Source organism: Callorhinus ursinus, unplaced genomic scaffold, assembly GCF_003265705.2.
Source record: "Callorhinus ursinus isolate GAN/ISIS: 27379988/994484 unplaced genomic scaffold, GSC_fseal_2.0 scaffold19, whole genome shotgun sequence".
NCBI classification, from domain to species: domain Eukaryota; kingdom Metazoa; phylum Chordata; class Mammalia; order Carnivora; family Otariidae; genus Callorhinus; species Callorhinus ursinus.
Window position 1 is genome coordinate 15,439,184 of NW_027397081.1, and position 67,649 is coordinate 15,506,832.

Below are 67,649 nucleotides of genomic sequence, written 5' to 3' on the forward strand. Positions count from 1 at the left end.
GTCCCTCGGGCGGCATCTGCAGGCCGCTCCCTGTCCTCTGCTGTGCAAAGACCCTCCACACTGCCACAAACACCCAACTTGTCTACTAGTCCTGGGTCCCAGGGCCCACGCCCCTGCCTTCCAAGGCTCACCCAAGTCATCCTTGTCCAGAGGGATCTCCTCCACCAACGACGGCATGACGAAGGAGAAGGTCTTGCGGTTGAAGTAGTACAGGCTGTAGCCTCCAAACATGGCCGAGAAGATCACAGCGCGGTAAAAGCCGTAGCCTCGGGCCGCCATGGTGGAAGGGAGCAGGCCCCACTGGTGGGGACACGGAGCCTCTGACCACAGCTCCTGCCGGTGGCTCTCTCGGTGCCCAGATCTGCTGAGTTAGGCTTTTTCTGGCTCCCTCCTCCACCCAGCCTCCCAGGCTCCCTTTATAGCCACCTTCTGGACAATCATTAAGCCTGGGGCAGCTTGTAGGGAACCCAGTGTCCTGAGGGAGACAAGAAAACATCAGATTACTGAGGGGGAAGTGGTAGGGGCTGGAGGGGGTCCCGGAGGGAGGCACTGCCTGTGAACCAGCACCAGCCAGCATGCTGTCCCCCCAGAACTTCTGCTTTTCTTCGCTTTTCCTTGTCTGCCCGCCTGTGAAACCAGCTGTGATTAAAGGCTCAACCTAATTACTTTTGTCTGCAGGAGCCCAGGGGAGGCAGGGGTGGGATAAGCAGAGATGCCCTCTCTAGCCCTGCTCCCTCAGTCACCTGCCTTCTCATTCATTCAACCACGAAGTTTAGGGAGAGCTTACTGGTTGCCAAGCATGGCACTAGGTGCTGGGTTAGTTTCTACACACACACTCAATTAGACACATATCCCCAACAACCCGACTCACAAGTCTTAGGACTGACTCAAGTAACTCCCAATGCTCAGCGCACACTGGGGTGTAACTGTTTATGGATAGTTGCAGACCCGTAAGCAGGAGAAACTTCCCCTTTGCAGGCCCTGGGTTGCGCTAAAAGCCCCCCTAAAGGCTGGGGTCGTGGTGGGGCCACTCAGCGGTCTCTGGTCCCTTTACCCTGTAACGACAGGATGGGGTGCCCTCTGGCCGGCTGGGGCCTGCAGGGTCGGTGACAGCACGGCCCATGGGCGGGAAGGTGCACCCCGCGGACTTCAGGCGGCAGTGCCGAGCCAGCCCGCTTCCCAGCGCCCCGGCAACACGCCCCCGGCTTTTCAGCTCAGTTGGGAAAGCAATTGGAGCAGAAGGCGTACGCGCGAGCGGAGCAGGCGACCGCACGGAGTCTCCCGGAGGCTCCTGGCTTCGGGCTCCGAGTGGCTCAGCCCGGCAGGATGGGGCCAGGCGAAGGCTCTCGGCACCTGCCCAGCCGCGTGTCCTCAAGCTACCCGGGACACCCGACTCGGGCTGGAAGCCCACGCGCCCGGGTGCGGGAGCTGGAGAGGTGCGGAGACACCGAACCGGCGCGACAAAAAGAAGAAGGTGCGTCCTGGTCACGGGCAGCACCTCGGAGGCCCCCAGACCCAGGAAATGCCCCCCACCCGGGAAGGGGCAGCTGCAGGAACAGCTCCGGTTTGTATCGGAAGTTAGGGCAACCTTTGTTGGGGCTCTAACAAAGGAGCCCAGACACCCGAGACTCCCCCTCCAGCCTCGCCTTCAGGCAGCGCCCCTCCCCCGCATCCAGCCTGCTACCTGAACGCCGGCGGGAGCCGGAGTAGGATAGAGCGGGGCGGCGGGGCCCCCGGGCGCATGCGCGTGCGCTGGGGGCGGGGCCTCCGTCTGCGCATTGCTGGCTGAGAGCCAAGTCCACCCCTCAGCGCTTAGTCCTAGTCCTGCGGGTTGTTAGAGGTTCTTGGGCGAGGACAGCGCCCCTTAGAGGCTGCATTCGTATGTTCCCTTCTTAACTGGTGGGGTTCAACAAATCCGTTTTTAGTGAGTGCCTCCCACTACCAATCACTCTTCCCGCGTTATTCACAGTCTAGGAAAGCTCTTGTAGAGAGCACGGTCTTTTCTGTAAGAAATTAAGGCAGTCCCGGAGCGCCTGGGTGGCTCAGTCGTTAAGCGGCTGCGTTCGGCTCAGGTGATGATCCCGGGGTCTTGGAATCGAGCCCCGCGTCGGGCTCCCTGCTTGGCGGGAGGCCTGCTGCTTCTCCCACAACCTCCTGCTTGTGTTCCCTCTCTCGCTGCGTCTCTCTGTCAAATAAATAAATAAATCTTAAAAAAGAAAAATTAAGGCAGTCCCCATAAGCACAATATGAACATTTAACTTGTAATCAAACTGGTGTGAACAGGGTTAAGATAAAACAAACAGGGTTCTAGAGGGGAGGCGGTGGGGGGATGGGTTAGCCTGGTGATGGGTATTAAGGAGGGCACGTTCTGCATGGAGCACTGGGTGTTATAGCAAACAATGAATCATGGAACACTACATCAAAAACTAATGATGTGGGGCGCCTGGGTGGCTCAGTCGGTTAAGCCTCTGCCTTCGCCTCAGGTCATGATCCCAGCGTCCTGGAATCGAGCCCCCCCCCCCCCCCCCCGCCCCGCATGTGCTCCCTGCTCCGCGGGAAGCCCGTTTCTCCCTCTCCCTCTCCCTCTGCCTGCAGCTCTGCCTGCTTGTGCTCTCTCTCTCTGTCAAATAAAAAAAAAAAACTAATGATGTAATGTATGGTGATTAATATAACATAATAATAATAAGAAAAGATAAAATAGAGTGTTTAAAGTACCTGGCCAGAAATAAACCTTAAATTCTAATCCCAGACCCACTACATTTTTAACAATGTTACCTTGGGTAATAATTTCTATGAGCCCCAGTTTCTTATAAATCTCATAGGTTTGTTGTGAGGACTCAGTAGATTTTTTGTTAATATTGTAATTTTTATTTTTTAATTTTTTTTAAAGATTTTATTTATTTATTTGACAGAGACAGTGAGAGCAGGAACACAAGCAGGGGGAATGGGAGAGGGAGAAGTAGGCTTCCTGCTGAGCAGGGAGCCCGATGTGGGACTCGATCCCAGGACCCTAGGATCACGACCTGAGCCGAAGGCAGACGCTTAACGACTGAGCCACCCAGGCGCCCTAATATTGTAATTTTTAAAATAATGTCTACACCCAACATGGGGCTTGAACTCACAACCCAGAGACCAAGAGTCGCATGCTGCACTGACTGAATCGGCCAGGCACGCCTCAATAGAAGATTTAGATAAGAATTAAGAAAATTTAGATAATTGCTTTCATAGAAACCGCGGGAGAATTGCTAAAAGAATTTTAAGTGTTCCAAAGTTGACAGTAAAGATGTTTTAAATTGGGAAGGTGGTCAGGGAAGGGAGGAGAAGCCTGCAATCTGCAAGAGCCCAAGCAATGTCACTCCAGGAGGCCTCATGAAAGATTTTAAAACAGGATTATGAAACACTAAAGTATTACGATAACCACTCTCAACCTACAATCCTTGATTGGATTCTGATGAGAACCGTGAGTGTGATCAGCGTTTTCCCTCATTTCTGTCTGGGTACCTGAAATGATGAATGATGTCAGGGATTCCCATCTGCACAGGAGTAAAGCATTCAACCTCCCAAATGAGGATCTTGGGTCTAGCCAATTGGGAGGAGCCGATTCAGGAGAAGAAAAGAAATTAATGAAGGGGAGCCTGGGTGGCTCAGTTGGTTAAGCGACTGCCTTCGGCTCAGGTCATGATCCTGGAGTCCCAGGATCGAGTCCCACATCGGGCTCCCTCCTCGGCAGGGAGTCTGCTTCTCCCTCTGACCCTCCCCCCTCTCATGTGCTCTCTCTCTCTCAAATAAATAAATAAATAAATAAATAAATAAATAAAATTAATGAAGAACTGGAGTCTCGATATCAGCAAAGTATGGATAGTAAATTATCAGGAAGCTATTGAGGACATTGTAGACTTGGTTTCAGTGAGGTAGGAGATCATGATGGAGAAGGTGATGTGGCTGGAGATGATGATGATGATGATGATTCACCTGATCCTGAAAGTCCAGATGACTCAGAAAGTGATTCACACAGAAAGAATCTGCTAAAGAACTCCAAGCTACTGAGCACCCTGATGAAGTGAAGGACCCTCAACAAAACTAAGACAACCTACTGAATGGGACTAGATATTTGCAAATGACATTTCCAATATAGCATTAGCATCCAAAATATATAAAGAACTTATACAGCTCAACACCAAAAAACAAATAACCAAATTTGAAAATGGGCAGAAGAGGGGCACCTGGCTGGCTCAGTTGGTGGAGCGTGCGACTCTTCATCTCGGGGTTGTGAGTTCCAGCCCTATGTTGGGTATAGAGATTACTCAAAAATAAATAAAGAGGATAAATAAAGAGAGGCGCCTGAGTGGCTCAGTCGGTCAAATGTCTGCCTTTGGCTTAGGTCATGATCCCAAGGTCCTGGGATCAAGCCCTGGGTCAGGCTCCCTGCTCATCGGGGAGTCTGCTTCTCCCTCTGCCTCTCTCCCCCGCTTGTGCTCTCTCTCTCTCTCAAAAATAAATAAATAAAATCTTAAAAATAAATAAATAAACTTTAAAAATTTTAATTTAAAAAATGGGTGGAAGACATGAACAGACATTTCTCCAAAGAAGACATCCAGATGACCAACAGACACATGAAGAGATGCTCAACCGCACTCATCATCAAGGAAATGCAAATCAAAACCACAATGAGTTATCACTTCACACCTGTCAGAATGGCTAACATCAAAAACATAAGAAACAAGTGTTGGCAAGGATGTGGAGAAAAAGGAACTCTTGTGCACTGTTGGTGGGAATGCAAACTGGTACAGCCACTGTGGAACACAGTATGGAGGTTCCTCAAAAAATTAAAAATAGAATTACTGGGGCGACTGGGTGGCTCAGTCGTTAAGCGTCTGTCTTTGGCTCAGGTCATGATCCCAGGGTCCTGGGATCGAGCCCCGCATAGGGCTCCCTGCTCAGCAGGAAGCCTGCTTCTCCCTCTCCCACTCCCCCTGCTTGTGTTCCCTCTCTCGCTGTGTCTCTCTCTGTCAAATAAATAAGATCTTTAGAAAAATTTTTTTAAATAAAAAAAATAAAAATAGAATTACCATATGATCCAGTAATTCCACTATTGGGTACTTACCCAAAGAATGTGAAAACACTAATTCAAAAAGATATGTGCACCTCTATGGTTATGCATTACTTACAATAAGCAAATTATGGAAACAGCCCAAGTGTCCATCAATGGTTGAATGGATAAAGAAGATGTGGTATATATGCAATGGAATGTTGCTCAGCCATAAAAAAGAATGAAATCTTGCCATTTGCAACAACATGGATGGATCTAGAGAGTATAATGCTAAGTGATATAAGTCAGAAAAAGACAAATACCTTGTGATTCCACTCATGTGTGAAATTTAAGAAACAAAATGAATTAAAAAGAGACAAATCGAAAAACAGACTGTTAACTATAGTGATCAAACTGATGGCTGCCAGAGAAGAGGCAGGTGGGGGGACAGGGAACTTGGTGAAGTGGATCAAGAGTGCAATTACCGTGATGAGCCCTGAGTAACGTATGGACTTGTTGAACCACTCTATTGTACACCTGAAACTAATATAACACCATGTTAAGGATACTGGAATAAAAATAAAAATAAAAATAAATAAAAGTAAGCTTTATTGTTATGACACACAATGGAGGACTGCTCATAGAGCATAGACCTTTACACTATAATTACTTATCTTTTAAATAGGGTTTTTAAAATAATTACAAAAAGTGTTTGCATTCAGATGCCATGGGTTACACTTTTATGGGCATGACTGTAACCATTTTTGCAAAGAGTTGTATAAAATAATAAATACAATACTCAATTTCTTTTCATGTTAACACCATCAAACTTCTTTTTTTAAAGATTTTATTTATTTGAGAGAGAGTGAGTGCAAGAGCACAAGCAGGGGTGGGGGGCGGGGGCAGAGGAAGAAGCGGACTCCCCACTGAGCAGGGAGCATGTCCAGAGCTAAAGGCAGAGGCTTAACCCGCTGAGCTACCCAGGCACCCCAGCCCCATCAGACTTCTAATCCCATCTTTTTACCCTTTCAAACACAGTTATGGGGGAGACATGTTTTTGTTTGTGGTAGCTGTTTCATCTTTTTTTATTCCTTTATGTTTTTCTCTTATAAAAAGTTTATCTGATACTGTGATATGTTCATGATATTAACATGTTCATGTCATTATGCTTTGTAGTAGTATTATTCATCATGGGTATTTCTACTGTCAATAACAATCTAAATTAATGTCGATAAAAGATTAGGTACTACTGGTCTTTGGACCAAAGCAACATGAAAGCAAACACTTTGACATCTGTTAGGATGGAGTTGCAACTGTCATACATTTGGAATGTTATGATCCCAAGCAATCTTTATGTAATGTGAATTACACTGTATATTTTTTATAAAATTTGGCCAAATTTTACAGAAGAAATTATTTCTCTGATCATTTGGTCCTATTTAAAACTGATTTTTTTAAAACTAATACGTAACCAAAGTTAACTTTCTTCCTAAAAGCCTAAATAAGGAGAAAGCAGTTTCCCATTAAAAAAAAAAGGAAAAAGGAAAAAGTCTTTCATGACTTTAATAATTTTCAAGAGTTTAAAAACATTTTTTTTTTAATTTAAAAAAGAGTGTAGGTCAGGGCGCCTGGCTGGCTCAGTCATTAAGCATCTGCCTTCTGCTCAGGTTATGATCCCAGTGTCTTGGGATCCAGCCCTGCATTGGGCTCCCTGCTCAACAGGAAGCCTGCTTCTCCCTCTCCCACTCCCCCTGCTTGTGTTCCCTCTCTCGCTGTATCTCTCTGTCAAATAAATAAAATCTTAACAAAAAAAAAAGCGTAGGTCAGTTTTTTTTGCAGAATGTCTCTCAATATAGAATTGTCCAGCTGTGTTTGCAATAAGGATCATGTTAAGCAGTTTTTGGCAGATGTACTGTATAGAGTATGATGTACCACATCAGGAGGCTTGTGGTAAGTTTGATTATTTAGTTAAAATGGTGTCCACCTGATTTCTATACTGTAAAGTGTATCTCTTTGTAATTAGTAATCTATGGGTCCCTACTTTGACACCTTCATCTGTGGACCTCCCCTACCTCTCTCTAGCCTTCAGTTTCTTCCAACCTCTGATCAACCTCCACCTGAAACCTTCAGAACCATCCCCGCAACCACCCCCTGCCTCGGGGACCAGCTAACACCAGCTTTCGAGCTTAACCCCCACTGCCCACCAGCTACGAGCTCCCAGATTTGCCAGAATGATTCCACCCACGTGGAGGCCGTGGCCAGCCGCCTGGTCAGCCTGCACCTTCGGGCCTCCAACCCTCCCTCTCTCTGGGCTTCTAATTCCACTGCGAGGGTGTGTTTCTGGACCGCGAGGGCACTTCCCCGCGGGGCTGGGCCGAGGACCAGCACCAAGGCACTGGGATCCTTGGGGGCAAAACCGAGACCCTGGCCGCGCCCTCCTCCAGAACAAACAGAAGCCTCCCAGGACTGACCAGGCAAACCCCTGAACTCCGTGGAAGCCGCCCCGCCCCAGAGAAGAACCTGAAGCAGGCCCTTCTGGATCTGCAAGCCCCGGGCGGTGCCCATGCAGACGCTGGGACCTGCTGGAGAATGGCGTCCTAGAGGAGCAGGTGAAACTCAGTAGGAAGATGGGGCGCACCTGCCTGAGCTCGGCGGGCTGGGCTGCGCAGCCTCGCTTCCAGGGGCTCACCCTCCAGCGGACGGGCAACCCCCAGGGGCCCGGGCCTTCGAGGGGTCCCTCTGCACCCCCTGCACCCCCTGCTGTCGGGGCTTCTGCCTGAGCCTCTCCCTGCAGCCCCTAGGCAGCTTTTTAAACCTCGACCAAACCGGAAAGCAAGTGGAAACAGTATAGCTCTTTGCAGGAAAAAAAATCTTTTGGAGATAATCCCTCATTAGTGTATAAAAACACAAGTGATTTTTGGGTCCCTGATTTTGTATCCTGCAACGCTACTGGATTCCTTTAACAGTTCTAACAGGTTTTTTTGGTGGAGTCTTCAGGGTTTTCTCTATATAAAATCATGTCATCTGATGGGTAGAGGAAGATCATCTTAATCCAGTGTTCTCAGGCTCTTTTTACCGTCTTAAAAATTGAGGATTCTAGAGAGTTATGTGGGTTGTATCTATGGATATATTTTTTAAGATTTTATTTATTTGACAGAGAGAGAGCACAGCAGGGGGAGTGGCAGGCAGAGGGAGAGGGAGAAGGAGAAGCAGGCTCCCTGCTGAGCAAGGAGCTCCATGGGGCTCATCCCAGGACCTGGGGATCATGACCTGAGCTGAAGGCAGAGGCTTAACCGACTGAGCCACCCAGGAGCCCATATCTATGGATATTTTTCACATTATCAAAACTGAGAGATTTAAAAAGCACTTACTTATGAATACATTTTAAAGCAATGCTAATAAACCTACTAGGATATCGACGTAAATAACATTTTTAATGAAAAATAATTATATTTAAAGAATTTATGAGAATAGTGAGATTGTTTTACATTTTTGCAAATCACTTTAACTTCTGGTTTAAAAGACCACTTATTCTCACATCTGCTTCTGCATTCAAGCTGCTGCCTCTAATGTTTTTGTTGAAGCATATGAACATAGAGCCGCACACAGTTATGCAGTTGGAAAGGAAGGAGTAGTTTTATAGCCTTTCCAGATATTTGGGAATATTCTTTTTTGATACTACACTAAGCTGGACAAGTGGTAGTTTCTTAAAGATTGGCTGCAATGTGGAATCTGAAACTAAGTCAACGAGGTTTTCATATTCTAATAAGTTAAAATCTATTGGTCTATCTTGCACTAAAAATGGATATTTTACACATGCATGATTTTTTTTAGAGTGTGTGCGCGTGCAGTGAGGGGGAGGGGCAGAGGGAGAGGGTGAGAGAGAGAGAATCCCAAGCAGGCTTCACGCCCAGCACAGAGCCCCATGCAGTACTTGATCTCATGACCCCGAGATCATGACCTGAGCCGAAATCAGGAGCCGGATGCTCAACCACCCAGGCGCCCCCACATGCATGATTTTTTTAACATCATGTGTTGGTCATTTGGAAATGGTTGTTCACTGAATTATGCAGATCTTCCCAATGTTAATGTATTTCATTACACAATACCCCCAAAAAATGATATTTGGTAATATCACCACTGGTTTTATTGGAAAAGCATTAAAAGAGTAGGAAGCCATCAAGCTCAAATTTTGTTTTTGGCAACAAATACTGTCCGTTGTTTTCCTTGAAGTGACGGGATCACTGTGTTCATTTTGGAGAAAATGTCTGCCAAATACCCGAGTCCCAATAACCATAGCTTGTTTCTCAGGCGTTTTTTCCAGTAAAACTGGTGTTCCATTAAAGAGGCTAATTCAGCTCGCAGCTCAAACAACTGCATAGATGTGTTTCCTCGGGGCAACCACTGTACTTTCAGAAGTACTTCAGTACCTTACAAAAGACGTGTACTCAAGAGTTGAAATTAATAAGAGTAATGGTTTCCCCTTACCTTTTTTTTTTTAAAGATTTTATTTATTTATTTGACAGAGAGAGACACCACGAGAGAGGGAACACAAGCAAGGGGGAGTGGGAGAGGGAGAAGCAGGCTTCCCATGGAGCAGGGAGCCCGATGCAGGGCTCGATCCCAGGATCCTGGGATCATGACCTGAGCTGAAGGCAGATGCTTAACGACTGAGCCACCCAGGTGCCCCGGTTTCCCCTGCTTTATCAAGGACAGTCTCAAGTGAACCTGCCTTTCTTTTTCTAACTCTGAGTGTGTGGTGGTGAAGAAAACCATGATTACTAATACTGCTTGACGCCACTGCCTTGATTGGCTCCAAGGGGTCTGCAGCTTAATCTTTCATTGCTTTTACACCATCAGGGCAGATGTGAAAAAAAAATTACATCTCAGTATTATTATTAAGATAATTGTATCCTCCCTGACACCCTAAAAAAGTCCTCAGGGGTCCAAAGATTGCACTTTGAGAATTACTGCCTTAGTCCAACCAAGATTTGAGCAGATTTGATTGGACAGTATAGTCTTTGTAAAGGGTGATATAGTTCATGTTTACCCTTATTTCTAGAGTACAGTCCCTCGGGGGTCCTAACTTAATGCCTGGGCTGTTTTTCAGGATGCCTTCTCCTTGGCGGGCTTTGAGGTCTAATTTTTGTCCACCACCACCACACCCAGTCCTAGGAGGCTTCCGAAAGCTGGACTTAGCCTCTCTCTCAGCAGCTTCTTTCGAATTGGCAAATCCCGTGGTGATGGAACCACCAAATGTTGAACTTGCTTCTTTGGGACCTTGACCCCTGTGGCAGACTGATTGTAAAAAATAGCTGAAATTCTTCATCTGTAGTAGGTATATACAATGGAATATTGCTCATCCATAAAAAAAGAAGGAAATCCTATCATTTGTGACAGTATGTTTGAAATGAGAGGGCATTATGCTGAGTGAAATAGTCAAGACAGAGAAAGACGTATACAGTATATTACTTACATATGGAATTAAAAAAAAATAGGTGTGGGGGGGTGCCCGGGTGGCTCAGTTGGTTAAGTGTCTGTCTTCAGCTCAGGTCATGATCCCAAGGTCCTGGGATCAAGCCCCGCATCAGGCTCCTTGCTCAGTGGGGAGCCTGCTTCTCCCTCTGCCTGCCGCTCCCCCTGCTTGTGCTCTCTCTCTCTCTCTGACAAATAAATAAATAAAATCTTACAAAAAAAAAGGAAAAAAGTACCAAATGGAAACATACCTGGAGAGAATTTAGGTAATAGTTATCAAACTCAGATTTTAAGATAAATGTGATTAGTATATCCAAGGAATCAGATGACCAGCAGAGACCTAGAAACTGTGAAAGATACTCACTTGGATACTCTTAAACTGAAAAATACAATAACTGGAAGTAAGAATAGATCGGACACAAGGGAGGAAAGAATCAGAAGATAATTAAATTCACTTTTGTCTAAAAAAAAGCAAAAGCCAAAACAAAAAACTATATTATGTAATTGTGATGGTTAATTTTATGTGTCAACTTAGAGGGTGCTTTGGATGAGATTAACATTTAAATCAGTGAATTTTGGGTAGAGCAGTTTGCCCTCTGTGGGTGGGCCTCATTCAATCAGTTGAAGACCTGAAGAGAACAAAAAGACTGACCTTCCCTGAGCAAGAAGGAATTGTCCAGGGGCGCCTGGGTGGCTCAGTCGTTAAGCATCTGCCTTCGGCTCAGGTCATGATCCCAGGGTCCTGGGATCGAGCCCCGCATCGGGCTCCCTGCTCTGTGGGAAGCCTGCTTCTCCCTCTCCCACTTCCCCTGCTTGTGTTCCCTCTCTTGCTGTGTCTCTCTCTCTGTCAAACAAATAAATAAAATCTTAAAAAAAAAAAAAGAAGGAATTGTCCAGTAGACTGCCTTCGGACTTCATTAGCACCATCATGTTGCCTTTGGACTGGTACTGCTCCATTGGCTCTCCCAGGTGTCCACCTTAATGATTTTGAACTCTCTAGCCTCCATAATTGTGTGAGCCACTTCCTTATAATAAATCTTTATATATATATATATATATATATATTTTTTTTTTTAAGTAGGGCTTGAACTCACATCCCTGAGATCAAGACCTGAGCTGAAATCAAGAGTTGGATGCTCAACCAACCGAGCCACCAGGCACCCCTGATCTGTTTTGAGTTAGTTTTTGTATATGGCATAGGGTAAGGTTCCAATTTCATTTTTTTTGCATGTGGAAATCCAGTTTCCCAGCACCACTGGCTGAAGAGCTGTTCTGTCCCTATTGCGTTGTCTTGACACTTCTCAAAATTCAATTGAGTATATATGTAAAGGCTTATTTCTGGTCTCCCAATTCTATTCCATTAGTCTATATGTATATCCATATACCAGTACTACACTGTTTTGACTACCATAGCTTTGTATTAAGTTTTGAAACTGGAAGTGTGGGTCCTACAACTTTGTTCTCCTTTTTCAAGATTGCTTTAGCTAGTTGGGGTCCCTTGAATTTCCACATGAATTTTAGGATCAGATGATCAGTTTCTGCAAAGAAACTCACTGAGATTTTGATAGATATTGTATTGAATCTCTAAATCAATCTGGGGTGGGATGCCTGGGTAGCTCAGATGGTTAAGTGTCTGCCTTTGGCTTGAGTTGTGATTCCGGGGTTCTGGGATTGAACCCCACATCAGGCTCCCTGCTTGGTGGGGAGCCTGCTACTCCCTCTCCCCCTGCCTCTCCTTCTTGTGCTCTGTCTCTGTCTCTCAAATGAATAAATAAAATCTTAAAAATATATATAAATAAATAGGGTGCCTGGGTGGCTCAGTCGGTTAAGCATCTGCCTTCGGCTCAGGTCATGATCCTGAGGTCCTGGGATCGAGTCCCACATCAGGCTTCCTGCTCAGTAGCAAGTCTGCTTCTCCTTCTGTGCTCTGTCTCACTCTTACTCTCTCTCAAATAAATAAAAATCTTTAAAATAGATAGATAGATAGATAGATAGATAGATAGATAGATAGATAGATCAATCGATCGATCTGGGGAGTATTGTCATCTTAGCAATATTAAATCTTCCAATCCATGACCATGGATGTCTTTCCATTTATATAGTTCTTCTTTAATTTCCTTCAGCAAATGCTTTGTATTTTTTAGTGTATAAGTCTTATGTTTCCTTTGTTAAATTTCTTCCTAAGAATCTTTTTGGTGCTATTTTATTTTTTACTAATCTCTATACCCAACATGGGGCTCAAACTCAAAACCCCAAGATCAAGAGTCACATGCTCTTCTGAGACAGCCAGGTGCCCCTCTTTTTGATGCTGTTGTAAGAATTATTTTCTTTATTTCTTATTGTTTGTTTGATCATCGTCATTGTATAGAAATACAACTGATTTTTGATTATTGATTTTGTATCTTGCAGCTTTGCCAAATTTGTTTAATAATACTGACAGATTGGGAGGCCTGGGTAGCTCAGCTGGGTAAGCGTCTGCCTTCAGCTCGGGTCATGATCTCAGGGTCCTGGGATCGAGCCCCACATCAGGCTCCCTGCTCAGTGGGGAGCCTGCTTCTCCCTCTGCCTGCTGCTCCCCCTGCTTGTGCTCTCTCTCTGACAAATAAATAAAATCTTTTTTTAAAAAAAGATTTTATTTATTTATTTGACAGAGAGACAGCGAGAAAGGGAACACAAGCAGCGGGGTGGGAGAGGGAGAAGCAGGCTCCCTGTGGAGCAGGGAGCCCGTTGTGGGGCTCGATCCCAGGACCCTGAGATCATGACCTGAGCCGAAGACAGCCGCTTAACTGACTGAGCCACCCAGGCGCCCCACATAAATAAAATCTTAAAAAAAAAAAAAAAACAGATTTTCTATGGTTTCCTTAGAGTTTCTACATAGAAGATCAAGTCATCTGTAAACAGAGATGGTTTTACTACTTCCTTTCCAATTTGGATGGCTTTGATTTCTTTTTCTTACTTAATTGCTTTGGCTAGGACTTCTAGAACTATGTTAAATAGAAGTGGTGAACACAAACATACTTGTCTTATTCCTGATCTTAGAGGAAAAGCTTTCATCACTGAGTATGATGTTCACTATGGGTTTTTCATATACGGCCTTTATTATGTTGAGAAAAATCCCTTTCTACTCCTAGATTTTTGAGTGTTTTTTATCATGAAAGGGTGATGGATTTTGTCAGATGCTTTTTTTTGCAGCAGTTAAGATGATCATGTGTTTTCCCCTTTATCCTATTAAGGTGATATATTACACTGATTGATTTTCACATATTAAACCACCCTTGTATGCCTGGGATAAGTCTCATTTGGTCATGATATATAGTCTGATTAATATGCTGCTTAATTTGGCTTGCTAGTATATTTTTAAAGACTTTGCTTCTTTATTCATAAGGGATATTGATCTATGGTTTTCTTTTCTGTAGTGCTTTGGTATCATGCTAATGTCTGCTTCATAAAATGAGTTAGAAAGCATTCCCTCCTGTTCAATTTGTGAATAGTTTGAGAAGGATTGGTGTTAATTTGTCTTTTTTTTTTTTTAAGATTTTATTTATTCATTTGACAGAGAGAGAGAGAGCACAAGCAGGGGGAGGGGCAGAGGGAGAGGGAGAAGCAGGCTCCCCACTGAGCAGGGAGCCTGATGTGGGGCTCGATCCCAGGAGCCTGGGATCAAGACCTGAGCTGAAGGCAGATGCTTAACACCTGAGCCACCCCGGGTCCCCATTAAATTGTCTTTAAACATTTGGTAAGATTCACCAGTGAAGCCATCTGGTCCTGGAGTTTTCTGTGTTGGAGATTTTTTGGTTATTGATTCAATCTCCTTACTCCTTATAGGCGTAATCTGATTTTCTATTTTTTCATTTTTGGTAGTTTCTGTGTTTCTAGAAATTTGTCTACTTTATCTAGATTATGCACTTTGTTGGCATACAGTTATTTGTAGCATTCTCTTAACAATCCTTTTTGCTTTTGTAAAAGTGGGAGTAATGTCCCTTCTCTCACTTCTGATTTTGGTAATTTTCTGTTTTGTTTACCTCTGCTCTAATTTTTATTTCTTTTTGTTACAGTTGAGTGTAGTTTGCTTTTATTTTTCTAGTTCTTTAAGTGGTGGAATTAGATTGTTGATTTGAGGTGTTTATTCTTTTTATATGTAGGCATTTACTGCTATAAATTTCCCTCTGTGCATTGCTTTCTGTGAATCCCAGAGGTTTCGGGGTGTGTGTGTGTGTGTGTGTGTGTGTGTGTGTGTGTGTGTAGACTATTTATTACAGCAATTTTAGGCTCACAGCAAAACTGAGTGGAATGTACAGAGAGTCCCTATACATCTCCTGCCCCCACCCCCACAGCCTTCCCCACCATCAACATCCCACATCAGAGTGGTACGGTTTGTACAATAGATAAACCTGCACTGACACATCATCATCATCCAAAGTCTCCAGTTTACATTAGGGCTCACTTTTGGTGTTGTACATTTTCGGGGTTTGGACGAATAACAACATGTACCCACCATTACAATCTACAGGACAGTTTCACTGCCCTGCAAACCCTGTCCTCCACCTATTCATCTCTCCTTCCCCACCAGCCCCTAGAAACCACTGATCTTTTTACCGTTTCCCTTGTTACTTTCATTTGTCTCAAGGCATTTTCTAATCTCCCTTGTGATTTCTTCTTCAGTCCATTTAAGATCGTACTGCTTACTTTCCACCTATCTGTGAATTTTCCAGTTTTCCTTCTGTTATTGATTTCTAGCTTCCTTTCATTGTATCAGTGAAGATACTTTGTATGATTTCAGTCTTTTAGAATTTATCAAGACTTGTTTTGTGAGCTAAAATATAGTCTATCCTGAAGAATATTCTATGTACAATAGAGAAGAATGAGTGTTCCGTGGTTGCTGGGTAGAATGTCCTATTATTGGGTGAAGTCTCTCAGGTCTAATTGATTTATAGTGAGGTTTAAGTACTCTGTTTTCTTATTCTTCTAGAAGTTCTATCCATCAATCCAAGTAAGGTATTGAAATCTCAACTACTGTTGTGGAATTGTCTATTTCTTCCTTCAATTCTTTTTTTAAAAAAATATTCATTCACTCATTCATTCATTCATTCATTCATTTGAGAGGGGGGCGGAGCACAGAGGGAGAGTGAGAGGGACAAGGGGTAGGGAGCAATAGCTAACAGAGAAAGAAAATACAAGCAGCACTTAAGTAAGATGTTCAACCTCAATCCTAAAATAAAATTGAGGCCACTTTTTACTTTATCAGATTGGCAAAATTAAAGTACTAATACTGTATTGGTTTTAGAAACCATGTGAGGCTGGGTCTCATCTTGCTTTAAAAAGAAAAATCAGGGCGCCTGGGTGGCTCAGTTGGTTGGGCATCTGCCTTCGGCTCAGGTCATGATCCCAGGGTCCTGGGATCGAGTCCCACATCAGGGTCCCCGCTCAGTGGGAGTCTGCTTCTCCCTCTCTACTTGCTCCTCCTCCCTGCTCGTGCTCTCTCTCTCTCTTTCTCTCTCTTTTTCTCTGTCAAATAAATAAATAAAATCTTCAGGAGAAAAAAAAAAAGAAAAATCAAAGCCAAATGATTTGTCTTAGGAGTAGGTTACTACCTAGTTCCTAATTTGTTGGACACCAAAACCCATGTCTTTAATCAACGAACGATGCTGCTTCCCATACATAATAGCAAAGAATTCAAAGAAGATAATACTTGAGAATTTAGATTAGGGTTTCTCCATATCAACACTATTGACATTTTGGGCGAGGTAATTCTTTGTGGTGGGGAGGGCTGTTCTGTGCACGGTAGAATGCTTAGCAGCATCCTTGACATCTATCCACTAGATACACCTCTCCTCCCCTCTTCCCAATTTTTAGAGCCCAGAATGTCTCCACACATTGCCAAATGTCCTCTGGCAAAATTGCCCCAATTGAGAACCGCTGCCTTAAATATTCCTACCTTCTAACGTAACCTACGAGATCACGAAAACAACATTATGCCCAAAGGTAGTCACTGTTGTTTGTAATACTGAAAAGCAGAAGCACCCTGCGGGTTGCAATAATAGAGGGAAGATTAAGAAAACCATGGAATGTCTATTCAGTGTATTACAGAGTTGTTAATAATGCCCATCTGATGATGGAAACTAGAGAACTCAAAATTGATCCTTCAGAAAGAATGTCTATTAAAAGCTCACTACTTTTATATTTAAGAATTACTAATGACATGCTTATGATGTTAATTTAAAAATGCATGGAAAATTACATACCGCTATGAGTTGAAAACATAAAACCTGGACACAAGAGATTTATAGCAGCTTTGTTCATGATTGGCAGAACCTGGAAAAGCAAACAAGATGTCTTTCAGTAGGTGAATGGCTACACCATGGTACATCCAGAAAACGGGGTATTATTCAGAGTAACAAAGAAATGAACTGTCGAGCCATGAAGACATGGAGGAAATGTGAATGCATGTTGCTAAGCAAAAGTAGCCAGTCTGAAAGGCTACATGCTGTGTGACTCCCAACTATATGACATTCTGGAAAAGGCAGAACTACGGAGACAGCAAAAAGATCTGTGGTTGCCAGGAGTTAGAGGGGGCAGGGAGGGATGGACGAAGAGACAGAGCATGGAAGATATTTTGGGCACTGGAACTACTCTGTATGACCTGTAATGGTGGGCACATGTATCTTAAATTTGTCCAAAGAATGTATAATGTCGAGACTGAACCCTAATGTCAACTATACTTTGAGTGATGACAATAATCACTATAGGGTCATAGATTATTATAACTGTACTACTCTGATGAGGGACGTTGATAATAGGGGAGGCTGTGCATGTATGGAGCCAGAGGATATATGGGAAGTCTCTGTACTTTCTGTTCAATTTTGCTGTGAACCTAAAACTGCTCTAAAAAAGTCTATTAAAAAAAAAAAAAAGACTTCCAGGCTTAAAACTTGTCTGACCTGTTCAGCCTTTATTTATTTACTTTTAAAGATTTTATTTATTTATTTGACAGAAAGAGACACAGTGAGAGAAGGAACACAAGCAGGGGGAGTCGGAGAGGGAGAAGCAGGCTTCCCGCCAAGCAAGGAGCCCGATGCGGGGCTTGGTCCCAGGACCCTGGGATCATGACCTGAGCTGAAGGCAGACGCCCAACGACTGAGCCACCCAGGCACCCCATGACCTGTTCAGCCTTTAGAGAGAAACATAATCATCATGGTCATTACTTATTTAATTTCTTAGACATGTGATTAATGACTGGAGCGATCTTCCTTTTGTAAAATATGGTTCCATCAAGACTGATGAACAACCCAAATTTAATTGCGCTGGTGAATTGAGTGGTGAATCTCTAGCAACACATTCTCATATCAGAGCAGTTAACAGCGAGGGCTAAAAGATCAGAATTAAGTTCAAACCTAGCTGAGGGATTTAACACCTGTGATTCCTTGGATCCATTACTGAAACCTTTACGAACTGTCAACTGTCAATTTCTTTAGTTAGTAAGTGGGCTCCACACCCAATGTGGGGCTTGAACTCATAACCCTGAGATCAAGAGTCACATGCTCGACTGACTGAGGCAACCACACACCCCATGAATTGTCATTTTCTTATTTGCAAAACGGGGTTGTCATCTTAAAAAGTGATTGTTGGGACACCTGGGTGGCTCAGTCGGTTGAGCATCTGCCTTCTGCTCAGGTCATGATCCTGGAGTCCTGGGATCAAGTTCTGCATTGGGCTCCTTGCTCGGTGGGGATCCCGCTTCTCCCTCCGCCCCTCCTCTGCTCATGCTCTCTGACAAATAATAAAATAAAAAAAAAGTGTCACCTAAAAAAGTCTGGGACATAGAGGTCCAAATGTCAGTGGAAAAATAAAACCACAATTTTATTTTTGTGAAAAAAAACTTACACATACGAATCTCAAGTCCAAAATGTTAATATTGTAGTGGTACTAGTGTATTTAATTTTAAGATTCAAACTCCTGTCTTACCAATTTTCTATAATAAACATGGACTGTCTATATTCAGGAAACATTTTTAAAAATCACGGCACAAGGGGCGTCTGCCTTCGGCTCAGGTCATGATCCCAGGGTCCTGGGATGGAGTCCCACATGGGGCTCCCTGCTCGGCGGGAAGCCTGCTTCTCCCTCTCCCACTCCCCCTGCCTGTGTTCCTGCTCTCGCTGTCAAATCAATCAATCAATCAATCTTAAAAAAAAAAATCACGGCACAAAAACTGTAGAAAAGAATATTTTATTGAAACAGTTTCTCAATTAACAATGGACCAAAGTACAATTTGACTCAAACCTGTCCAACCAGCCTCAACCACTAGTGAAAGAACTCAAACATACAGGATGGGGCGGGACCCTGCAGTCTCATTTCTGCCAATGTGGCAAAAAAAAAAAAAAAAAAAAAAAAAAAAAGCAAAAAGACAACAGACAGACACAGCCAGGTTCCCCCTTGCCCTGGGAGCTGGGTGGCAGCTGCAGCTCCCGCTCCAGACGCCATACCGGAGGACAGGCTCCCCAACGGGGGCACGGTGGGTCAAGAGCCCCCATCTTAGAGCAATGCAAAAAGGCAGGCCAGCCCCCACTCCCTCCCGTCCCCCACAAGGCCTGCTGCTAAGAGGGAGAGGTGGCCTTTTTACATTCACACCCCGGCCTCGCCTTCTCCCAGGGTCTTGGGATTGGGGCTCACAGTAGAAAGCACATTTTGGTCAGCCCAGGGGGCCAGGGAAAGGCTCTGTCTGGGCGGGCAGACGAGGAGGGGGCCAGGAGTCACAGGGACACGGAGGAACAGGCTGCCGGGCAGATGCACACTGACGATGCCTGCAGGAAGCTGGCATCCCACGCCGGCCACTCCACACGCTCTCCGGCGCCTGAGAATCCGCAAGTGGGAGCTCCGGGGTTTTCACACGTCTCTCCCACACAGGGGGCTGGATTCCCTTCTTTGCTTTCTCCCTGCCTACTCTGGCCACCGCGGGGTGCACAAGCAGGCGGGGATTGATCTAGATTTACTGCAGCCCACCCGGATGGAAGGGCTTGGGCAAGAGGCAGACGGCCGCCTAACCTGCCACAGGAAGGCCAGGAAACCAGGGGAAGAGGAGTCACTGGGGATGGGGCCTTTCAGGGAAACACAAGACCGTGGAGGAGAAAAGAGCAGAGATATGCACTCAGAAACCAGACCTGGTAACCAAGGCTCTGCAGACACTGGCCCCTGTAGGGCGGACTTCATGGTGGAAGAGGGCGGCAGGAAAGCGGACAGAGAAGACTGGAGACTAATATCCCAGGGCATCCCTCCCCCTGCCAGGTCCATCAAACCCTCACGGCCAATCTCTCACCTACCCACAGGCAAAGAATTAAGACACAATAGTGATTTTCTCCCAAATTAGGGCCTGGATGGGTAGGGAACCAGGGGTGGGATTAGGAAATCGAACAATTTCGGTTTTTAGCACAGACCCACTGCAGAAGGAACTGGTGAGCTGTTCCTTCCTTCCCCTCCACACCTCCGATGGCGGTGAGAGAAAAGGAACCGGAGCCTCTGAGGGCAGGAGCAACCCCTCCCCCGACCCTCGATGTTTAATAAATAGAGGAGGTAGGAGAAGGGGGCGGGATGAATGGGGAACCGGGGCGGGGGTTATAGTTCATCATTCTTCCAAGTCGGCTTCTGTCCTGTTGGTTGCTCCTTCTGTTCCGGTTCCGCTGGGGGTGGGGAAGAGCAAAGGGATGGAGCCAGTGAAATGGGAGGTGACTGGCCCCTGTTCTGTGCAGATCCTCCCCCCAGGACCCTACCAACCAGGCTTCCCAGGTACCCCCAGCTCCACGCTCACCTGCTCCAGGACCTCCCAGCTCCAGAGGCTCGGCATCTGCTGCCTCAGATCCTGCTTTTGAGAAGGAAGAGGTTAGCCTCTACAGAAGGGAGGAAGGGGCTAATGGAGGAGTTGGCAAACTGTTTCTGCAAAAAGCCAGGTAGTCAATGTTTTAGGAGTTACGGGCCACACTCAGCCTCTTTGTGTGCATACACATGTACAATAACCTAAAAACATAAGGGCCATTCGTAGCTTGTGGACCTTCCAGAAACAGGCCGTGCCTGCCAGGGTGCCAACCTCTAGGTTAAGCAATAACCACAGCACCAACCACTTTCCCCAACTCACGAGTCTCTTTCTCAGGTTCTGAAATGGGCTTTGCATCTTCAGTCTGGCCTGGAAGTAAACCAGGGGTAAAATGTAGTGAGCCGGAAGGAGAGGCCTTCTTCCTGCCCAGTAGCACCCGGAGCCTGGCACCCTGCCCTCACCTGATGGAGGGATGACCTTCTCCACTTGGTCACTGGCATTGAGGGGAGGCTCTGCCCGGGTCCCATTCTTGTCCTTGGGCCGGGGCCGGGGCTTGGTAAACTTGGCCTTATTGAGCAGATACTGCACCTCACGGTCCAGGGCCATCATCTTGGCCTCGATGTCTTTTGAGAGCAACACGGGCTTCTCTGTGGCGGGAAGCTTGGCCTGCTCGGCCACGGTCACATTCTTCCAGGCCTGTGGGCGAGGCCAGGCCAGGCTCAGAGCTAGCCCTGGAAAGCGCAGGTATCTCTGCCCCAGATGAAATACACCCCAACCAGCCCCAGACCGCAAACCACTCCACTCCACCTGGCTGTCAGCCCCACAAGGGGAGGTAGGCTCCTCAGAATGGCATCTGAGGCTTTGCACAAAGGAGTCCCAAGCTACACGCCTGGGGCTTATACCCCATTACCTGGGACCAACTACAGCTGCAGCTCTTGATCACTCCCTTGTCTCTGCACTTCTTGAGCTCCGATTCAAAGACATTCCCCACACATCCCAAAGGGAAGTTTCTGCTTCCTATGACCAGTCATTCTCACCTCCCCGAACCGGGCCCACTTTGAGTGCAGCTCAAGCCCCAGCCCCCCGGAGCAGCTGCCCTAACGTCATGGGAATGGGCTCCACTGCTGCCCCAGTCTGACAACTCATGGATGGCCACGACCCCTGTCTGGGGCTCATGAGACCTGGCCGTAAACATAAACGTCTTCTGCCTTTCCAATGAGCTGCGAGGCCAGGAGGCAGCGGCAGCTGAGTCTCCCACCTCTCACGCTGCCTAGCGCAGACACCTTGCCAGCTAAGTATCCCCGTGAGTATTTACACAGGGATTACCCAGGTCTCGTTGATGACTTTCTCCAATGTTGCCATCTCCACCTCAGTGAAGATCTGGTCCATCTCTGGGATGAGCCGGGCACCCCTGGAAGCCAGAAAGGAGACGGTGAGCCCAGGAGGAAGAGGGGTCTGGGGTGTGCACGTGGGGCACGGGAAGCTGACAGACCCTGAGGCTTGGAGGGACTGAATCAGGAAGAAGAGCAAAGGGGCTGCTCACTTGAGGAACATGCTGGAATGGTTGAGGAGATTATCAAGGGCAGACAGCCGTTCAGGCCACTTCTTGCGCTCTTCCACCCGAAAAAACAACCCGTGGCACAGCTTCCTCAGCTCAGTCAGCTTCTCCTTCAGCATCTGACGGATGCAGGGTGGGAGGGGGCAGAGGGGTTGAAGGGAGGAGAGGCCGGCCCTGGAGCCAGCCCCGCATCCCGCTCACGGCCTCACACCCCAGCTCTCCTCACCTTCTCTGACCCTGGGACAGGAGAGCGAGGGCTCCCATCCCACCCGCCGTGTCCTGGGAGGCCGCTTACCACTGTGGTGGCCCCAAAGCCCTCGTCCTCCAGCCAGGTGGAGGCCGCGCTGAGCTTCCCAGAGATCTCCTCACGCTGCTCCTCGGTGGACACATCCTGGTACTCGGGCTGGTACAGTTTGTCCTAGGGAGGTGCACACAGGCCCAAGCATGCACCGAGCCCCTGAGGGCAAGGCTCACGGAGCCAGACCCTCCTCAGACACAGGTCCCGGGGCAGGGGTGCCTCCCAGCCTACCAACCTGGGTCTCAAAGATAAAAGCTTCCAAGCTGTTGGCAGCCTTTTCCCGTTCCTGCTTCTCTAAGTCTCGGAGCGTCAAGTCTTGAAGTCTGTGGGACAAAAGAGAATCAAGCTTGAAGGAGAGAGTCTGCTGACCTGGGAGGGAGGCAGTTCTCCCTCCCAGGGGTGCCGTTCCGTACCCTGCCCACCCTACACACACACGCACACGCAGAGTCCCCACTCACTTTTGCGCCGAGCGGGCCAGCTCATCCTCAGGTAAGTCAGGCAGGTCCAGAACCACCAACTCCACCCCAATCTCCTCTACCATTCTCTGCTTCCGGGCAGGCTGCTTCTTCTTTTCTTCCTCTGGGGTTGGAGGAACACCCTCAGACCCTGCTTCCTTCTTCTCACTTGGCTTCTAGTGGAGAAAGAGACGAGCACGTCAGGAAAAGCTTAGTCCCTTCTATTCTCCACAGGCGGGGCTCTAGGGGACAAGAAACAAGGCAGGCGTCTATTCCCTCAGCCCCCGGGGCCACCCTGGCCTTATTCTGCCTGCAGCTAACCTGGGCCTCAGACTTTTCCTCGTTTTCTTTCTCTGCAGCCTTTTCTTCCTCAGAGGCTGCATCCTCCTTCGGCTCGGTGGGTGGGGGCTGAGAAGTGTCCTCCACTGGGGCCTCGGCCTCCTCCTTGAGCTCCGCTTGCTCCCCAGGCTCATCCTTGCTCCCCTCAGCAGGGCTTTCCTCTTCCTCCTGGGAAACAATCACAGACACCCCCCACAGAAAACAGTCACTAGCTGAGCCTAAGGCTAACCCGGCTCAGCAAGGCCAAGTCCCCCAGGCGCTGCCGTGAAGGGGCTTGCCACCGCCAGCATGGCGTGGGGGCAGACGCACTGCCCAGCAACGGGTGGTGGGCTGCACAGCCTTCGGCAGTCTCGTCGGGCGAAGGACAAGCCTGGAGAGGAGGGGAATGTGCCCCGGAGCTCGAGCACAGGGGCAGCCTGGAGTCCAGAGTGGGCTATGGTCCACTGGGGGGCTCGGGAAGGGGTGATCTAGCCAATCCCAGGCAGCTGGAATGTGCACCCCAATCCCTGCGTCCGCTGCCACTCCCTGGGCCCACACCCCACCCTCCAAGTTCCCCTGGCTCCATGCTGGCCTCACCTGGACGGCGTCCGTACCGTTCTCTTTAGTGTCTACTGTCGCGCCACCTCCAAACAGGCTAGAGATGGTGTTGCCGAGTTCTGGGAGGAAGAAAGCCCCAAAACTCAAAAGGGCCACAGCAGTGACGCCATCTTCTAACCCAAAGGCAAGGCCTGCCCGCCTCCCCAAAACGCATACAAGTACCTCCTCCCTCACACACATGCACGCACCGCGCACACTCATCTTACTGGTCAGGGTAGATTCCTCTTCCGGGCTGTCCTCCACCAGGGTCTCAAATACAGACTCCACCTGAAAACGGATTCAAGCTGAAGGCACACACATGCTAACCCACCTTCCCCCGACAAACCTCCTGCCATCGTGGGCATCTACTTAGGTGCTTCCACGTGACTCGCGGCGGTGCTGGCCTATTCCCTCATCTGCCGCCTTCTACGGGCTCCTGAGTCAAGTTACCTCCACCCCTTTTGATCATGAGCCCTCTGAGTACAGAGTCCTAGCTCCTTTCCCCCAAACCCTGCATTTCTTTCCTCGACAACAGAACGGGCCATTATTTCCCAGTGTGTTTTAAAAGATATTAACCCCCAGAACTATTCTTTGAGAATGACTTACTTAGCCATCCTACGGGTCCTAAATTTTATGATACCTATAAGCACTCCAAGGCCCTAAGACCACAGCAGATCCCTGGTTAGCTGTGTTTAGACCCGAGGCTTTTCCATCTCCCAAGCCCTTCTCGTTTCTCGTGTTCTAATACCATGTGGAGGAACCACTCTGGAAAGGCTGGTGGGGCCTAGGCCCTCGCCCTGTGCCTCCTTCTGCTCTCACCCTGATGAGGCTGAGCACGCCGCTCTCATCCAGGTTGAAGTGAGCCTTGATGCCCTTGGACTCGTGGTCAGGATACTTCTTGAAGCTCTCACCCACACCTTTTAGCTTCACCGTGGTCAAATTCTGGGAGCCAAAGACCCTGGTTGGGGAGGAGAGAGCCATTCCAGGGTGGTCACCCAGCCTGCATGCAGCTCTAGACTACACAGCCTCCCGTCATGAAATACCACCACCCCCGCCCCCGCAAGATGTTCACCCCAACCCTGACCACACAGCCTGCTGCCTGTCAGCCCTGTGGCCCCAGATCCTCCCTCCCATCCCGATCCCCCTTCTCACCTAAGATCCTCAGGCCCCAGGAAGCCCAGGTCACCATAGTTGATGTGGAAATTGAAGTCGTGGTTGTAGCGGTTAAAGGTGATGACTTTGCGTTGAGGGTAGGGCCCCATTCGGGAGAAGAGCACACGCTTATTGTGCTTCAGGCTGCGAACCCCGGGCTCCTCCTCCACCTCCCTCGTGAACTCCACCTACACAGCAGGCAGAGAGGAGGCACGCTGGAGAGCCAGAGCACGTTCTGGGGTAAGGGTACATGGAGAACATCAGCTGCCAGAAAACAAGGGGGCAGGCTAGAGCAGACAGAGGGAGCATGCTCAGTGAGGTAAAGGGAGCGTGTCGCCTGATCAGATGGGCCTACTCACCAGGATGGGGTAGATGACCGCATCTCGGACTACAAACGGCTTCACCTTGAAGGCCTTGCTGAGCGCGGCTGCCTGGTACACAGCCCCCATGGCGGCTGCTTCGTCAGCGTTGATGTTCTTCCCTAGTTCCTCCCTGTGGGAGTCCCACGCTTTAGCATGTCAACTCTGGAGCACCCAGCCTGGCCGCCCTCTCCTCAGCCCTGCAGCTGCCCAGCCCCAGAGCCCTGGCCCCAGTGCCTCAACACCCACACTCACTTGCCCACAGCCTTCAGCAGCACCTCCTGAACTTTAGGGACCCGGGTGGCCCCACCGACCAGGATCACCTGCTCAATCTCATCCTGCAGAGAAAGAATGGGACACGGAACAGCTTGGAGTTAGCCCTCCTCCTCAGCGCCAACTCGTCCCTTAACACTCCTGCCCCCTCCCGCCCGCCACCCAGTCACTCTCTCTGCCACCCGCCTCCCCACCCCAGGCCCACGCCTGACTCTCCCCTCACCAAATTCATCTCGGCACTCTGGAGGGCCTGCTGTACAGGCCCAGGTACTCGCTCAAATAAATCTGCACACAGCTCTTCAAACTCCACTCGGGTCACTTTTGCCTTGAAGTCCACATCGTCCATCAGGCCCTCGATCTGGGGGAGGATGAGGCATGTCAGAGTTCCCACCCAGATCCTCCTCTGGCTGGGCAGGCCAGAAACCGAGGGACCAGGACTTTGGGAGAAGGGCAAGAGACCAAGGCAGGCATGGGCCACACCGCACACCCGTGGCCTAGCTCGGGAGGCTGGGGTCCTCTCCCCTCCGGATGGGGAATATTTTCCCTCAAGCAGCCACGAGCGGGCACCTGTGCCATGTGATCAGCGTTGGCACTCAGGACGGTCTTGAGTCGATTCGCCTCCCGCAGCAGCTTGGCCATGGCACGGGGGTTCTCCCGCACATCCTTTGCTCTCTGGCCCTTACGCTGTTCATTGAAAAGCTTTGCCAGGTGCTCACGCAGCCGGAGCTCCATCTCCAGGCCCCCCAGGGTGCGGTCAAATCTTTTCAGGAAAAGGTGACAAAGAAAAGTGTGAGGAACACACAGGGTCCCTTCATTGACCCAGGAACTTGACTCTTGTCCCACGTACGTGGCTGACACCTCAGTGACAGTTTACCTACCCCTCCAATCCACTGTATCTACTGGGCGTCAACTTTGTGCTTGTCTCGGGATGCAATTAAGAGAAAAAAGATGGGGTCCCTGCTATCAAGGAGTTTACAATCTAGCATCGAACCGACACACGGACATGAAACATGTACCACCCTGTGAGTTATGAGGGACGGACAAGCAACAGCATCAGGAGACATAAAAGGGAAGTGTCGCCTATTTCTCGACGGTCAGGGAAGGTTCTGTGGAGACGTGATAATTGAGCTGCAATCTGAAGGATGAGTGGAGGTAATGAGGCGAAGAGCAGGGAAAACAAATCTAGAGAGGGAAAACAGTATACGTAACCACCTGAGGTGGGAGCCGGCAGAGTAAGTTCCCAAGAAGGGCAGGTGTGGCTGGAGCTCAAAGAGCAAGGGACTCTGGGTAGAGACAAGTGGAAGGGCTCAGGGCTTTCACAGGCTAATATAAAAGGTTTGGAACCACTGAGGGTTTTTACTTTTTTTTAATTTAATTTTTTTTTTAAGATTTTATTTATTTATTTGAGAGAGAGAATGAGAGAGAGCACGAGAGGGAAAAGGGTCAGAGGGAAAAGCAGACTCCCTGCTGAGCAGGGAGCCCAATGTGGGACTCGATCCCGGGACTCCAGGATCATGACCTGAGCCGAAGGCAGTCGCTTTAACCAACTGAGCCACCCAGGCGCCCCCCACTGAGGGTTTTTAAAGAAACAGATAATCAGGTTAGCATTTTGAAAAGAACCCTCTAGCTGCAATGTGGAGAAAGAACCGGAGGGAGGCCACACTGGAGGCAGGGAGACCTTCTTTTGTAACCCTGCAGGTCAGAGATGATGGTAGCCTGGACTCAAGTGCTGGTGGGAGAGCAGGCCAGAAATGAACAGGTTTGAGAAGACCACGTCATCGATAAGCACGCGGAAAACGACAAGAACAACGAAATGACTGCACGTGGTCTACAGCCTCACGGGTTTCCTTAGAAGCAGCTCAGGAAGTTCCCTTTCAATCTTCTCAAACTGTCATCCTCCCTCTCCATCTTCCCCTGAGTCTTGCAACAGGTACCCCATGATGACCGATGCTTCAGAAGAGCATTCGTGCAGAAAAATGAGGCAGCTGCCCCTCGGAGAAGAAAGCCCCGACCCGAGGGTGTCTCAGCAAGCAGCCCTCCTTCCAGCACTGACTTACCCCACGCCCCGGATCTGCAGCTGCGGCTGCATCCCCGCCTCCTTGGTCTTCACTGTCTGGTAGGTCACGATGGTGCACACAGTGCTGCCAGAGCCCATGTCGTAGAACATGACGTTCTGTAGAGACACCAAGACAACGGTCACAGGAACCTCCTCTAACTCCAGGTGCTGTACCAACTCTCCACTTAAGGCTGAAAAGCTCCAACAGCGGCTGAGAGGGGCATTCTCTTGCTGCATTTTGTCGAGGGCTAGCCATGCAAACAAGATGCCCAACAAGCCACCCTGCCAGTCTGCTCAGAAGTTCCTCCCTGGCTCACCTGGGCAGTGCTGTTGATATCCTTCCGGCGGAAGACACCATAGCTGAGGGCCGTGGCGGTGTTGTCGTTGATGAGCTGTAGCACTTTGAGGCCAGCCATGCGAGCGGCCTGCAGCACAGCTCGGCGCTCAGCCTGATTGAAGAAGGCTGGCACCGTGATCACTGCGTCCTTGATGGGCTGCTCTACAGAGGACAACAGAACGGGGCTCCCACCAGCTCCGTGCCTCAGATGACACTTTCCTAGTCTTGGCACTATGGACATTTTGGGCCAAATAACCCTTTGCCGTGTGGGGCTGTCCTGCCCATTGTAGAATGTTAGGCAGCATCCCCGGCCCAGATGTCAGGAGCAGCTCCCCACATAACCAAAGCAAAGATATCTTCAAATATTGCCAAAGGTTCCCTGGGAGGCAAAAACTGCCCCCCCCCCATGAGACCCTAAGGAACCTGGCCACCACTGACCCCACCTTAGCTACTCACCTGCAAAATCCTCAGCCAGGGAACGGGAGTAATTGAGAACCATGCCAAGTACCTCCTCAGGTGAGAACTGTAGCTGCCTGGAGGATGGGGGGTAGTGAGAGGCAAGGACAGCCGTGAGCACTACAGGAGCCCATCGGGCTTGCTGAGCCCGCCGTCCCCAGCACAGCACTCACGGGCTGATCTGGAAGTGCACAGTCTGCCTCTGTGGGTCGAAGCCTAGCTCATGCTCTGGAAAACGAGCTCTGTAAAGGGCCACGTGGGGGTTTCCCTCCTGCTTCCCCAGGAGGTGCTGGAAATAACGCAGCGTCGCCTTCGGGTTCTTGATGGCCTGAGAGGAGATAAATAAGGAGTAGGGTGTTAGGTTCTCAAGTCCACCATCACCTACCTCTCACATCAGAAGTTCAGGCTCTGGGGTCTGTCATCTCCTCCCCTCTGCCCACCACTCTAAGAAGGGGGTGGGCTACTAGCTCACCATGCTTGCTGCACTGTCTCCAAAGAACCTTTCATTTTCTTTCAGGGTCACAGTCACTGGGGTTTTCCTCCGGGATTCCCTGAAGAGAAGAGACGTAGGGCCCAGGTGCCTATAGCAAGGTGTGGACTCAGGAGCCTCAACACCCCAAATACAATCCCTCAGACACCGGACTGTTGTGGGCCCTAGGAAGAATCCACACTGGCTTGGAGCACAGACTCCCCTCTTTCCCCACCCCTGACACTGGGGTCACCCTCACTTGTTCAAGACAATTTCCATGGGCACTCCAGGTTTGACAATGGCCACCTTCATGGACTCGCTGCCCAGGTCCACAGACATCACAGCCAGTGTGTCTGAAAAGGAAATAGATTTGTCAATTGGCCCTTCTTCCCCCACATTCTTGAGTCCCCTCTAACCAAAGCACAGCACTCCCCACAGAGAAGGTAAGAAAGTGAAAAGATAAAGGCCTGGGTTCAGCAACTCCAGTCCAGAGGCTTCCAACCAAAAGCCTCCCCTCCCACCATGAATCATTCATCATTCACTCATTTATTCTTCTGCTGAGCCTGCTTCTGGGGTACACACCACTCAGTGCCAACAGGTCTGCCAAGAGCACAGCCATCACGACCCAACAGGCTAGCCTCCTTGGCCTCTGCCTCCTGATGGTGGCTGCCATTGTGCCTCTGAGGGAGGAGAAAAACAACACTTGTAACCGGATGCCCTGAGTGAAGAAGACAGAACCTCATCCCAGAACGGAGAAGCTTTAAGATTTATACTCCACTGTCACCAAGGGCAGAGGAGCCTACATCTCCAGCTCTCCCTCCTGATTAAGTACCCGGCACTCTAATCACACAAAGGGTCCTGGGCTCCATCCAACACGTCCCTAAACAGGGAAGGTACCAGGACAGGAGAAAGAAGACCAGAGCCTTCCGTCTACTGCATAGGCTATAACCGGCGCACCCTAGCACTGCCCCTGCTGTCAGACAGCTGGGCTGAAGCCAGGAATCCCCGCCCAGGGCTCAACTACCTCCCTACACCTGGAGCTCCTCCGCTGGCGGGGGAAAGCCAGGCCGGGCCTGGACGGGAACTGAGAGGCGGTGACGTTGGACGAGGCTGGGATGTTAGAAGGGCCCGTCTCCTCCTCTGTATCCCTTCGGGGTGTCCCGCCCGCCCTCCGTTCTCCATCCCAACCCCCGGCCCGCCCCGCTGCCTACACAGACGCCGTGCCAGGAGCGCTAAGATTCTTCGCCGGGCGGGCACCGAGCCCCCCCCCACCCCCGCCGAGTTCACCTAAGCCTCACCTGGCGAAGGCAGCTGCTCCCACTCCCGGAAACGCGGCCCGGCCCACCCCTAAGACGCGGGGGCGCCCCAGGGACTGAGCTGCGGGGCCAAGCTCACCGGCGTCCGTGCGGCCCTCACTCCCGCTCCCGACCCGCCCCCGGAGCTAGCACGTTGCCTCCTCGAGGAGGGGTGGCCGGCTCCCATCGCCATCCCCACCCCCCCGCCACCGCTTGCCTGCGCTCCTGCGGGCCCCAGCTCTGGGACAAACGCGGCGGCGGACGTACCCACGAGGACGGCAGCGCGCCCCCAAGCCCGCGCCCTTCACAACTCCCCTCGGTTTGCAAACTGTTACATTAGCCACCAATCTCTCGTCGGCGTCTCGCGCACCAGCCGGCCCCGGACGCGGCGCGCGCTCATTGGAGCCTCCGCCGCCCGGCCCTGCGCCGCGCGCCCGGCCCCGCCCCCGCCGCCCCGGCGCGCGCTCCCATTGGGCCACGTCCTAGGCCCGCCCCCTCCTCCGTCGCCGGCTCCGGCTCCCGAGGCAGGCGAGGGGCCAGTCTGCCAGTTGGGGGAAAACGGCCGTCTCCGGCCGGGGATTGGACCACGTCACCGGGCCCGGCGCCCGCCCCGGTGCAGTCCCGGACCTTTCCGGCCTCGGCGCTGGATGCCCGACGGTCGGGGTCGGAAGTGACTCGAGGCCGGTGCGAGTGGGCGCACGGACAGTCGCGCACTTGGCCCCCTTTCTCCGGTCACCTGGGGAGCCCCGGCCGAGGAGTGGGAATGACCCGCATCCCCTCCGCAGCCACGCGGAAGAGGCGCTCGCTTGCTGGTTGGTACTGAACTGCCCTAGGCTTTGGATAGAAATCAGAATGGCTGCGTTCCAGGCTTAGTCCACCCCGCCCCGTTTCACCGATGACACCAAAAGAGATGTTCGCTAATGGGACGGAGATAACACTTGTTTCAGTGGCAGAATTTGGCCTGGACTCCTTACTCTAAGCTCCATTTTTATGAGACGGAATATTCCAAAATGCAAAGCGCTGTACACAAAAGATTAATGAGGCTGTAATTGAGCATAAATGCACCACCTGGTGTTTTCATTCCATCAACTCTTATGTATCTTCCCTTATCTTTTCCTGCTTCTATCCGAATTAAAGTACCTCCGACGGGTATTTGGCGCTCCTCCCTCCCTTTTTGTATTTTTACAGCCCCGTAAAGTGTGCGCAGTCCTTGGAAAGTGCCCCCCCCCCGTTTTATTGACATGAGCTCACATTTCTTAAATATGGAAAATGGGTCTCCTGTTTCCTCACTCCCGAAATCATCTACAGGCCACCCTTCACAGAAGTCTCCCTTGAAGGCCCCGGCGGTGACTGCCAGAGCTTGTTTAAGGAACTCTTACCTGTATTTTACCTACATTTTTCATGATGCTTAGGGAGACAGTAGTCAGGTGTCTATGTTTAGAAGATAAACCTACTGGCAGTAGCAGGGAGAAGTTGATTTTTCTTCAATTTGTGGATTGTTCAGTCTTCATAGGGAGACCTTGGTAGAAACAAGGAGAAATAAATCCCTTTGATACCATCCTCAACCTCATCTCTGGAGCTATCTGCTGTTATCAGTGTGGTGTGTAACCTTCCAGGCCCCTTCCTGTGCATTTACTTATATATGTATCTTGAAATATGTAACTTTTGCTTTTTTGTAAATGATAAATGTTATATAATTAGATTGCAACTTGCTTTTTTTCTTTTTTTGTAACGAAGAACAAATGATGGAGCATTTTCCATATCGGTGTGTAAAGATTCACCTCAGTGTTTACTGCTGTAGAACATTCCATAGCATGGGGGTTGGTTAACTGCAGTGATGGACATATACGTTGTCATTTCACTTCCACTGAGAGAGATTTTGTTTCTGTATGACTGACTCTACTTTTGGGTAGTTATCTGGAAAGTTAGATTATTTCCATCCATTTCTTTCTTTTTAAAAATTTTATTTATTTTTAAAGATTTTATTTATTTGAGAGAGTGAGAGCGAGCACAAGCAGGGTGAAGGGCAGAGGGAGAAGCAGAGCCCAATATGGGACTTGATCTTGGGACTCCGGGATCATGACCTGAGCTGAAGGCAGACACTTAAGGAACTGAGCCACCCAGGTGCCCCTCTTTCCATCCATTTCAGATTATGCATCTTTAACATTTATTGGGCCTCTGTCGTATATAAGCACTGCACTAGGTGTGTCTTTGCTTTTGGAAAAGTCACAGCTTATTGGCAAACAAATACATTTATGATTTCAAAGCACTTACTAAAAACCTGTTGAGTGGCTGCAAATTGGGACAGGAAGAAGGTCAGTGTGCCCTGCTCCTGAGCTCCCATCCCCAGGATATCCTTGGTGGGAGCAGTATCTGTGCCCTTGGGAGGTGCAGCAGGTGCAAGTGCTCTGGGGAGTCACCTGTTTTGTTCTCTGACCAGAGAGGAGAATAGTGTTTCACAAGAACATGTTGTAAAACAATGGGAACATTTTGAGGTAAATCACCTGTTTTAGATTGACCAAGGCAGCTGAATTCACTAGTTCTTGTTCAGAATAACTCGTTAGTAACATTTAAGGACTACATCCCTTCCCCGCCACTGAGCAGAAACCCACAAGTTGCCATCTTGCAGGACATGTGCCAAACTGACAGAAGAGTAAAACGAACACATTAGCGAAGGCATATGCATACGTTATAAACCATGCAAGTATGTCATGTGCTGAGGGCAGTGTGGATCAGGGCAAATATCCTGGTTCAGGAGAATTTTAAAAATTTGTTGTCACCCAGCAACCCCCATCTTAGGTTTACAAGTAACAAATGTATCACATATATTCACCAAGAGACTGTTTGTAGCAGCTTCATTCACAACGGCCCCAAACTGACTATCACCCAAATACCCATCAATAGTTGGATGAGTGAATAAATTGTGGTGGATTCACTGAATATAATTCCATACGGCAATGAAAAGAAATGGTCTATTACATTCTGCAGCTTAAATGAATCCCACAAAGATAATATTGAGTGAAAGAAGTCAGAAGCCGAAGAGTACATTATGATTTCACTTTAGATACAAAGTTTAAAACCAGGCAAAACTAAGCTATGGTGATAGAAGTAGAGATGGTGCTTAGTTTGTGGGGTGGTAGTGTTGAGAAGAGGGCATAACAGGTTTCTTGGGGTGCTGGCCGTTCTCTGCAATGCTGGTTGCAATGGCTTTGTGAGAATTTAATAGGCTGCAGTATGTACGCTTTTCCATATATATGTTATACTTCAGTAAAAATTTTAAAAATATTTTGTATGTGTGCGCAAAAGACTAGAGGATTTGGGGTGCCTGGGTGGCACAGTTGGTTAAGCGTCGGATTCTTAATTTCGGTTCAGGTCATGACCTCAGGGTCGTGAGATCAAGCCCTGCATCAGGTTCCACACTGAGCATGGAGCCTGTTTAAGATTCTCTCTCTCCCTCTGTGCCCCTCTCCTACCCTACCCCTACCCCCCCCCCCCGCGCACTGGTGCTCTCTCTTTCTCTCTCTCTCTCTCAAAAAAAGAAAAAAAAAAGACTAGAGGGTTTGATTTTGCTGGAAAACTTAAGCAGGGGAAAACTCACTTTTAGCAGGAGAAGCTGCACCAGGTGAGTTTTTTTCTACTTCTTCACCAGTGGTTTTAGAATTACAAAAATATGGTTACTAAAGAGAACTGGAAGAACATAGGACATACAAAGAATAAAATAAAAACCACCCATGATTGAATTTTCTAAATTAAACACTTAGCATTATGTTGTATATCCACACACACTATAAACTTTAATGGGGATAATATTTTGTGACTTTTTCATTTTTTTTAAAGATTTTATTTATTTATTTGAGAGAGAGAGAATGAGAAATAGAGAGCACGAGAGGGAAGAGGGTCAGAGGGAGAAGCAGACTCCCTGCTCAGCAGGGAGCCCGATGCGGGACTCGATCCCGGGACTCCAGGATCATGACCTGAGCCGAAGGCAGTCGCTTAACCAACTGAGCCACCCAGGCGCCCTGTGACTTTTTCATTTATTGAGAACATTTTCCTATGTCATTTTTTTCCCTACAGAATTTTCAGTGGCTATCTTTATAGAATTGCAGCATGAAGAACTACAAGAATGTATTTACCAAGATTACTATTTGACAATTAGGTTGTTCCTTTTTTTCTGCTATTATAAAATTGCAATAGACACTTTTATTGACAAATCTTTATGCAGATTGACCCCTTATAATCTACTTAAGATAAATTCCTAGAAGTGGTTATGCAGGCTTAAATTCCTCTTTAGGCATTTGATACATTCTGCCAAGTTGCCCTCCAGAAAGATTTATCATATGTGCTCCCAACAGCAGTGAATGACAGCCTCTGTATCTTTAGACACTAATAAGAATACTGATGCGTTTCTACAGGCCTGGCATTATGAATTTGAATAGGATGGGGGGGAGGATGAGGAGGCAAAGGATTGGGAACATTTCACAGTTTGCGCTGAGATGGGGATGATCATGTGTCGAGAGAAAGCAAGCCATTTAGTGTTCTTGAATTCTGTGATTTCATGACCGCATAGAATATCACTCAGAATTATGAACAAATTTATGGAATTGACTTCTAAAAAAAAAATTAAATCCAGCACCCAGAATATGGGGCTTTAGAGTTGGACAGACCTGGATTTGCCTGTAAACACCAATTCCTACCTGTGTGACACTAGGCAAGTTGTTTAGCTTTCCTGAGCCTCCATTTCTACAGCATTAAAAGCGACATACTGGTACATGCCTTATAGGGTTAATGTAGAGGAGGGTAAGTGTTTAGCACAATGCTTGGGACGTCCTAATACACCAAATACACATTAGTTAACTACTTGTTTTTGTTCTTAGTGGGGAGAAATACAACCTAAAAATGGGCACTACTGCAGTGTTAAAACCTTGGTTAAGTGCTTTGCCAAGTTCATGGGGAATTTCCTTTCTCGTTTGTGGGCCAGATTTTCACAATCAATAATCAGCTAATTGCTTCCTCCTGTTTCGCCGTAGCTTTGGAAGTTGGGCTCTCCTGTAGGGGAGACCTCTGAGCTTATTTTCTTTATTCAGTTGTTAGAAAGGGGGCGGGAGAAAGAGCACAAGCAGGGGGAGTGGCAGGCAGAGGGAGAAGCAGACTCCTCAAAGAGCGGAGAGCCCCATGTGGGACTCGATCCCAGGACCCCAGGATCATGACCCAAGCCGAAGGCAGATGGCCAACCAACTGAGCCACCCAGGTGTCCTGAGTTTATTTTAGATTGACCTTCCTGTTGCTAAAGTGGAAACTTCTGCTAGCTCTTTTAGGGGCTAAGAGAAAAAACCCAGACCTTTCGGTAGTCTGGAAATTGGCTTCTACCCCATGAGCCAGATGAGAAAAAAAAACAGAATAAACTGATAGAAAATAAAAGCTTGCAGCCAGAATAAGAAGTGTTCCTGTTTTGCTCCAGTGGATATGACTGTTCTGTACGTCATGGACAGCAGTTTGCTGAAAGGGAAAAGAGGCCATGGCTAGGCAATCCTTGATTCTGAATTGTGATCTCTTTAATTCCAAGCTAAAGAACTTGAATTGCTTCTTTATCTTTAGGCCCTTCAGAACTCCAGTTCTCCATATGCAGAACCATAACTAAATTAGTACATCATTTTCTCTGCAGTTTGCCTGCTTATCTTCCTCACTATACTGAAGTTCCTGGATTCAGACAAGTATAACAAAAAGACATCCTGGTGTATGTTCTGACAATTATAGCCCAGCTTCACACTTCAGAAAAGCATCTAATTAAAGATTAGGGAACTGAAGAACTTTGATGTGCTTGCCCAGGGAGAGTCACTTGAACCTCTTGGAGACTCCATTTCTCACCAGAGATAATGATACTTCCGCAAACGGTTGCTATGAAAAGTCCATAAAAAGTGAAAGCACTCTTTTAGGTATAATTCATTATATAAAATTAAGGACTAGTTGCTGACAGTCCTTTTTTTTTTTTTTTAAGATTTTATTTGGGCGCCTGGGTGGCTCAGTTGGTTAAGCGACTGCCTTCGGCTCAGGTCATGATTCTGGAGTCCCGGGATCGAGTCCCGCATCGGGCTCCCTGCTCAGCGGGGAGTCTGCTTCTCCCTCTGAGAATAAAATAAATAAATTTTATTTATTTGACAGAGAGCGTGTGAGCGAGCACAAGCAGAAGGAGCAGCAGGTGGAGGGAGAGGGGGAAGCAGGCTCCCTGCCAAGCAGGGAGGCTGACTCAACTCAGGGCTCGATCCCAGGACCCCAGGATCACGACCTGAGCCGAAGGCAGACGCTTAACGGACTGAGCCACCCAGGCGCCCCTGTCAGTCCTTTCTATGTCTGTCCCCCATGGTGGTGGTCGAGCTCCCTAAAGGGCAAGAATCATGTCTTGTTCATATTTAGTACAATTGCAGGAATAGTGAGTACTCCATACATGTTTGTCAAAAGGAGGAAAGGAAGGAAGGCAATAAGTCTGAAGAGGTACAGTGGGTCGCTAATCCCTGCCTTTGTACCCTCATCAATAAGAAGACCAAATGGACACAGGCCTTGCCAGGTTCAGATATCATAGGAACACTCTGGGCCTCTGCCATTGGACAGTAGGGGGAGAACCCAAGTCAACAACAAAGATGCCACTCTGCTGTTCACATCTCTGCTTTCACCTTACTTCCTTATTTAGTAATACTGAGAAATGATTGATATACAACATTGTGTTAGTTTCAAGTGTACAACCTATCACTTTGATATTTATATACATTACAAAATGGTCACCATGTAAATCTAGGTAACCATCTGTTGCCATACAAAGTTTTTACAATACTATTGACTATATTCCCTATGTTGTACATTACATCCCTGTCTTATTTATTGTATAAATACCTTTTAATCCCCTTTACCTGGGGCACTTGGGTGGCTCAGTCCGTTGAGTGTCCGGCTCTTAATTTCGGCTCAGGTTACGATCTCGGGATGGAGCCCCACCTGGGGATCCGCGCTCAGCCCGGAGTCTTCTTGGGACTCTCTCTCTCTCCCTCTCCCTCTGCTCCTCCCCCTGCTTGCATGCTCTCTCTAAATAAAAATAAAATCCTAAAAAAAAAGACAATCCCCTTTACCTGTTTCACCCATCCTTCACCCCCCTCCTCATATTGCTGCCTTTTTTTTTTTTTTTTTAATGTAAGCTATGTGCCCAACGTCGGGCTTGAATTGATGACCCCAAGATCAAGAGTCACATGCTCGGGTGCCTGGGTGGCTCAGTTGGTTAAGCGACTGCCTTCCGCTCAGATCATGATCCTGGAGTGCCGGGATGGAGTCCCACATCGGGCTCCCTGCTCAGCAGGGAGTCGGCTTCTCCGTCTGACCCTCCCCCCTCTCATGCTCTATCTCATTCTCTCTCTCAAATAAATAAATAAAATCTTAAAAAAAAAAAGAGTCACATGCTCTACCGACTGAGCCAGCCAGGCACCCCCCACATTGCTTCTTTTAATGTATTTTATTCATAGTATTAACAAATGATATACACACACTATCCAAAAATTTTAATGAATGGTACAAAATATACTCAGCAGATGAAAGAGGGTCCAATCTACTCCCCGTTTGTGCTTCTGTCCATGGTTCAGATCCTGAAACTGTGACAGGAAAGAGAACCTTAGCTGGAAGTCAGAAAATCTATGTGCCTGGTGGTGACTAGACAGTTTCTTCCTCTCACTTATCTCTTTAGCAAATGGGCACTATCTTTTCTGTCAACCGGATTGAGGAGAGGAGGGGCTAAGAGGAAAATCATCCACATTCATTCCTTCAACCAAACATGGAATATCTACCAACTCTGTTAGGCCTGGTTCCTGGTCAACAAAGCACAGCTCCCGCTCTCTGGGAACTCCAGCTGATGGGAAAAAAGAGTAAAATATCCTGGAAATAAAAAGCTGTGGGGGAGAGGGGTGCAAAACAAACCCCACAAATGCGAACCACATGGTCACTTTTTCACATGTCCATATTCTCTCAAATTGATTGTCACTCCTGTACACAGCTCCTTGTGACACCAAACTGTACACCTACAGTTTTCCATGTGAACAGTTGGTTTAGCCAGAGATGGAAATGGTGGGTGGCCATGGAATATCTTAGACACTTGCCACTTGTTAAATCACTTAGCTCTCAGAGCTGCTCCTTCCATGCATTCTCCCTGTGTTCGGCTTATGTCCCATAGCCTCCCACTATAGAAAGGGAAAGAAAGGGGCGCCTGGGTGGCTCAGATGGTTAAGCGTCTGCCTTCGGCTCAGGTCATGATCCCAGGGTCCTGGGATCGAGTCCCGCATCGGGCTCCCTGCTCCTTGGGAGCCTGCTTCTCCCTCTGCTTCTCTCTCTCTCTATCCCTCTGTCTCTCATGAATGAATAAATAAAATCTTTAAAAAAAAAAAAAAGGGAAAGAAAGCCCACGTTCTTGAGAGTTCCCGCACCAAGAGTTATTTCCTAGCTTCCTTAAGAAACATATTCTATGTGTCTACTTCATGCCACACACTCTGAAGAGGGACACAAAAAACGAATTAAGACACTGACTGTGGTTCGCAATCTGTATCCCGTGGCAAACACAAACTTATAATTTTATTTCTCCGCTCCTACAGCTGAAAAGCCAGTTTCATACACCTTCATTCATTTATGCCTCAAAACAGCCCTGGGCGCTCAGGACGTAATATTCTTAAGCACAGTGGGGTACAATTCAGAAGGCGCAGGACATTCCTCATCTTTTTTGTTGTTGTTGTTAGATTTTATTTATTTGAAAGAGCATGCAGGGGGAGGGGCAGAAGAGGGAGAGAGAATCTCAAGCAGACTGCGCTGAGCCCAGAGCCCCAGGTGGGGCTCTATTCCACGACCCTGAGATCAAGATCTGGGCAGAAATCAACAGTCGTATGCTTAACCCACTGAGCCACCCAGGCGCCCTGATATTCCTCATCTTGATCCCTCATTGCCCATGCATTTAATAAGGAAGGAAACTGATGCTCAAAGAGGTGAAGGGTCCAGCACTCAGGAGCATCTTAGCCAGTTCACGTACAGAGCCAGCAAATTGGCAACCCGAGTTGATGGGCTGGGAATCCTACCTCACGAGGCCACGCCCAACGCCCTGAGGAAGCTGTCACCCGGACTTCAGGGCGCATGTGCAGTCAGGCTCCAGGAAGCTGTCCTGTCACGTGATCCGTGCGCTCCTTTCACATGACCTCTCTCCCAGAGGCGGAGACCTTCGGCCAAAATGGCGGCCTACCTGCAGTGGCGGCGCTTCGTTTTCTTCGACAAGGAGCTGGTGAAGGAGCCGCTAGGCAATGATGGGGCTGCTCCCACGGCTGCACCTGCCTCAGGACCCGCTGTTTCCAAGTTCCTTTGCCTCCCTCCCGGCATCACTGTCTGCGACTCGGGCCGAGGGAGCTTAGTCTTTGGAGATATCCTTCCTCTGGAGCTGTCTGTTCCCTCCCCGGATCCCTGAAGAGATCCAGCTGGGATGGCATCTGTCGGGCAGAGGGGTTCGTGTTGCGTGCCACTTTCCTTTAGATGGGCGCCCCGTGCTCCTTCTGTGGCTTGAGGGAAGAAAGAAGGAAGTCCATTCTCTAACTTGTTGCCAACTCAGCAATCCTGGGCAAGTCATTTAACCTCTCTGGTCTTCAATTTACTTATCTGTGAAAGGGGTATGAAATATCAACTTGGCAAGGTTATTTTTAAGATCAATCAAAACAATGGATGCAAGTAGGCTTTACAAGATGAATGTGTAAGGTGTCATTATCTCCCCTGCCCAAATTGTGGGCAAGGAGATAGACCAGGAGTTTGCTGCTTTGTTCTTCATAGTGTTGCTACTAAACTCTGGCCTTCTTTTTCACTCTTTTAAAGATGGGGACTTTCCGGAGATGATATGTGGGAAAAATCCTCGAAAGTTTTAAAGAGCTGAATGTATGTTAGTAGTTATCTGGGTTCTGATCTAAATATAAGTATCTCTCCTTGCAAAGGAGGCTCCTTGACTATTCTGCACATATGGAAGGCCAAATCTGGTTCTTGCCTCGCTCCCTACAGCTGACAGGCTTCCAAGCCTACAAACTGCGGGTGACACACCTGTACCAACTGAAGCAGCACAATATTTTGGCATCTGTTGGTGAAGATGAAGAAGGCATCAACCCCCTGGTGAGTCCTGGAAAGGAAGTGGGAAAGGACCAGAAGACTAGGAACAGTTGTTGGAGGGGACTAGCATTCACACGTCTTTTTTTTTTTTTTCTTAAGATTTTATTTATTTATTTGACAGAGACACAGCAAGAGAGGGAACACAAGCAGGGGCAATGGGAGAGAGAGAAGCAGGCTCCCCACGGAGCAGGGAGCGCGATGCGGGGCTCGATTCCAGGACCCTGGGATCATGACCTGAACCGAAGGCAGATGCTTAACGACTGAGCCACCCAGGCGCCCCTCACACATCTGAGGTCTGTTCACAGGTAAAGATCTGGAACCTGGAGAAGAGAGATGGTGGCAATCCACTCTGCACCCGAATCTTCCCTGCCATCCCAGGAACAGAGCCGACTGTTGTGTCTTGTTTGACTGTCCATGAAAATCTCAACTTTATGGCCATCGGTAAGCAGAAGGCAAAGCTAACACTCCATGATTCTTTATAGATTTTTTTTTTCAGAGTTGCTTCTGCAGCTTATCTTTATTGTTTTAATGAGATCACTTTGTACTGAACTCAGGCATTTGAGATATTAAAGTTTGGAGTGGGAAAGCATTGAGTTTCATTCTTTGAAAAAGTCCGTGAGTACTGATTTTTATGTTAACCCTTGGAAAAGTTGGGTATGAGAAGAAAGCTTGTCACTTCCAACAAGTACCTCACATGGTCTTTTTTCCCCTTCTGCGCTTCTTGATCTTTTCAGCCTCAATGAAGTGCTGTTTCCTGCTCTCCTACAGGTTTCACAGATGGTAGTGTTACATTGAACAAAGGAGACATCACCCGGGACCGGCATAGCAAGACCCAGATTCTGCACAAGGGAAACTACCCTGTAACTGGCCTGGCCTTTCGCCAGGCGGGAAAGACCACTCATTTGTTTGTTGTGACAACTGAGAACGTTCAGGTACGAGTTAAGGGCAGGCAGGAAAGGGTTCTCCATTGCTCAGGGGCCTAGGGTAAGGAACTGACAAGAGAGGTAGGATTCTTAAGTTTTTCATCATGTAGCCTTGAGTCATTTGCCCTGAAATATTTTATTTCTTCACTTAAGAGATGAGGAAGAGTCAGAATTAGGAAAAGAACTAGGGCTTATAGTTAAAGACCTGAATTTTTTTCCTAGCTTGTTAAGTGACATTGGACAAGTTGCTTTACTTTGCTGGTTCCTGGTGCTCTTGTTATTTCTAACAGCCTTCTCTCAGGAATAGTCTTTTGGTAAAATAGTTCAAGCTTATTTTATTTCTCATGGTGGCAGGATTCCGTTAGTAGGTAGTGATAGGACACACAGAGGAAGAAAATGTGGTCTCTGCTTATATATATGTGTGTGTATTTTTAAAGATTTTATTTATTTATTTGAGAGAGGGAGAGTGCATGTGTGTACGCATGGAGCATGAGTGGGGTGGAAGGGGCTGAGGGAGAGGGAGAAGCAGGGTCTCCACAGAGCAGGAAGCCCAACATGGGGCTCGATCCCAGGACCCCAGGATCATGACCTGAGCCGAAGGCAGATGCTCAACTGACTGAGCCACCCTGGGGCCACACCGCCTAGTTTATATATTTAATAGATGGGTGATGGTTAATGGACAAAGCAAGCAGCCAGGGAAAGTTTTAGGGTGCTATAAGTTAAAAAGCAAGAGAGCCAGTGTGGAGATGGGAATACCTTTGGGAAGGCTTAGATGCCCTCTCCTGAAAGGGAGTCTGTTAACCCCTTTCTTCTCGCAGTCCTATATCGTTTCTGGAAAGGACTACCCTCGTGTGGAGTTGGACACCCATGGCTGTGGCCTGCACTGCTCAGCCCTAAGCGACCCTTCACAGGACCTGCAGTTCATAGTGGCCGGAGATGAATGTGTCTATTTGTACCAGCCTGATGAACGTGGGCCCTGCTTTGCCTTTGAGGGCCATAAACTCATCGCTCACTGGTTTAGAGGCTACCTTGTCATTGTGTCCCGTGACCGGAAGGTTTCTCCCAAGTAAGGACTCCAGGGAGAAGGGAAAGGGAGTAGGGCTGTCCTTGTTCCCCAGAATTCACATGATTTTAAAATCCTAATACCTGGATCTTGTCAATCTCCTACTTCGGTTTTATGTAGATTATGCTCACACCTAGATTCACTTGTAACGTTTTTACTGAAAAATGTATTTTTGCTACAGACGTTCGCTAAGCAGACCTGGTGCACCGCTTTTGGGGACTGCTTTTTGGTTTTTTTATTCTTCTGTCAAAATAAATTGGGTGGAGGAAAAAGGAAATGAGTAGTAGAGAAGTTGGAAAGGGCTGAGAGGGCAGGACACAGTACCTTTATTCTGAGCCACCTAAAAGGGGCGGCAGGGTCTTCTGCGTGAGGGAAGTGATCCCTGTCAATGTTAGTTCGTTTTAGCTCAGCACTAAGCGCAGCGTCTTATTTTTACCAGGTGCTAATTACGTTAAATGAATGAGTGTTTGGACGTTCTTAATTTTTTAATCTATCGCTTACGTTAATCATAGGATCCTGAAGGGTAAGATCTCTTCCTTTAACTGCCAGTGCAATGTCACACTTACGGAATATGCTGCTAGAGGGGCCAAAGGGTGGTTTGTTCGGGGCGGAGTATGCACACCAAAGTTGTGATATAAGGGGTTGCTGAGACAGAGGTGGTACAAATATCTGGTGCTTTTTCTTTTCCACACAGGTCAGAGTTTACCAGTAGGGACTCCCAGAGCTCCGACAAGCAGATTCTCAACATCTATGACCTGTGCAACAAGTTCATAGCCTATAGCGCCATCTTTGAGGATGTAGTGGATGTGCTTGCTGAGTGGGGCTCCCTGTACGTGCTGACGCGGGATGGGCGGGTCCACGCACTGCAGGAGAAGGACACACAGACCAAACTGGAGGCAAGGCCACCAGGTTCCCAGAGCTGGCCATAGGCACCCAGACACAGCTGTAGGAATAGGCTCCCCAAGTCACTTTGGCCAGGGTGTTTCCTTCCCTTTGGGGCACAGCCTTACCCAGATCCCTTAGGGTAGAATTACAAGGTAAATGGTCTGGGATGAGGTCTTAGAGGAAGATAACGGCTAGGAGCCTGAGTCCACTCTCAGGGTCCGCTCTGTCTGCCAAGAGCCTTGTTAAGTAAGGCGATGTTGGTCTTGGGGGTATCTGAGAGGTCTTACCCAGTCTGGGATCTAGGCAGATCAGAATTCCAGCACTGTGTGGCTTGTGTGTTGTAGGTGCATTCTGGGAAGGTGTCTTCTCTGAATGGCCTCTACCAATTTTCTAATTTTTCCTCTTCCAGATGCTGTTTAAGAAGAACCTATTTGAGATGGCCATTAACCTGGCCAAGAGCCAGCACCTGGACAGTGATGGGTTGGCCCAGATCTTCATGCAGTATGGGGACCATCTCTACAGCAAGGGCAACCACGATGGGGCTGTTCAGCAGTATATCCGGTCAGTCTTGGGGCGCTTTCAGATATAGCTCTGCATGCAGCCAGATAGGCTAACACCTGGGCTTCGGTGAGGGGAGCAGACTCCACCAGGAACCACCCTTTCTTTCTGCAGGAGCTGTAATGGCCTGAGTGAGAAGACAGTATACTTAATTGCAAAGGGTTAAATATTACATGACCAAGATACAGTTGAGCCGATGAGTACCTTTTGTTTTAAACTTCAGCCTGGCCTTTGTTAATATTCATTTTGGGGGCAGCCAGCTGGCTCAGTTGGTAGAGCATTTGACTCTTGATCTCAGGGTCGTGAGTTCAGGCCCCATGTTGGGCATATAGCTTAGTTTAAAAAAAAAAAAATTCGTTTTGATCTGATTCTTTTAAAAGAAAAGGGTATTCATCTCTTGGCTTCCACAGTTTCTTTCCTTGGTACTAATTCTTGGAATTTCCTGCCCTAGTAAGGAGTTGTGGGAACCTGTCTAGCTCCTTTCCCTACCTCCCTAGAATTCCTGTTTTCAGCCAAGTTTAAGAATCCGTGCTCTCGGGGCACCTGGGTGGCTCAGTTGTTAAGCATCTGCCTTCTGCTCAGGTCATGATCCCGGGGTCCTGGGATTGAGCCCCACATCGGGCTTCCTGCTCAACGGGAAGCCTGCTTCTCCCTCCCCCACTACCCCTGCTTGTGTTCCCTCTTTCACTGTGTCTCTCTCTGTCAAATAAATAAATAAAAAATCTTAAAAAAAAAAAAGGATCAGTGCTCTGGAGCCTTGCTTCTCACAAGGTCTGCAGTTCAATAGCATTGATATCGTCTGGGTCTTTATTAGAAATACAGGCCTACTGACACAGAATTTACATTTTAAGAAGATCTGCAAGTGATTTCTATGCACGTGAAAGTTTGAGAAGTACACTGACCCACATACTATTTGATGCACGTGTCTCTCCAGAACCATTGGAAAGTTGGAGCCATCCTATGTGATCCGCAAGTTTCTTGATGCCCAGCGCATCCACAACCTGACCGCCTACCTGCAGACCCTGCACCGGCAGTCCCTGGCCAATGCTGACCACACCACCCTGCTGCTCAACTGCTATACCAAGCTCAAGGACAGCTCGAAGCTAGAGGAGTTCATCAAGGTGCAGGGTGGTGTTAGTGGGAGATTCTGCAAGGGTCCCACCAAGCATGAGGTGGCTCCATCAGGGCTTGCCCCTCAGCAGATGCAGGGAGAGGAAGCAGCTGATCTTATTTGGGGACCAGGACCCTCTGGTCTATAAACTGGGAAGAGGAACAGCCTTTCCTCCTAGTTCTCTTCCATCTCCTCTCTTGTTTTATGATGCTTGAACTTCCCATAGTGTCTAAGCTCAGGGAATTAACATTGGGAGGGCCCTGGGTCCCCAAGGAGTCCCTGAAATAGTAGGGGCAGAGGAAGACTTTAGCTCTTAGAGACTTTCTGAGAAGCAGCAGGATGTCATGTTCTAAAACCATGAAGTTTATTTACTTTATTTTATTTATTTATTTATTTTTGGTCTCCACCATCCTGGCATCGGCTTTATTGTTATCTTAAGAATCTGGGGGTGGGGGGGGCGCCTGGGTGGCTCAGTCGTTGGGCGTCTGCCTTCGGCTCAGGTCATGGTCCCAGGGTCCTGGAGTCGAGCCCCGCATCGGGCTCCCTGCTCCGCGGGAAGTCTGCTTCTCCCTCTCCCACTCCCCCTGCTTGTGTTCCCTCTCTCACTGTGCCTCTCTATCTGTCAAATAAATAAATAAAATCTTAAAAAAAAAAAAAAGAATTAAGAACATTAAAAAAAAAAAAAAATCTGGGGGTGGGGCACCTGGGTGGCTCAGTCAGTAGGGCGTGTGACTCTTGATCTCCGGGTTGGGAGCTCAAGCCCCACATTAGGCCTAGAGCTTACTTTAAAAACCAAAACACAAGAAGAATCTGGTCTTAGAATCAGATGCATGTTTCCTCTCCCTTCCCCAACCCTATTTCTGTGAATGATTTTGTTTACTGTCTCCCTGGCAGACAAAGAGTGAGAGTGAAGTGCACTTCGATGTGGGGACGGCCATCAGGGTCCTCCGGCAGGCTGGCTACTACTCCCATGCCCTCTCCCTGGCTGAGAACCATGCGCATCACGAGTGGTACTTAAAGATCCAGCTAGAGGACATCAAGGTAAGTGAGAGACCTCTTCTCTTTCTAGGACATTCTCGGAATGATGAGAGTGCCTCCTGGTGGGTGAGGCTGGAGCACACGCTTCCTCTGCCCTTTACTTCTCCACAGAATTATCAGGAAGCCCTACGGTATATCGGCAAGCTGCCTTTCGAGCAGGCAGAGAGCAACATGAAACGCTATGGCAAGATCCTCATGCACCATATACCAGAGCAGACGACCCAGTTGCTGAAGGGACTCTGTACAGACTACCGGCCTAGCCTCGAAGGCCGAGGCGATCGGGAGACTCCGGGCTGCAGGGTGAGACCTCAGGGAGAATGGCTTTTGGACAGTGGGGATCACCTCCGGGGCCTCAAGGGTACCACGCCCATTCCTCCTCCCTCCTCCCTCACCATCCCAGGCCAGCTCGGAGGAGTTCATCCCCATCTTTGCCAACAACCCTCGAGAGTTGAAAGCTTTCCTGGAACACATGAGTGAAGTCCAGCCAGACTCACCACAGGGCATCTATGACACACTCCTGGAGCTGCGGCTGCAGAACTGGGCCCACGAGAAGGATCCACAGGTGAGGCCTGGCAAAGCTGGGGGAGATGCTGGGGAAAAGATCATTCTTTCACCTTCTGTGGTTGCTTTTTTTGCCACCTTCTTTAGGTCGGTAACACCTCACCCCTGGGAGCTAAGTGGTCCCCTGTGAAGAGGCGGTTGAAGAGGCAGTTGATTTGCCTTGTCCCGGAGACCCTGTGATTTTGCTCTTCTGGCCAGCAGCTCTTTCCTCCTTCCCTAGGTCAAAGAGAAGCTTCACGCAGAGGCCATCTCCCTACTGAAGAGCGGCCGCTTTTGCGACGTCTTTGACAAGGCCCTGGTCCTCTGCCAGATGCACGACTTCCAGGATGGGGTCCTTTACCTCTACGAACAGGGGAAGCTGTAAGATGGGGGGGGTCTTCTGGGAAGGGGGAAGGACCTGGCTTTCCGGGGGCGGCCGCTGAGGTGTGCCGTGCCCCGGCCCCAGGTTCCAGCAGATCATGCACTACCACATGCAGCACGAACAGTACCGGCAGGTGGTGGCTGTGTGCGAGCGCCACGGGGAGCAGGAGCCCTCCCTGTGGGAGCAGGCGCTCAGCTACTTCGCCCGGAAGGAGGAGGACTGCAAGGAGTACGTGGCAGCTGTGCTCAAGCACATTGAGAACAAGAACCTCATGCCGCCCCTCCTAGGTACTTGAGAGGGTGGGGTAGCGGGGGTGAGGGGTGTGCGGGCGGCCGGCAGCTCTGGGGCAGGGGCTCTGCCGTTCCCTCCAGGGGGTGTCCCTTGCTTCATTGTCTCGTTTCCTTCTCGACCCAATCAGTGGTGCAGACGCTGGCCCACAACTCCACAGCCACCCTGTCTGTCATCCGGGATTACCTGGTCCAAAAACTGCAGAAACAGAGCCAGCAGATCGCACAGGACGAGCTCCAGGTGCGGAGGTACCGAGAGGAGACCACCCGCATCCGCCAGGAGATCCAGGAGCTCAAGGCGAGGTACGTGGCAACTGGATACGTACAGAGCTCCAGGGGATGACCTTGTTCTTCACCGGGTGTCACTAAATACTTTTCGTAGAGGGTTAGGTGGAGCGTGTTCAGATATTTCATTCTTAAAGATCAGAGAACGGTATATTCTGTAGATCATGATTTATTGGGCTTTGGAGAGTGTTATCTTGTGGCAGGTAGTTTTCTTTCTGTAGGAATCTTATCTTTTACTTTTCCTAAACACACATCTAAGTTGTGGTTGGAAGCCATTCAGAAGTAAAAAACTGCTTTAGAAGATACAGGAAGTGGATAATTTAGAAGTATTTATACTATATATTAATCTACTTTTAAGTTTTAATCTGCCCTTAACTCTATAAAATATTTATTAGAGAAGAACAGTTTCTTCATCCCACAAATATTTACTGAGCCTCTTTTGTGTCTCAAGCACTGTTCTTAACAACACAGACAAAAAGCCCTGCTGTGTGGAACTTACAACGCAGAGTTAGAAACACACTGAATAAGCAAAATATTATGTTAGATGGTGATAGGGTCTAAGGAGAAAATGAGTTCAGGAAGGGGAGTAGGGTGCAGAGCGTGTGTTATGTTCTCACATATAAGGCGGCCAGGAAAGGCCTCACTGGGAAGGTCACATCTGAGTAAAGACCTGAAAGACCAGCATAAGCTCCCAGTTCTGGGATGACTGAGTCTCGGCGATGGAAGGCACAGCACAGGGAGCACGGTCAGTGGTTGGTAACAGCACTGTGTGATGACAGGCCGTAGCCACACTCGGCACCGTCGGGGGTTGTACACCTGAAACTAACATGATCCATGTCAGCTGTACTTCAAGTGAAAAAAAAGGAGATGTGAAGGACAGCTTAGTGGTAGTTGTGAAAACTGGAAGCGTTAGTTGGCCTTGGCAGGGAGTGTGTGCTGAGACTGCAGGCCCAAGGCGGGTGTCCTCGTTTGACTCCCTGTTGGTGACAAGGGCAGGGCCTTGCAGTCCCTTCCAGGGACCTCTCTCTCCTCCTCGACTCCAGCCGCCTTCACTCTGCACCCGGCTCTCGGCTCTGCCCACACTCTTTGCCACTCCTTTCTGGTCTCCCTTGCCTGCAGTCCCAAGATCTTCCAGAAGACCAAGTGCAGCATCTGTAACAGTGCCTTGGAGTTGCCCTCAGTCCACTTCCTCTGCGGCCACTCCTTCCACCAACACTGTTTTGAGAGTTACTCAGAAAGTGATGCCGACTGCCCCACCTGCCTCCCTGAAAACCGGAAGGTCATGGATATGATCCGGGCCCAGGAACAGAAACGCGATCTGCACGATCAGTTCCAGCACCAGGTGGGCATGAGTGCGTGGATAACTGTCCCACTCACCGAGCCTCACGGGACCATTAGCTGGTTTTCTTCCCTCCTCACTGAGGATAGGAGACCTGCAGTTCTGATTCTTCTCTCCTCTTTCCCTGCAGCTCAAGTGCTCCAGCGATAGCTTCTCTGTGATTGCGGACTACTTTGGCCGAGGTGTTTTCAACAAATTGACTCTGCTGACCGACCCTCCCGCAGCCCGGCTGACTGCAAGCCTGGAGGCCGGGCTGCAGCGGGACCTGCTCATGCACTCCAGGAGGGGCACTTAAGCAGCCTGTGGGGAGGGTGGTGCGGCAGTGGAGACCCAGGGGACGCAGGCAGGGCAGACACACAGTGCCCAGGACTCCACCCTGATCTGATGCCATAGCCCTCAGGAGTAAAGGGGACTTTCTTTTTCTCCCTCCTCCTTTGGCCAGGCCGCCATTCCTCCTCTTCACTTTTTGAGCAGTGTGGATCATTCCAGACCAGCGGGGGAGGGCACCTCAGCAACCTCTGAGTATGAACAATAGCTGCTTTATTCTCTATCCAAGAGCACCAGGCCGTGCTTGGGTCCTTGCTCCCAGAGTCTATAAATAAAAGGATATAATAGTTTGGGAGTTGAAGGGTTTATTCTGGGGACGTCATGGTGATTCTTAGCTGTGCAAAATGTACTTTTCCTCTGCCCTGGAAGAACTCCACTTCCTTTCCTACACAGTTCCTTGAAGACCATGTTGACAGGACCTCATTCCAGTAATGGGGCCTGTGGCACCTAGTAGATTTTGATTTACCAAAGAACCTCTGCGAAAGGCCTAATGCTTTTCTGCTCCAAGAGCAGCCTGGATCAAGGCCCCCAAAACAGCGTCTGCTCTGCAGTCTGGCTGGTCTCTGTGGCTCTTGTTGGAACAGCATATTCAAGCAGAAGGCAGACTGGTGGGGATCCTAGGGTTTAGGCCTGCACAATGGTAGATTGGTGTCTTGCTGGATTTAGTATCGGATGATGAACAGGATAAAGGGGCCTTTACTGAAACATTTTGTTTACCTCTTCAAAGTTGCAAGCTGAAGTTTGTGTTGCCAGGTGTCTGCCTATTATTTGGGTTACACTGCCTGTCAGAAAATTGCTCTGGGGCACCTGAGTGGCTCAGTTGGTTAAGCATCCGACTCTGGGTTTCAGCTCAGATCTCGATCTCAGGGTTATGAGGCCAAACCCTGCATTGTGCTCCAAGCCCAGCATGGAGCCTACTTAAAAAATTTTTTAAAAAGGAAAATTGCTCCTATGGGGTTGCTTAGCCCAAGAAAGTAACTTGGACATTGTGCTTAGGTAGTATTTAGGAGAGGCAGAGTACACTATATTTATCATGGCTAAAAATACAGACTTTGGGTCAGGTGACCCGAGTTTGAATCCTAGTTTGATTAGGGGATCTCTTACCTCCTCTGAGCCTGTTTCTTCATCTGTACGTCAGGAATGAGAACACCTTCCTTGTACAGCTGTTGTACGAAGGCTGAAGGAGCAAACGGGTATCTAGTTTTTTTTGTGTTTTTTTTTTAAGATTTTATTTATTTGACAGACACAGCGAGAGAGGGAACCCAAGCAGTGGGAGCGGGAGAGGGAGAAGCAGGCTTCCCGCCCAGCAGGGAGCCTGATGCGGGGCTCCATCCCAGGACCCTGGGATCATGACCTGAGACGAAGGCAGATGCTTAACGACTGAGCCACCCAGGCGCCCCGGGTGTCTAGTTCTTTTGATAGTGGTTAGCACGTGGGTGCTCAATACATGGTTATTAATACTGTTAGTGGATAAAGCACTTTTCCTAACACACTTGTTTCCACTAACATAATTGTTGGCACTCACACTTCAGTTATTTGTCTTTAGGCTTGACCTGTGATCTCTGAACCAGTTTCGTCGATTAAAAAAGTAGGAATGTTGCCTACTTCAGGGTTGTAGGGGAGCTGTTTTAACGGAGCCAGGGAAGCTCCACCTAAGTTGCACTAATTGTGCCACAGCTAAGGGGAAAAAGCTGTACAAGTCTGGGTTGCCAACTTTCTGGAGTATCATCTTATGTGGAGGTGTGGAATCCAGCCGAAGGAGCGTGGACGTGGCTCAAGGACGCTTTACTTCCAACGCAGCATTTTAGGGTTGATATTCTTTTCCGCTTGGGCAGGGCTAACTGGCTTGACTAGCCTTTTGGGTGGTGGTCGGGGGACTGCAGAGTTTGCTCTGTGGGTGAATCTGGGGAGCAAATCTTAGTCACTCACCATCATTATTCTTGATTCAAAACGAGGTGTATGTAAAATAAATGAACAGTAAGCCCCGGGTCTCAAGCCAGGAAGACTGGGGAGGACGGGAACCCAGCGTCCCCAGCAGCCCGGGGGAATAGGGGCGGGAACAGAAGGGTAAGGTCTCTGTCGCAACGTTCCAATTCCCGCCCCGAGGGTGGTCCTCCCCGAGGGCGGGTGCCGGAAGTGACGCAGAGCCCTGAGTCTGCGGCTGCAGGAGGAGCTCGGACCCGCGTGCACCCGCTGGCCGGGCCCTCCGGCTCCCCCGGCTCCCCGGGGGACCTCGGCGGCAGCCCCCGGACCTATCTCCCGAGCACAGCCATGTCTGGCAACGGCAACGGGGCCGCGACGGCGGTGAGTACTGAGCCGGGGACTCTCGCAACTTCGGCGTTCCGGAGTGGCGGCTCAACGATTGGCTCCAGGTTGCCACCCTCCGTCGTCTATTGGTCGGAGCGACTATCCGTCGTTTTGGTTTTTTTTTTGGTCAAAACAGTTTTTAAAGCGGCAGTAGCTCGGTTGCCCTTAGGAAGGACAGGGGAACTGTGTGAGTGATGGGGGCGGGCTTAAGAGTGGAGGGATTGTCTGGAACGGAACCCCCATCCCTGCGGGGATCTGGGTGGGGTTCCGCCGTGCCTTGGCATCCACGGCCCTAGATTTAATGACCCAGCCCAGGAAAGTTCGTCTCCACCAGACAAGGTGCTATTCCCGGGATCCTTTCACACGAGACAGGGCCGAGGCGGGATTCGGCCACCTTGGGAATATGTCCCACTTTGGATCCTGAGAGAGCGAACCCGCAAATCCTCCAACTGCACACAAACATCTTGAAAGTGCGCCTTCTCCCCTTTTTCCCTTTTAGCGGTCACCCAGCCCCAGCCTACTCTCAAGGTCCCCAACTGAGACACACCTTTGGATTACTATGGTGGGTGGGGCGCCACCCTTGAGTCTGGTCCCTAGCTGGCCGCCCAAGCTCTGGGCTTGTGTAGATGCAAATTACAGCCAGTGGAGGCCACTGCCAGCGCGAGATAAGAAAGAGATGGGGCAGCTGCTTATCTCCGAAGTTCAGCCTGCTGGGGAGGAGAGGGATTTTTTGCCATTACAGACATTCTTGAGCACTGGACTAGGAGTAGGAAAATCTGGATTCTGGCTCCAGCTCTTTTCCCATTATTAGCTGTGTGATTCTGGGCAAGTCATTTCACTTCTTAGTCGCTTCTGTAACATGGTCCCGGAGATACCTGCCCCGTCTACCTGATAGGGTTTTCATGAAGATTAAAAGCAATAGGTCCAGCATGTACATGTTCAATAAATATTTTTTAATGGAATAAAATATGCTGTGCAGAATCGATGCAATTAAGGGATTGTGTGAACCTAGCAGTTTCTGGGACCTTAGATTCCTTTCTGTGGGCTCCCAGTGCCCAGAATTTTAGTGGCCATGTTTAGCATTTTAGGCCTGGCCTAATTTGCTCAGGGTCCCTAGGGTTTATTTATGGGAGAACTGATAGCAATGCAGTAGACTAGGGTCCAGGAGCAGCCAGCTGTCACATCCTCCAACAACAGAGCACCCAGAGGCTTGCCTGCAAAACAACTCCATGGGATGAAGATCTCAGAATGGGGAAAGTTGACATAATGTATGGTGGCTACTCTCTGATCTAGAAAGAGATAGGACCTCAGACTGAGGAACGCATTTCTCCCTGCGTGGCACTGAACACTTTTGTCCAGCGTGCCCTGGCAGGAGGAAGAGGTTTGTCCCTTTGAGTTCCTAGCTTGGTCAACGACGTTCCGATATTTCTGGTTGGTGAGACCAGAGGCGGCACTCTAGGGGAATGGATGTTAGGCAGCTTAGCCTTTTAAGTCTCGGAGAACATCTGAGGCAGAAAATACTGGAGTCCCAACCTCTTCATTTTATAGATGAACAGATACTGATGAGATGCTGTGCTAAAGGTCAGCTTGCCAAGAGGCTGGGCAGGACTCTATGTAGGATCTGTTGACCGCGGTCCTTTATATATATTCCCGCCGGGTTAGGGATCCATGGTGTGGTATCTGTGGGGTAGCGTTGGCAGCCAGGTGACAACACACCAGTGCCTGCTGTATTGTGGATACTGAACTTGTCCTTGGTGACTCAGCACCTGTTCTCTTGTGGCCCCAGCTGCCCTGCCCCTGTCTGCTGCGGGACCCACCCTCCCTGTAGCCAGGCTGATGGGCCTTATCTCTTTACCCACCCGGCGCTGTGCAGCACTCCCCCAGCCTTAGCCAGGATGGGCCTCAGGGCTCAGCGTCCAGTTATTAAAGCAAGAGCAACACGGGTCCTGCGAGCGCTTCCCTCAGGTCTCTGTTTCTCTGGATCTGTGAGGAGGGCAGAACGTATTGAGGAAGGTAAAGGGACCAGTCTTGGAGGATTTCCCCACATCAAGGCTCAGCAGGCCGCAGGCCAGGGGCTGAGGTTCTTTTCTTCCAAGCCACCGATTCTGGTTCTTGGACAAGGTGTTGAGGAACACGAGGAACAGAGGGGACCTGTGACTTGGGGATTTTTTTTCTGCAGGAAGAAAACGGCCCAAATATGAGAGTGATTCGTGTGGGTACCCGAAAGAGCCAGGTGAGTACAGTTACCGGGCAGAGGAAGTTTGTGGGAAGAGTTCTGTGCTCACGGTATCACAAGTTGGGGGGCCCAGAGGGTTAGTTCCCAGGACCTCAGAAATGGAAGGTAAATGGGATGGCTGGGTGTTAAATCCCATGAAGAATGGCATATTGCATTCTGTGGAGAGAGAGTCTGGGCAAGCTGTTGGGGTGGAGAGGGCTCCCAGACCAGGCCCCTCTCCTTCCTAGGTGGGCATTCAAACCCCTGTCTGAATTCCAGTTCCTTCAGTAGGTCCCTAACCCTCTGAGGGTGTGAGCTCAGGGCAGTGCCAGGGAAGGATAGGACTAATCGGAATGTTTGCCCGCAGCTGGCTCGCATACAGACGGACAGTGTGGTGGCAATGCTGAAAGCCTTCTACCCAGGTCTGCAATTCGAAATTGGTGAGTTTTCTGGACAGGAAAGGAAGCTAATGGGAAGAAGCTCTTCCCCACCCGGAGGGGCAAACACAGCATTTCTGGCTTTCCCTAGGCTCCAAGCTTCATCCCATTGCCTCCGAGAATTTTTTTTTTTTAAGATTTTATTTATTTATTTGACGTGAGAGAGAGAGCACAAGCAGGGGGAGCGGCAGGCAGAGGGAGAGGGAGAAGCAGGCCCACCCGCAGAGCAGGGGATCATGACCCCAGGATCATGACCTGAGCTGAAGGCAGACCTTAACGCACTGAGCCATGCAGGCGCCCCGCCTCTGAGAATTCTTGGCTGTCCCCAGTTTGGAGGGCCATTCCCTCCTCTGAATCCTTCCAGCTCTGACCCGCTGGGCCAGCCTGGCATTTAACATCTTCTGCTTTGGGTCTTTTTATTGGTGTGTCTAGTCTTCCTGCTAGCTCATTACATTCCCAGAGGGCAGGGATTGGGGTATATGTGCCTCTGTATCCACTAGAAGTCTTAGCACAGTGCTGGGCTCAGGAGGGGCTCAGGAAATGCTGCTCAGTGAGCACCTGATTGATTCTCTCCCCAGTTGCTATGTCCACCACAGGGGACAAGATTCTTGATACTGCGCTCTCTAAGGTAACATATTCCCCCCCATCCTTTTCCCTCCCTCCTCTCTCCTCCCCCCAAGAGCTTCACTCTGGGGCTCTTTTTTATTTTTATTTTTTTATTGTTATTTTTAAAGAATTTACTTATTTGAGAGACAGAGACAGAGAGTGCAAGAGAGAGAGAGAGCACACACGGGAAAGGCAGAGGCAGAGGGAGAAGAAGCAGGTTCCCCGCTCAGCACAGAGCCCAATGCAGGGCTCGATCCCAGGACCCGAGGATCATGACCTGAGCGGAAGGCAGACACTTAACCAACTGAGCCACCCAAGCGCCCCTTATTTTTTATTTTTAAAGATTTTATTTATTTATTTACTTGAAGCGGGGGGGAGGGAGGGAGCACGGTGGGTGGGAGCGACAGAGGGAGAGGGAGAAGCAGACTCCCTGAGCAGAGAGCCCAACATGGGGCTCGATCCCAGGACCCTAGGATCATTACCTGAGCCGAAGGCAGCTGCTTAACTGACTAAGCCACCCAGGCGCCCTTCTGAGGCTCTTTCTTGACTGGCAGATTGGAGAGAAGAGCCTGTTTACCAAGGAGCTGGAACATGCCCTGGAGAAGAATGAGTAAGTGAAAGACAGTTCTTACTCATCTCTTGCTAGGACCCCTGTGCACATCAGACCTGGATATCAGCTAGACTGTGGGGCTTCAACCTTTGGGTAGGCTAGAGGGAGGCTCATATGTGGGTTTCTCAGGCCTCAGAAAAGGAGAGTGTCCTGGTTCTGAGCGATCTGGCTGCCTGGAAGGCGGGATTGGCTGGGGGAAGGGAGGGTGCAGGGCTCAGGGTCCTGAGGTCCTGGACGGGCCCGCTTCCTAGCAGACCACTGAAGTAGAGGCAGGCATAGGCGGAGGAGGGGTGGGGGCCTGCTGCTGGGATTCCTTCCCCTTGCCTCCCTCTTCTGTCTCTCTAGAGTGGACCTGGTTGTTCACTCCCTGAAGGACCTGCCCACTGTGCTTCCTCCTGGCTTCACCATTGGAGCCATCTGCAAGTAAGAACCGTGCAAGTTGGGCATGGGCAGGCGGAGGCATCCTGTTAACCTCTGCTTTTCCCTTTGGGACTCTGCCCTCTGCCTCTAGGGAACTGAGAACATGCTAGTTCGTTGGTTATGGAGAGAGCCTGGAAGTGACCTGCACTGAGATCTCTTCCTCATTCTTTAACTTTCCCTCTGTTTCCAGGCGGGAGAACCCCTATGATGCTGTTGTCTTTCACCCAAAATTTGTTGGGAAAACCCTAGAAACCTTGCCAGAGAAGAGGTGAGTGGGGCCTGGATAGGCATCCTGGTGGGACATGCACAGCAGGTGGAGGGCTGAGAGGGAGAGGAGGAAATCTCGGGTTAAATCTCATTTTTTTTTTTAAAGATTTTTTTATTTATTTATTTGAGAGAGAGAGAGAATGAGAGGCAGAGAGCACGAGAGGGAAGAGGGTCAGAGGGAGAAGCAGACTCCCTGCTGAGCAGGGAGCCCGATGTGGGACTCGATAGTGGGACTCCAGGATCATGACCTGAGCCGAAGGCAGTTGCTTAACCAACTGAGCCACCCAGGCGCCCCTAAATCTCATTTTAAACCCTCTCTCTGAGCAGTGTGGTGGGAACCAGCTCCCTGCGGAGAGCAGCCCAGCTGCAGAGAAAGTTCCCACACCTGGAGTTCAAGAGCATTGTATCCTTTCCGAGGAGGGAGGGGGCAGTGGCCAAGGAGGAAGGCGGGGTCCAGAGGGTCCAGGGAGTCACGAGAGCAAAACGAGCTTCCAGAGGAAGTGGACACAGGCCAATGGAATGTCTGTCCTCCAGTGTCTGCCCTATTCATCCATCCACCCATCCATCCAACCATTCATAATCCTTTCATATTTTCTTAGCCGCAGGCCAGTGCCTGGCACTAGGGATAATGGTGAGCAAGACCAACGTTGTCCTTGCTTATAGAGTTTTACATTTTTGTTCTGGAAACAAATGAGCATTGATAATACAGAGTGATACTAAACAGTGATTACTTGGGAAGGGGGGGGAGGTGGAGGGTGCTTCCATTTTTATTTCATATTCTGTTTTGATATTCTAAACATATCAAATGTTTTGTAAAGCTAATTTTCAAAATAGTATGTGTTAGCACTCCCGTGCACAAAGTAGGGAATTCTCTGGAAGCTTCTAGCTAGAACATCTAGAAGCACAGACTTGGGGGGTCAGGGAATGCTTCTCAGAGGTGTGGTAACCTTGGGCAAGTTAGTTAACTTCTCTGTATCATCTTCCTCATCTGTAAAATGGAAATAATTAGAAGACCTACCTCACTGGGTTGTGAAAATTAAATAGGAGTATGTAAAGCACTTTATTTTTCTTTTATTTTATATTTTTAAGGATTTTATTTATTTGCCAGAGAGAGAGAAAGAAAGAGAGAGCACAGCAGGGGGAGCGGCAGGCAGAGAGAGAAGCAGGCTTCCCACCGAGCAGGGGTCCCGACGCGGGGCTCCATCCCAGGGCCCTGGGATCATGACCTGAGCCGAAGGCAGACGCTTAGTCGCCTGAGCCACCTGGGCGTCCCTGTAAAGCACTTTCAATCAGTGTCTGGTGTATAACCATCAAGTGTGAGTAATTAAGTTAATGTTAGCTGTAATCGGTAAGCAGAAGACCAGAGGGGAGCTGTTAGATACGGAAAGACTCAGGCAGGGGGAGCAGTGTGAGGTTCCAGACTGCCCAGTGCTTGTGGTCCTTAGCAACCCTGCACAGCGGGGAAACCTCAACACGCGGCTGCGGAAGCTGGATGAACTGCAGGAGTTCAGCGCCATCATCCTGGCCGCCGCTGGCCTGCAGCGCATGGGTTGGCAGCACCGGGTGGGGCAGGTAGGGGCTGTCCCTGTTCGTCCCCAGTTAACCTTCCTCCTTCTCCTGCCTGTATTCTCTTTCCGAACATCCTGCCTCTAACGGTATAAGCTGGACATGGGTCCCAGGCTGGGAAGATAGGGGATCAAAGGCCAGACTCCCACTTTTGCCTACCTAGGCTTTCTGTGTGATGGGGAAGCCCCCTCTCACTACTGTCTGCTTTTGGGCACCCTCATCTTCACCCTTCTGACTGTTCTGCCCCTGCAGATCCTACACCCAGAGGAATGCATGTATGCTGTGGGTCAGGTATGTTTGACCAGGGAAGCCATGTGTTGATGTGCCCTTTCTTTTGTTCTCAACCAAAAAGCCGGTCTCATAACCTTCTGCATCTACTTCTTCCGGCATAAACATTTCTAAGGAAGGGCAGGCCTTGGGAGGCTTCTGGGCTAAAAGGGATCCTTCCTGGGGAGCAGGAGGAGGTGGGCTGGTTCCCGTCCTCACCTCCAGTGGTTGCGGAAAGATTAGGCCTGATGTCTTAGGCTGTTTTTCCATCAGGGGGCCCTGGGCGTGGAAGTCCGAGCCAACGACCAGGACATGCTGGATCTGGTGGGTGTGTTGCATGATCCGGAGACTCTGCTTCGCTGCATTGCCGAGCGAGCCTTCCTGAGGCACCTGGTAGGGTCCATGTTCCACCTGTGGAGGGGTGGGGACTTGAGGAGTTGGGAATAGTTGACGGGAGATTTCTCATATTAAGGCTCTTATTGAGAGGTAACTCATTCTTGAATGTTTGGACAGGACCCAGGTCTGGGCCCCTGCCTCTGTTTCCGTTGTCTTCAGAGGTGTCTGTATCTCTGAGGGCTCTGGCCACACGGTGGTGTTGAGTCCCTAGTTCACAGGGAGAACTTCTCATTGCAGGAAGGAGGCTGCAGTGTTCCCGTGGCAGTGCATACAGCCATGAAGGATGGGCAAGTAAGCAGGGGAGGTTGGGTGGGAAGGCAGGTAAGGGAGCACCGTGACATGTTCCTGTGCATCTTGAGTTGCCCACAAAAAGAGCCCGGGTTTCCAAGCAGTGCTCTCAGAATATGCTGAGGTAACCCGTTTTCTTTGCCAGCTGTACCTGACTGGAGGAGTCTGGAGTCTAGACGGCTCAGATAGCATGCAAGAGACCATGCAGGCCACCATCCGTGTCACTGCCCAGGTGCCAAAGCTGGAGAGTGAGGGAGAGGGTGAGAAACAAACCTGCCTGTTACCTCCTCTTTCGTGCTCACCAGATCCCACCTCCTTCCCTCACCTAGCATGAAGATGGCCCTGAGGATGATCCACAGCTGGTGGGGATCACTGCCCGGAACATTCCACGAGAAGCCCAGCTGGCTGCTGAGAACCTGGGCATCAGCTTGGCCAGTTTGTTGCTGAACAAAGGAGCCAAGAACATACTGGATGTTGCACGGCAGCTTAACGATGCCCACTAACTGGTCTGTGGGGCGCAGGTGCCTGGGTCCCATTGTCCAGTGCCTACCTCCCAGCCCTCAGTGCCCTATCCTCACTGCTACCTGGTGAGTGATTACCCCAGGGATTGAACTGCAAGGTCAGAGACTTACTTACCTCACTTTGGGGCTGTGGGGAGTGCCTTGCCTCTGCAGTAGGTGGGGGTTTCATCTCTTTAGAGAAAAAGTTCAAGCCACGGCCTTTGAATGTAACCAACTCAACTAATAAACCAGCTCTGAAGGTGACTTTGTTTTTGGTGAGGTTGCAGGAAAGATAAGGACAGACACAAAGCCTGTACTCTTTACTTCAGAGGCTGGGACCTCTGTGCAAAGTTCTCCTGGAATGTTCTTTGTTCCTGCCACAGCAGTTCTCATTTCAAACAACAAACGGTCTCCCAGCGAAGAGCGGTGATCGGAGAAACCTAGGACTTAACCCCTCTCCAGCTAACCCGTATGGGTATTCGATAGGTGGGCCATGTATCAGAGTTCCCCCGCCCCCCCCCGCCGACCCCCCCCACCTCAGGATAGGAGTCTACAAAGTCAGTGCTACAACTGTTAGAGAATGACAACAGACACTGCGTTTTTTTAAAAAAAACAATCCTTTAATAAACAAAATTAGTCCATCTGAAACTCCCCAATACGTAAGGTACTAGTCTTGGATGGGTTGTAGCTGCAAAATTCCAGTTCCGAAGCAATCGGAGGCTCAGTGCAGACAGGGACGAACGGGCCGGTGCTGGTACGGAGGGAGGTGCGTGGCCCGCGGAGTAGTCGCCGGAAGGGAAGTGGGGCGAGCGGCGGGGCCCGAGGGCCCGGCTGCGGTCACCGCGGGAGCGCGCACACCTCCTGCGGTCCCCACCGCCCGCAAGGCCGGGCCCCGGCCCCTCCCCCGCCGCGGCCCGGGCGGCGGTCCCCGCAGAAGCGTCCGGCCCGCAGGTGCAGACGGCGGGACCCGCGGGAAGTGGGGGGGGGGGCGGCGCCGGGGCGAACGGTGATCCGTTCTTCCCGCACCGCGTCTGGAGAGTCTCGGCCCGAGCACCAAGCCGGAACCCCGGCCCCGGCGCGCACCTCAGCCCTGCGTCAGAGCGGCGAGCGGCTCTTCCAGGAGGCGCCGCGGCCTCCCCGCCGCCCATCCGCGGTTCCGGGGCCCGGGCGGCTGAGTCACGGGCGCCGCGGCGCCCGGGCCTCTGCGCCAGGCGAGCGGGGCCGCCCCCCGGCCGGGCGGCAGCGGGAGCGAGGGCCGGCGAGCCCGCGCGGGGGAGGGGCGGCGGCGGCGGCGGCGACGACGCGGGAGGGGGGGAGCCGAGCGCCGCGGCCGCCCGCCCCGAGCCCGACGTGGCTCAGCTCTTTCCGTGAGGGCGGTGGTGGCCCTTAAAAGGGCCTTTGTGATGGCATGGGGGGGCCGGCTGCGGCGCGGGCGCCCCTCAGTACTCCTGAGAGGCCTGGGTGGCCTTCTTGCCGCCCGCGGGCGCCTTCGGCCCTACGGTGGCGCTGGTCTTCTTGGGCAGTAACACGGCCTGGATGTTGGGCAGGACGCCTCCCTGGGCGATCGTCACGCCGCCCAGCAGCTTGTTGAGCTCTTCGTCGTTGCGGATGGCCAGCTGCAGGTGGCGGGGGATGATCCGCGTCTTCTTGTTGTCGCGGGCCGCGTTGCCCGCCAGCTCCAGGATCTCCGCGGTGAGGTACTCGAGCACCGCCGCCAGGTACACCGGCGCGCCGGCGCCCACCCGCTCGGCGTAGTGGCCCTTCCGCAGCAGCCGGTGCACGCGGCCCACTGGGAACTGGAGGCCGGCGCGCGATGAGCGCGATTTGGCCTTGGCGCGGGCCTTGCCGCCGGTCTTGCCGCGGCCCGACATACTGCGCGAGGTAGAAGAGCAGTGAAGAGGGACGCCTCGAAGGGGGGTAAAGGAGAGCTGCCCGCCGCAGTCCAACTGCTGCCGCGCGCGCCCAGGGGCCGCCCTTATAAGCCCCCAGGGCACACCTCCGCGCCCTCCTGATTGGCTCTTTTCTCGAATACCCGCCTCCGGTTGGTTGCAGTTAACCCTTCCGTGACGCGCCACGGCCGAGGGAGCGCGCCCGCCGATTGGTCCAATTTGAAAACCTTTTGCCCGGGGAAAAAGGCGAGGAGGAGCGGTAGCACGCAGCCAGCCACCCACTCCCCGAGGTAGCCAATCCATGTGAAGGGCGCCAGATTTAAACGCTACAGGGGGAGACCAGAACCGGAAGACAAAGGGGGTGGAGTCTGAGCCACGTCTAGAGCCTCTGGGAAATCTGCGAGGGCTTAGGATTTTTAAAGGAAAGGGGTCAGCGCCACTGCCTCCCTTTCCAGGTCTGGTCACTCCCTTCGCCTTTCTCCCTCCTCCCATCCTGCAAAGGGAAAGTGAAAAGGGGAAGAAATGGGATTCCCCCCCCAAATTCTGTCCCACACGACAAAGGTTCTCCAATCTTATGACCCTCCCTGCCACCGAAGTATGAGGATTTCAGTATTTATTCAACATGTTCTGTCTGGTCGCAGTTCTTTCTGTTCACTTCTTGCTACAAGGAGCCTGCTGTACTGAAAGAAAAAGGAGGGGGCAGAGGCATAGGCATCCTCTTGGAGGAGGTGCCTCCACCAACCCTCCCAATCTACCCTAAGATGCCCATATAGGAGATATACCTACAGGAACAACAATAAGAAAAAGACAACACTTTATTGTCACCACCGGGAGCACCTGGCCCCCCGGTCTGCTCTTACTAATCAGAATACTTAATTTATAGTCAAATATCAAGTGATTTTCGAGCCTGTGTCCCTATCCCCAGCAAGGGCTCTATCCCCAGGCCCAACATATTCCTCGAGAGTCCGAGTCATGGATAACTGCATAAAAGCGGCAGTATCCCACCTCAGGAGGCTGCAAAGACGAGACGGGACGGAGAGGGAGAGTGGCAAGTTGAAGGAAGCCACAGGCAAAGTCCAATCAACAGTCAGTAGAGGGCAAGACAGGACCAGGGTGTCAATAATCACAGCGGAATGGAATCACTAAGTACAAAATCTGGGGGAGAATAAGAGGTGGGAGAGGCCTGGGCCAGGAGGCATTCCCGGTCAGGAAAGAGGTCGGCCTGAGTCAGGAACCCTGCAGACTGTGCAGTAAAGGGCAAGGACCAGGGGACTCAGACATCGTAGAAGAGCCGGACAAGCTGGTACCGAATGGAGAAGGTGACAGCACTGCCAAGGATCTGTGAGGAGAAACACACTAGAGTCAGAATCATGGAGAAAGGCAGACAGGGAGCTGTATGTAGAGCCCTTCCCCGACCACACCTGGAGCAGCAGCAGGAGCAGAGTCAGGTTTCTCTCATGCATGGGCCCGACGACCTTAAGGAGCAAGTTGATGAGGGTCATGTTGTTACACTCCGTGAAGGTACCATCCTCATGCTCACTCTGGCGCACCGTCACTAGCTGGAGACTCTCTGCTACCTGGAGGGGACAGAGGTGGAGAGAACTTCAAATCTGCTTCAGCAATGGGGATCTGCTTCATGCTTCCAAACTCCCCTTGGATCTGATGCAGGCCCAGGATCCCCGGTCCCTGAATTCCCAGTGATGGCCTAGAGCCTTACCTCCTTGTTACCCTGTTACCTTTAGAATAAAGGTGCCCAAGAAAGAGAGGTTCTTGGTCTTGAACTTGGAATAGCTCATCTCCAGTTTGCCTGTCTTGGTATTGAGTCTGCAGGGGGAAGAGAGCTTTATGTGACGGGGCCACTACTCCAAGAACTCTCTTCACTGCGGTCAATTAATAGAAAGAGCACTGAACATGGCATCAAACAACCTAAGATCTATTTCTGGCTTTGCTTACTACTGTGTGATCAGAGCTGATTAGATTATGTAGGTGAATGTGCTCTGTAATTTGTAAGGGCTAACCACGTGGAAAGAGCCCTTCTTTGGGCCCACACCCTTTGCACAGCAGATGTATAAGGCTGGCTTTACGCATCCCAAGTGAAAAAGCTGCGATGTCCCTTTCAAGCCCCAAAAGTGGCTACCTGGGAATACGGTGGCGAGGGCAGGGTATGATATGCAGGAGCTGAGGCAGTGAGTAGAGGAAGTTGAACACCTGGGGCATGAAGAAGAGTAGCATGGTCTTGCTGAAGTGTCCCAAGATGCCCACCACGGCAAAGGTCATGCCAGCAAAGTAACAGAAGGTATCTCCCACAAACACCCGTGACGGGTACCTGTGTGGGGGAGAGGATCTGAGCCAGTGGCAGGAGGCACTATCCATCTTTTCTCTTACATTACACTTCCTGGGCCCTCGGCTAGCCCTGACTCTAGTTCTGGCCCAGAGGAGACTCTGGCTCTTCCAGCAACTGTCTAGGACCCAAGGCCCTGCATTCGTCTCTCCCTGGGGGCTCCACAGCACTCGTCCCTAACTGCGACTGGGCAGAAAGCAATTGAAGAATATTACCAACTGGAGACCCAGAAAGCACTCAACATAGGTGTGCACAGGTTTAAGCCTCTCCAGGAGTTGGGTCATGACCAGGACCATACTCATTCTATGATCACATAGTTATCCCCCTAGCCACAGGCCCACTTACCAGTTATGGTAGAGCAATCCCAAGGTGGTGAAAAAAAAGGGTATCATGAAGTAGAGGGAAAAGACATGATCATCCCGATAATCACCTTTGGAAGCAAGGGAAAAAGAAAAAAGGAAAAGTTGATAGGTGCTTCCCTTGCATACCTGGGTCCTATTTTTGTCTCTAAGTTCTGTCCCAAGCTGTACTCCCCACCTCTTCCAAGTCACATTCAAGAACTCACCACCCTTTTTGTGTCACCCAGGCAATTCCTAATATTCCACCTCATTCACGAACCCTTCCTAAATGAGTTACTGTCTTCAATTTGGTTTAGATCAGTCAGACCTAGGTTTAAATACCAGATTTACTTCCTGTGTGACCTCAATCATGACACATTTAAATTCTCTAGCCCTCAGTTTCCTCAACTATAAAATACAGTTCACGAGAACCCCTGCCACATGTTACAAAGTTTAAATGAGATAATGCTCACTAAAGTGGTTAGTTTTAATAAACACTGATATCAATGCTTATCAGCCAAAGACCACCAGAAACACACAAGCAGTCAAAGCTGGGTTTACTGACTTGTAACAAGGGAGACACTGGAGACCACACATCATAGGCAACCATGAGATGCCTTAGTAAGGGAATATTAGGAGGATGTGTTATAGGATTCGTTTTAAGTAGTTCTGGGGAGAAAGCAAGGAGGTGGAGTTTTGCCCTAGACTGGGTGCAGTCAGTCGAAGTAATTCTGTGACTGAGCATCTTAGTTTCATCTAAAAAGCAGGAGGAACTGAGTTATCAGAAGGAAGCAGCAATTGCTCACGTCAGCCAGAAGAGGGAGACCTTAGTCATTTTTGAGGGATGCACAAAATGCGGTTCTACCTGGATTGGTTTTACTCTATAGTGGTCATAGAGTGACCCTGTCTGACTTGGAAGTTCTGTGAAATTGTTTCTGTTCCATAGAAGACCATGGCCTACCTATTAGTGCCAATCCAGCTAAAAATGACAGGGCTTGCTATTTTTCTTTCTTACATTTAATAAATCTTAATATATCGCTTTTTCCCCCCCCCAAATCCCCCAAAGCCAGGTATCAGGCAACTTCCTTAACACTCAGACTTCTCTTCTCTCCCTCCTCTTAATCCCACCTACCTTCCAGCTCCACCAGATTAAAGACGATGATGGAAGCAGCAATGACCAGTGACTGGCCAGCCTCTAGGCCATTAATTCCTGCTAGGATATTGATGGCATTGGTACAGAACACTGCCAGCAGCCCCATGTAGACGTAGTACAGGATCCCTGGGGGAAGAAGACAGTAAAAAGTGTGTACCGGTGAAATGAGGACTCAAGGATATTCTGTTGAGAAAAGTGGTGGGGACAGAGGATCAGACGAAGGACCAACAGAAAGGATCTGAGAAGACACAGGGACAAGTCAGGGACACTTGGAGGAGAATCTGGAGCACCAGGAATGATGCTCTGCTAGATATCTCCCAGGGTAAGGGTGCCCTGAAGTAGGGGCCACAGGGGCCGTGGTGGCAGGGCTACTCACCCAAGTCCAGATGCAGGCCAAGAATCGGCCGGAAAGGCTTGGGCACCACAATGGTCGTGTTGCCAAAGTTGGTGAAATAGACCATGAGAAGAGGTAGTGAGGCAGCTGTAGGCAGCAGCAGCTTATGGCGCCAGCGCAGATTCAGTACATCGTCCGCAAAGCCCAGGAAAATCATGCAGCAGATGGCAAGGAGCGCACCTATCAGGGCCACAAACTGGGGGAGGCTCGGGCAGGTCACAGCTCAAGCCTACGCCCACCTCACCTTTCAAAAATACCTGTCTTTTCGCTGGATTCTCAGCCCCTCCACCCAAACCCAAATAACCCCAACTCTCTCAGGTAGCTCCCAGACCCCGGCCACAAGCAACCTCCCCCACTCACCCACTTACTTCATGGTGCGGGAAGGCTTTACACCGTTCCTCCATAAAGCAGTTCAGGAAAGGGAAAGGGATGAAGCAGAAGAGGATGATAAGGAAAACAGCACCGCTGATCACTCCCTGGGACTCTGGGCTGTGGCCCAGCAGCAAAGGGAGGGGGCGGAGGGAGAGGAAAGGGGGCGTGGTCACTCACTAGAGCAGGCACTACAGCCATCTAATGGGGAAAGGGGGTGGGGTGGGGAAGGGCACCAGTGCTGGAGTCCCCGATGCACCTGAGGGTCCCCTCAACCACAACATCCCTTCCCAATGTTAGCCAGTGCTGCCCTTCATCTCCCAGAGCCCGGAGCTGTCTGCGGAGTTAGGGCTCCTTCTCCGCCGGGTCAGGCACCCCAGTTCCCGCCCTTGTCCTGCCGGCCCCTTCCTCTGCCCTTGCCTCCCACCCGGGACCCGGGTGCCACCGCTCACATTTGCTGCCGGCCGGTTTTGTTGAGGTCCTGGCCACAGAGGTGCGCGGCGATGAAGTGGCCACGGAAGGCGGGGATGAGGGTGACCGTGGCCACAAATCCCAGCAGCGAGCCGATCAAGTTCACCAGCAGCGGCATTGGCAACTCCGGGAAGGCCCACATGATGACCAGCCAGGGGCCCCGCTCGGCCACCTCCTCAGCTAATGGACAAAATGGGCAGAAGCCCTGGGCCCCCAGCAGGGAGGAGTTGCCGCTCCCCACAGGCTGGGTCTTCCCACAACAGCCTGAGCGAAACCCAACAACTCTGACTTGAGCCGTCCTCCGGACTCCCGCGAGCCTCTAACAGCGCAACCTCGGCGCTGCCCCCACTGCACTTGCATACCCACTGTTTCCTCCCGGATCTTGTTCGCAGAGCAACCAGCGTCGTGGAAGGCGGCGGCGGCCATTTTTAATACAGGCACGTAGAGCGGGGGACACAAATGTTCCTTTAAACGGCGTCCTTTATTTGAGAGTTTTCACCACGAGGGTAGTGGCAAAACAATTAAAGACAGACAAACAAAAGCGGATACTTTCCTAACGCCGTATTAAAGATGTAAAGCCCAAAGCGGAAAAACGCCTTGCCCGGTTCCAAGATGAACACCTCCTTGTCCCACGTGTCTGACGCCGCTTACTCTTGGTTCCACGTCAGTTTTAGGTCCGCGGGCCGCAGCCGGTCTCGTTTAAAGGGCCAGTACCCCGCGTTTCCTCTGGGGAGCCCCTGGAGCCGGGAAGACGGTTCCTGGAGGCAACGGGGAGGGCAGGAGGGATGAGGATGAGGAGCCGCTCCCGCTGCGGGAAGAAAACCTGTTGCCAACCTAGTCGGAAGTCGAGATAAACGCAGCTTAGTTCCCGGGAACGCAGCTACAGTTCGGAAGCTGCTGTAAATTCTAAAGCCTAGGCACTTGAGAAGTCCCTCCCACTCCTCCTACTCCATGTTTTCTTGCCCTTGATTCAGGTACTTTGCCTTCATCATCGCACCGCCTTCTGCCCCCGCAGTAGCAGTAGTTGCCGGGCAACCCAGCGGGGCACTTCACCGCTGAAGGCGCAGGGCGTGCCCTACCGTCTTGGATTTAACGTGGGACTTGACTTTCCTTGGTCCTCCATTGTGCCAAGCTCCCAAACCGCTGGAAAGAGCTAAGGAAGCAGAAGACTCAGCCCCACACGTGGCTTCTGTGGGCCTGAGAAACTCGCAGTCAGGCTTCTTCCTCTGGTTATAGTGCCTTTGGCTTGGCACCTGTGTCCTTGCAAATAACAGTTCACCAGCTTCATTCCCTTTCATTCACCAGCCGGCTCTCAGTAGAAAATGATTTACGTTCCACAGAGAGGAAACCACCACCAGGGACTACAGAGACAACTCAAGTATCTCCTCACTTTGTCCACTCTCGAAAATGGCATGCTCCAGGAGTCAGGGTCAGGTTGACTCTTTTCAGGCCAAAGATGGTCTCTCCTGTCTCTCAAAACCAGGTGTGAAATGTCCCTTCTACTTGAAAGCAGCTCTAATTAGCAACAAAACCCAAATATGTATGAAATATACTTAATATATATAAAGTAATCCCAGTAACATACTTGATAGTATTCCACCAGATTTTCAGTACTTATTATCCCACTGGTATCGTTTTTTGCGGGGGGGGGGGTGCGCGCGCATGCGTACATGCATTTGTGCCTCAGACTTGGAAACTCTCTAGAAGCAAGTGTTTTCTACTCCACAGGGTATTCCCATGGGGCTGACACAGAGATATCTGTATACAAGGTATCATCCCACACAGTAAGTCTGGGTCTTAAAGAGGGACAAATGGCAATAGGAGCACATGGAAAGAGCAATTAGTTGTGATCAGGGGAGGTGAGTAGCATCTCCAAAGATTTCAGTAGGTGGCAAGACTGGAAGGGCCTCCCAAGTAGGGGAAGTGAGACTCCAGGAGCAGGTGGAAAGGAGGAGCTTGTGGGAGCCTCAGAGGAGGCAGCATTCAGTTATCT

At 49.9% G+C, this 67,649-nt stretch overlaps 6 protein-coding genes across 10 annotated transcripts in view; 2 read left to right on the forward strand and 4 right to left on the reverse strand.

Moving 5' to 3' along the window:
* The window catches only part of SLC37A4 (solute carrier family 37 member 4), a 6,482-nt gene extending 4,718 nt beyond the window's left edge, over positions 1–1,764 (reverse strand). The window contains exons 1-2 of the mRNA XM_025893841.2: positions 1,685–1,764; positions 132–475 (exon numbers count right to left, since the gene is read on the reverse strand). Of these exons, the coding sequence (XP_025749626.1) occupies positions 132–279 (148 nt within the window). The 5' untranslated portion in view covers positions 280–475; positions 1,685–1,764. The remainder of the gene's footprint in view (positions 1–131; positions 476–1,684) is intronic.
* Positions 1,765–18,708: 16,944 nt separating this feature from the next.
* Positions 18,709–30,350, reverse strand: HYOU1 (hypoxia up-regulated 1). 3 transcript variants are annotated; one of them, XM_025893634.2, is made up of 26 exons: positions 30,197–30,350; positions 29,217–29,314; positions 28,894–28,987; positions 28,638–28,716; positions 28,339–28,493; positions 28,166–28,242; positions 27,690–27,871; positions 27,374–27,489; positions 25,884–26,076; positions 25,540–25,674; positions 25,299–25,381; positions 25,044–25,176; positions 24,685–24,872; positions 24,352–24,490; positions 23,760–23,820; positions 23,533–23,612; positions 22,939–23,124; positions 22,621–22,793; positions 22,398–22,485; positions 22,160–22,282; positions 21,850–21,983; positions 21,633–21,717; positions 20,768–21,002; positions 20,628–20,675; positions 20,304–20,354; positions 18,709–20,175 (listed from the first exon to the last, which is right to left on the reverse strand). In XM_025893634.2, exons 2-26 carry the CDS (start codon positions 29,305–29,307, stop codon positions 20,111–20,113), a joined length of 2,994 nt encoding a protein of 997 aa, XP_025749419.1. In that variant the 5' UTR covers positions 29,308–29,314; positions 30,197–30,350; the 3' UTR covers positions 18,709–20,110. The 3 variants fall into 3 exon arrangements, with proteins under 3 accessions (XP_025749419.1, XP_025749418.1, XP_025749420.1); XM_025893633.2 differs by having other exon boundaries at positions 30,147–30,334; XM_025893635.2 differs by lacking the exon at positions 30,197–30,350 and adding an exon at positions 29,933–30,124.
* Positions 30,351–39,130: 8,780 nt separating this feature from the next.
* Positions 39,131–49,112, forward strand: VPS11 (VPS11 core subunit of CORVET and HOPS complexes). Of its 2 annotated transcripts, XM_025893503.2 has the most exons (16): positions 39,131–39,357; positions 39,939–40,087; positions 40,390–40,525; positions 40,853–41,016; positions 41,826–42,073; positions 42,765–42,966; positions 43,365–43,516; positions 44,448–44,634; positions 45,519–45,665; positions 45,774–45,962; positions 46,063–46,224; positions 46,444–46,583; positions 46,669–46,871; positions 47,003–47,174; positions 48,276–48,498; positions 48,626–49,112. In XM_025893503.2, the coding sequence occupies exons 1-16, from the start codon at positions 39,171–39,173 to the stop codon at positions 48,788–48,790; spliced, it is 2,826 nt and encodes a 941-aa protein (XP_025749288.1). In that variant the 5' UTR covers positions 39,131–39,170; the 3' UTR covers positions 48,791–49,112. The 2 variants fall into 2 exon arrangements, with proteins under 2 accessions (XP_025749288.1, XP_073759939.1); XM_073903838.1 differs by lacking the exons at positions 41,826–42,073; positions 42,765–42,966.
* Positions 49,113–50,952: 1,840 nt separating this feature from the next.
* Positions 50,953–58,965, forward strand: HMBS (hydroxymethylbilane synthase). Of its 2 annotated transcripts, none has more exons than XM_025893504.2 (14): positions 50,953–51,126; positions 53,309–53,362; positions 53,712–53,784; positions 54,360–54,409; positions 54,942–54,997; positions 55,343–55,420; positions 55,608–55,685; positions 56,012–56,087; positions 57,143–57,256; positions 57,503–57,541; positions 57,791–57,910; positions 58,151–58,204; positions 58,347–58,433; positions 58,531–58,965. In XM_025893504.2, exons 1-14 carry the CDS (start codon positions 51,094–51,096, stop codon positions 58,702–58,704), a joined length of 1,086 nt encoding a protein of 361 aa, XP_025749289.1. In that variant the 5' UTR covers positions 50,953–51,093; the 3' UTR covers positions 58,705–58,965. The 2 variants fall into 2 exon arrangements, with proteins under 2 accessions (XP_025749289.1, XP_025749290.1); XM_025893505.2 differs by lacking the exon at positions 50,953–51,126 and adding an exon at positions 53,007–53,142.
* A 334-nt stretch (positions 58,966–59,299) lies between these two features.
* Positions 59,300–60,667, reverse strand: H2AX (H2A.X variant histone). Its single transcript, XM_025893502.2, has one exon. It carries the CDS (start codon positions 60,570–60,572, stop codon positions 60,141–60,143), a length of 432 nt encoding a protein of 143 aa, XP_025749287.1. The 5' UTR covers positions 60,573–60,667; the 3' UTR covers positions 59,300–60,140.
* Positions 60,668–61,382: 715 nt separating this feature from the next.
* On the reverse strand, positions 61,383–66,587 carry DPAGT1 (dolichyl-phosphate N-acetylglucosaminephosphotransferase 1). The gene is made up of 9 exons (XM_025893911.2): positions 65,638–66,587; positions 65,185–65,305; positions 64,799–65,012; positions 64,402–64,548; positions 63,277–63,361; positions 62,728–62,916; positions 62,327–62,414; positions 62,012–62,167; positions 61,383–61,929 (listed from the first exon to the last, which is right to left on the reverse strand). Exons 1-9 carry the CDS (start codon positions 65,796–65,798, stop codon positions 61,864–61,866), a joined length of 1,227 nt encoding a protein of 408 aa, XP_025749696.1. The 5' UTR covers positions 65,799–66,587; the 3' UTR covers positions 61,383–61,863.
* Positions 66,588–67,649: the final 1,062 nt, after the last annotated feature.

Coding starts and splice junctions, on each gene's coding strand:
- HYOU1 (XM_025893634.2), bottom strand. CDS start 29,307: ATGGCAGCCACCATCAGGAGGCAGAGGCCAAGGAGGCTAGCCTGTTGG. Junction 24,491..24,684: donor CTGGGGCCTGAGGATCTTAG/GTGAGAAGGGGG, acceptor CTCCCCAACCAG/GGTCTTTGGCTCCCAGAATT. Junction 20,676..20,767: donor GAAGGTCATCCCTCCATCAG/GTGAGGGCAGGG, acceptor GTTTACTTCCAG/GCCAGACTGAAGATGCAAAG.
- VPS11 (XM_025893503.2), top strand. CDS start 39,171: ATGGCGGCCTACCTGCAGTGGCGGCGCTTCGTTTTCTTCGACAAGGAG. Junction 41,017..41,825: donor TGACAACTGAGAACGTTCAG/GTACGAGTTAAG, acceptor TTCTTCTCGCAG/TCCTATATCGTTTCTGGAAA. Junction 47,175..48,275: donor ATCCAGGAGCTCAAGGCGAG/GTACGTGGCAAC, acceptor CCTTGCCTGCAG/TCCCAAGATCTTCCAGAAGA.
- HMBS (XM_025893504.2), top strand. CDS start 51,094: ATGTCTGGCAACGGCAACGGGGCCGCGACGGCG. Junction 56,088..57,142: donor ACCTGGAGTTCAAGAGCATT/GTATCCTTTCCG, acceptor AACCCTGCACAG/CGGGGAAACCTCAACACGCG. Junction 58,434..58,530: donor CCATCCGTGTCACTGCCCAG/GTGCCAAAGCTG, acceptor TCCCTCACCTAG/CATGAAGATGGCCCTGAGGA.
- H2AX (XM_025893502.2), bottom strand. CDS start 60,572: ATGTCGGGCCGCGGCAAGACCGGCGGCAAGGCCCGCGCCAAGGCCAAA.
- DPAGT1 (XM_025893911.2), bottom strand. CDS start 65,798: ATGTGGGCCTTCCCGGAGTTGCCAATGCCGCTGCTGGTGAACTTGATC. Junction 62,917..63,276: donor GGATTGCTCTACCATAACTG/GTAAGTGGGCCT, acceptor TCCCCCACACAG/GTACCCGTCACGGGTGTTTG. Junction 61,930..62,011: donor TGCTCCTGCTGCTGCTCCAG/GTGTGGTCGGGG, acceptor TTCTCCTCACAG/ATCCTTGGCAGTGCTGTCAC.